Consider the following 69178-nt stretch of genomic DNA (forward strand, 5'->3'; position numbering starts at 1 on the left):
AGGACAGGTAGTCCATTTTAAAACTCTAAGATAATCCCTCCATGATATCATCACGGAAAAAGGAAGAGGAGAAAATGAGGCCGATTTGTCCAAACTCTCGAAAATAAACACCAGGCCTGTTTCCCATAGCAACCAATCACAGCACAGCTTTCATTCTGGCAGAGCTGTTTTGGAAATGTAAACTGAGCTCTGATTGGTTGCTATGGGCAACAAAGACAGTTTTTCTTTTCTTTTCTTTTCTTTATTTTAACCACACCATGGTGTACATTTACGGAATACAGGGGTCCATAAAGGGCGGGTGATGGCTGCATAATGCAGCCAGCATCTGCTACTATCAGCATCGATCTGAGCTATCTGTCAATCACTGATGGTGGCATTTAAATGGTTCCCATTACAGCTGGGGACCTTCTGAAGACCTCCAGTGCCACCATCTTGGTACACCTTAGCAACAGGCTGAGCTTCACAAGAAATCATTATTTTTACTATATTGCAATATATAGTACAAGGTCTAGGGGGACTACAAAAAAAGTATGAAGAAAATGTTTTTAAAAGTATTTAAAAAAAAAACCTTAGAAATATGTACCGCCCTTCTTCCTTTTCCCCATCCGGACATAAAGAAATTTGGATTACCGTGCTCATAAAAATCTGATCACTGAAAATCTAAAATTCTTACACATCGTAAAGAAAAAAGAATTGCACCACCAGAATTGCCATTTATCGGTCACTCACCGCACTTCCAGCCGAAAAATGCCATAATTTTTCCAGGTAGGTTCAGCGACGGGGGAACTATAAGTGTTCCTGGTTTAAGAAAATGGAGACCCAGACAACATTTTTATTTCTCATGATTTTTTTGAAAGTACAGTATATTAAAAAAAACTTAACAAGTTTGGTATCACTATAATCAAACTGACCTCGATTAGCGTGTTCATTTTATAATTATTACTATTATTATTTTGACTGCACAGTGAACAAGGTCAAAACAAAACCCCAAAAAGTGTCAATATTTTTTTTTCGCACTTGATTTTTTTTCTCCCATTTTTCAGTACATGATAAAGTGAATGGTTTAATTCAAACTACAAGTTATCCTGATAAAAAGTTTTAAAAAAACAAGACCTTTTAAGGCTGTGTCAAAAAATTAAAAAAAAGATCTCTTGGAATTGGCCCCTAAAATTATGGAGGCCCCTGAAAAGTGTCCAGGTAGTCACAACTGGGGGCGTCAATCGTTCTTGACCCAGATTTATTAATTAGCTGTAAAATAATACTTCCCCCTGAATAAGCATTTGGAATATTAATTGGCTCTCATGAATTTTGACATCTGCTCCTACGACCCCCGTAGAATGGCTGACCCGCATTAATAGGCTTTGCCACTCAATTAAGTGCGGGGGGGGGGGGAAGGGGACTCTTGGTATCGCAGAGCATCACTGCTTCATTGGATGAAGGGGCTTAAGATGCCCACCCATACTCCGGTCAGTGATTGTTAAGGGAATGTGTCATCAGAAAATGAGATATAGTTTAAATCAGAATTTTTGTGTTAAATATATTTTTTTATTTCGTTTTTATTTTTTGCAGTTTTTTTTCTTTCCATAGCACAATCTGTATAAAAAAAATCAAAGTCAGGCCATTGGGACTATTCTAGACTGTAGCTTCTTGTTGTTTCAGTAAATGCACATAAACATTAGCAGCATTTGCAAATTTCAGACACGAAAACATAAAAGTTACAGGGTTTCGAAAACAATTTTTATTTTTTTTTGCCAAGTTCAGAATTTTTTCAAACTGATAAAATATATTAAATAAAAATCATAAGCATTTGGTATCGTCATAATGGTACCGACTTGGAGAATCGTATTGTTAGATTATTTTGACCACAGAATGAACGCTGTAAAGGCAAAACCCAAAAAAACAGTGTCGAAATTTAAATTTTCGCACCAGATTTGGATTTTTTCCCATTTTTCAGTACATTATATGATAACGTGAATGATTTAGACCCTACCTTTTGGATTTAGGCATCTAATGAGTGTGTGCAAAGGTCATTGTGGAGGGAGGGAAAGCTGTGAAAGGTACTTTAATTACTTAGCTGATGACACTGAAAAAAAGACTCTCGTCCATCCAGGCAAAGCTGTAATATTCAGAGAAACGCGCGTCGAGGAATCAGATCTTTCGGCTCCTAAGATACTCTGCCCACTATGACTAAAGGCTTACCTTTTCATTCATCCTTTTTGATACATTCTTCTGCTGATTCTATTGATACAGTATATACCGAGTTCTTAGGACCTCGTGGTGATCTATTAGTTTTAGTACTGGACTATAGTATTTCCTTAGATCCTTTTTTATTTAAATTATGTGATGTTTTGACTAATTTGAATTTTTAGTCCTTTTTAGTTGCTGTTTAGATTTTTTTTTTCAGCTGAAAAATTCACATCTAAAAGCCATTTGTAAAAGACATTCGGTTTTTGGTGTGGTTTTGATGTGTTTTTTTGTACAATGGTTTTTTTTTCAGTGGTTTTTTTAATGCATCTTTAATTATACACTCCCTGACAGAAGTTATGTCGCTTATCCATGTTGTGTAAATAAAAGCTTATAACCTGACGTTAAATTCATCCATTGGTTGTATAAATTATTCTTTTGAAAGCTGAAACCCTCCGAAATATGGTTTAGGTTAAGAAAATAAATTGTCATCAATGCAGAAATATTGATCAGTTAATGGACACAGAATGGTCAGATTTTGGCAAGACAAATGTTTTGTCGCCCACAGAAAGTAATGTGATATTTAAACAAATAATTAACTTAAAATACAAATATATGTTTCATAACATTGGTGAATGAAGTTGTGGTGCTATTAGAGTCATATTTAATATTTTGTGTGACTTCCATGAGCTTGAAGGACTGCATCCATGCGGTTCAACAACGATTCATACAATTTATTAATGAAGTCATCAGGAATAGCAAAGAATGCAGTCTTACATGCCTCCCAGAGTTCATCTAGATTCTTTGATTTTGTCTTTCAAGCTTTCTCTTTCATCCTACAACAAACATGCTCAATGATGTTCATGTCTGGTGACTGGGCTGGCCAGTCCTTGAGCACCTTGATCTTTTTTGCCTGGGGGAACTTTGTTGTAGAGATGTATGTATGAGATGGAGCACCGTTCTGCTGCAGAATTTGACCCCTTTTATGATTTGGAATATAAGAGGTAGCTAATACTCCTTGATATTTTAGGCTATTGATATTGCCTTCCACCTTGCAAATGTTTCGCACACCCCCATACTGAATGTAACCCCAGACCATGATCTTTCCACCACCAAATGTAACTTTTCTGGGTGTATTTTGGATCCATACGGGCTCCAGTAGGTCTCTTGCACTATTTGCGGCGGCTTTGGTGTAATTCTACTGAAGATTCATCAGAGAAATCCACCTTCTGCCACTTTTCCAGCGTTGATCTGGTTAGCAAGCTGTGGGACTTTGCAAATGCCATATGGTTTTTTATTTGCCTTTTGTTTAGTGCTGGCTTCTGGGCACTGATTCGACTATGGAGGCCATTTCGAAACAGAATCCTACAAACTGTTCTAGTTGACACAGGGACTTGAGGTGACCAGGCCTGTTGGAGCTCTGCTGCAGTGGAAGAGAGGCTTGCTTTGGATTTTTTAACCAACAAATGTTCCTCCTGAGCAGTTGTCTTGCGGGGTCTGCCGGATCTGGGCTTGTCAAACACATCTCCAGTCTCTTCAAATCTTTTTTTAATTTAATTTTAATTTTTTTCTTTGTACTTAACACTGAGACACATTAAAGGTGTCAGCCACCTCTGCAGTGGATCTGGTCTTCAGCCTCTTGATAATAATCTTGATAAACTCAATGTAGACAAAATCGAACTCGTCATCTTTCCCCCAACTCACGCATCCCCCCTACCCAATCTATCTATTATGGTAAACGGCATCACGTTCTCTCCCGCACCTGAAATCCGCTGCCTCGGGGTAACTCTCAACTCTGCCCTGTCCTTCAAACCTCACGTCCAAGCTCTTGCCACCTCCTGTCACCTCCAACTCAAAAATATTGCCAGAATCCGTTCCTTCCTCAGCCCACAATCTACCAAAACTCTTTTGCATGCCCTCATCATCTCCCGCCTCACTTACTGCAACACCCTCCTCTGTGGCCTCCCAGCTAACTCTCTTGCACCACTCCAGTCTGTCCTCAACTCTGCTGCCCGGCTAATCCACCTCTCTCCTCGCTACTCTCCTGCTTCTTCCCTCTGCAAATCCTCCACTGGCTCCCAATTCCCCAACAAATCCAGTTCAAGCTACTAACACTGATCTACAAAGCCATCCACAACCTGTCCCCTCCCTATATCTCTGAACTAATCTCCCAATATCTTCCCTCACGTAATCTTCGATACTCCCAAGACCTCCTACTCTCCTCCACACTTATTCGCTCCTCACACAACCGCCTCCAAGATTTCTCCCGAATATCCCTCATCCTCTGGAATTCCATGCCTCAACACATCCGATTATCCACCACCCTCGGATCCTTCAGACGGAACCTGAAAACCCATCTCTTCAGGAAAGCCTACAGCTAGCAATAACTGAGCCGCCGCCTCACCACCGCCAGAGCCGCCGCCTCATCACCGCCAGAGCCGCCGCCTCACCACCGCCAGAGCCGCCGCCTCACCCCTACCTTCTGTCTCTTCCCCACTATCCCATAGAATGTAAGTCCGGAAGGACAGGGTCCTCTCCACTCTGTACCAGTCCGTCACTGTAAACCTGTTTACTGTAAACGATATCTATAACCCTGTATGTAACCCCTTTCTCATGTACAGCACCATGGAATTAATGGCGCTATATAACTAAATAATAATAATAATAATCCAGGCTTTGGTTACAGGGTGGATTTTTGGCTTGTTGTCACAGCTCAAGTTGCAGTTCAAGTGAAGGTCTGGGGTACTGGGTTTCTTTTTATACCCACACACTAATTAACTGATCATTTACTGAGCACAGGTGAGTATGTAAACTAGGACTGCGTGCATTATAGGAACAGGCGACAAAACTTTTGTCTTGCCAAAATCTGACCATTCTGTGTCCATTAACTGATCAATATTTCTTCTTTGATGCCAAATTATTTTCTTAACGTAAACCACATTTCAGAGAGTTTCAGCTTTCAAAAGAATAATTTATACAACCAATGGATGAATTTAACGTCAGGTTATAAGCTTTTATTTAAATAACATGCATAAGCGACATAACTTCTGTCAGGGAGTGTAGTATGGTGCGGTGTCCACTGCAAAATCTCTCTGAAAAACACTAAAAAAACATAATCAGTGCCTTAAAATAAATGCCTGTTTTGGCTACAATTTATGCACCCTTTTATCCACAAGGAGTTTTTTATGTGGATTTTGAAGCTTCAAAATCCTCATCAAGAACCGTTTCAAATCCTCTATTTAAGCACACCTTTTAGGTCAGATAACCCTATTAACCCGCGATATAGGACTAGTTTGCAGGTTAATAACTGTAGGATGGTGGGACAAAATTAACTTTATTCCTCCCGAGAGCCGCCAGCTTTGAAATGGCATAAAATAAAAGAACCAATACTTACCTAATCAATCCTCCTCTGCTCTAAAGGTACCTTCACACTCAGCAACTTTACAACGAGAACTACAACGATCCGTGACGTTGCAGCGTCCTGGATAGCGATCTCGTTGTGTTTGACACGCAGCAGCGATCTGGATCCCGCTGTGATATCGCTGGTCGGAGCTAGAAGGCCAGAACTTTGTTTGGTCGTCAGGTCGGCGTGTATCGTCGTGTTTGACAGCAAAAGCAATGATGCCAGCAACGTTTTACATGGAGCTAACAACCAGCTACAACGATAAATGAGTCACCACTACGTCACAGGATCGCTCCTGCATCGTTCTGGAGCTGCTGTGTTTGATGTCTCTACAGCGACCTAAACAGCGACACTGCAGCGATCGGCTCGTTGTCTATATCGCTGCAGCGTCGCTGAGTGTGACGGTACCTTAACTCACTCTTGTGCTTCCAAACCTTATCTCCCTGCACCTTAATGTGCCATCCACCCACATAACTACTCCACTCAACCAGTCATTTTTGGTAGGCAGCACAAGACATGAGTGGCAGTAATATAGTGGATTTATCAAATAAGTAATTGTTCTTTTTAATTTTATCTAATAGCTACTTTTATCCTATTTTTTGTTAATTACAGAAAAAAAGAAGAGGGCCCAGTACTGACCTTTGTGATATTCACTGGGGTAGACAGCACAAGACATGAGTGGTAGTAATATAGGGAATTTATCAGATAAGTAATTGTTCTTTTTAATTTTATCTAATAGCTACTTGTATCCTATTTTTGTTAATTCCAGGGAAAAAAAGAAAAAGGCCCAGTACCGACCTTTGTGATATCCACTGTGATACCCTGTTGGTAACTGTGACCTATACAGAGTGTGTTTCTTTAATTGCCACTTCCTATTGTCATTTTCTTTTCTCTGAGATTTAAAACGACAATTGTTCTTTATCCTGGAGGCATTTTTGTTGCAATTCTTGGTCTCAGCGTGAGTATGACAACCTGGAAACCCGTCTTTCTATTATTATATTACGATCATTTTACTATATTGTTATTATGTGTTTTATACTGGTGTTGGACTTTTGATATTTCCTTGGCATGACATTTCTACAAGTTTCTTTTTTTGTTTTTGACTCTCCCTCTTGAACTCTCTAATATATTACGCCATACGGACTTGGTTTAGTTTTTTATTTAGTGAAGTTTGAGTTCTTGTGATTATTACTACAATAGCACTTTACTTGGAATAAAATCATTGGATTGCGTCTGTATTTTTCCGCAGCCCAACACACTTGGTCAAGGTCTTTTTTGGGACAAAAGTTAAAAGGGTGTCATAGGTATGTTTGGCTTTTCTCTGTACTTTAAGACAACTCGATCTCATGTGATAGAGAAATCATTTGGCTGGTTTCCTTTCAGTAAACGTTAATCCCCAGCTGCAGGTTATTCTAAAAAAAATTACTGTACTCTACTCACCTTTCCCAGGTGCACTGGTGAGTCTTCACCGATGCTCCCGCTGTCTGGCTTTGGCTGGGTCACAGTAGCCTATCAGTAATCAGTGAGCTCAACGGCTCTGAGCGTACGGTTCCGTCTACATCTAATATTAGTTTAGTGGCCAGCATGAAAATAGTAAGACTTTTTTGGTGGGTATTGCTGCCCTCATCCCCTCACTACTTTTCATAGGATAATACTTTTCTTTGGAATTCTGCCAGCACTATAAGTGTTGGGACTTCCCTCTTCTCATTTTGTACTGTTCTGCCTTGTAACCTTTTTAGGCTGATATACAGTGTGTCCGTAAAGTCATGGTGCACTTTTGGTGGCCTTTGTCTGGCCTAATCATATCAGACCTGTTCATGAGGAGAGATAACAAGGACCAATCAAACAGCACAAACTCATTTAGGCTGTTGCTGAGCCCCCAGTCAGATTAACCCCTGATGAACTCTGATTAATACACCGCCAGGTCTGTGACATCATGCAACCACAAGCTTATGCCAGCTGTGTGGTTTTCCATGCCAGTCTAGATGTGGACGGTACAGAGGAAAGTTCAGTGTGTTCTGTGAGATCGACAATGATGCAAGATATTGCAGAAGATTGTATTTAACGATGAGGTGACCTTCCATATCTGTCTCCATATCGTCCGAATATGGGCTGCTGAACATCCTCATGCCTGTTGAGTACGAACGTAACACCCCTAAAGTGAACGTGTGGTGTGGCCTGATGCATGATAAGGTGATAGGCCCATTTTTGTCTGCGGAGCGGTCTGTGACGGCAAACACGTATCTTGACATGTTGGAATTTTATGGAGTGCCACAATTTCCAGACGGTGTCATCTTTCAACAGGATGGCGCTCCTCCACGCTACGCCACCATTGTTCGTGAGTTTCTGGATAGAACATTCCCCCGGCAGTGGATAGGCAGGGGTTCTGTCAAGCCATGGCCACCACGATCCCCGGATCTGATGCCCTTAGACTTTTACTTTTGGGGTTATGTGAAGCAACATGTGTACACTGAACGTATCAGCGACATTAATCACTTAAAACATAAAATCACAGACGTTATTCACTCTGTTACACCAGACGTCCTTACCCGTGTGTGGCAAGAACTTCACTTTCGTTTGGATGTGTGTAGGACATGGAACTGCACTGAATAGGTATGAAACTGGGAGAGTTTTTCTTTTATTTGGAACAGATTTCACATTTCTATTGTCTTCTGTTGATTTACAGTGACTGGTTAAAAGTGCACCATGACTTTACAGACACACTGTAAATGATCCATTAATTTTGTATGGTCTTGTTGCCCTTATCTCCTACAACTAGTTAAAACTGCTTTTGGTGCATATACGGTATGTGTCTAACATATCCAGGTTCCCGTGTTCATGCTCCTTTCTAGTGGATGGCCATTTACTTTGGAATTCTGCTGGCTCTATAGGTGCTGGGGCTTCCTTTTTCTCCCTTCCCACTGCTGTTGCCGTTAATGTCTTTCCTGTATCGAACTGGAAGAAGATCAGAGATAAATATTTGAAAAAAACAACAGATTTAAACAATATGCTATTGCTTTTTACACTTACCATTAAGAGGAATGTTGTGTATTCTGTTGTCGAACTCCCTCTTGTGGTCGTGAATGGTACTTCGGCGAGTTCTGTCTATGGGCTCCCTCTGGTGGCTGTGAGTGAAGCTGCTGCTTCTGAGGTTCCTTACACAGGTGACGTGGTTTATCCTTTGGTTGGCTGCTCTATTTAACTCCACTCAGATCGTTACTCTATGCCAGCTGTCAATGTTCCTGCATTGGTTCAGTTCGCTCTTGTTTCTTTCTGGTGACCTATCTTCTCCAGCAGAAGCTAAGTTCCTGATAGTTATTATTTGTTCATTGTTTCCTTGTCCAGCTGGTTATCATGATTTTGTCTTGCTAGCTGGAAGCTCTGGGATGCAGAGTGGCACCTCCGCACCGTGAGTCGGTGCGGAGGTCTTTTTGCACACTCTGAGTGGTCTTTTGTAGTTTTTGTGCTGACCGCAAAGATACCTTTCCTATCCTCTGTCTGTTTAGTAAGTCTGGCCTCCCTTTGCTGAAACCTGTTTCATTTCTGCGTTTGTGACTTTCATCTTTACTCACAGTCAATATATGTGGGGGGCTGCCTTTTCCTTTGGGGAATTTCTCTGAGGCAAGGTAGGCTTTATTTTCTATCTCTAGGGCTAGCTAGCTCTTAGGCTGTGAAGAGGCGTCTAGGGAGAGTCAGGAACGCTCCACGGCTATTTTTAGTTGTTGTGGTAGGATTAGGGCTTGCGGTCAGCAGAGCTCCCACATCCCAGAGCTTGTCCTGTGTGAGTTTAACTATCAGGTCATGCCGGGTGCTCCTAACCACCAGGTCCATAACAGAGGAACATTAGAAATTTCAGTTGGAGTGTTATTCTAAAGAAGTATATGCAGGTGTCATAATATGGGACACAGTATATAGGGTTAATTGCATTTGTGCATTTTTTGCTTAGGTTCTGGTGTTTTTCGCCTTTTTTTCATTTGTGCCGAAATCTTCTTTAACTTTGTACCTTTCTCTGAATATATTTTATATGTTTTTTTCTGTGTTCGCCCCTTTTCTTTTTTTTCTTATTTATCATTTGTGACTTTTCGAAAAGTCGCAAACTTTTTCACAAATACACTCTGGTCCCTCTCCTCCTTGAAGTCATTTTAAGTACTCCAATTATTTTGGTGCAATTTTAGCTATATTTGCGGAACCGCGCAACGTTTTTGCGCAAAGGGGATGCAAAATAAAAAGTTAAAGGCAAAAAAACAAAAAACGTTTTGAGGACAAAAAAAAGGAAAGTGGTGTAAAAAAACCCCGCAGATGATGAATTGCACCCTTAGTGGGGTGGTTTTAGCTTTCTCGTAACCAAAACGGCACATTTTTGTCTCATTTTAGCTACTTTAAGCACAGAGCTGTAGTTTATTACATGGTAGGTTCACATGGCTTGGCTCCACCTTTAACCAGTATGGTAAGTAAGTACACAGCTGCCCGGTTGCCTACCCAGGATCCCTATTGTACAGCAGTTGGAGAAGCGATGATGTTCGCGAGGTGGAATCATAACTTCGGAGTGGTGTTCTCCTTTCTAGTCCGTTGTCTTCCTCTTATCAGACAGGGATTGTCATTACAGATGTGGCAGCTTGCTCTGCTCCGACATTAGTACACTGGTTCGTTCCTTGAGTATTTCTTAATTTATAATGTATGGAGCACTCAGGTTACAGCTGGATGGTCACAATCTGTGTCAGCACAAATCTGTCCTCCTCGTTGTGTGTGGGCCTTCTTGTTCTGCCAAGCCACCTGGGATGCCCCACCAGAGACGTAGAAATAAAACACAGCTTCAGGGATGAAGATCTGACATTCAGAATGTGAAATATTAATACTTGTGTACCTATGACAGCAACGAGGGTCTCATCAAAATATGCGGAGGATGCAAGTCGGAGCAATTCTATTTTTTTTCCACCACCAGGCGCTAACAGTCCTGGCCCGTGAGCTATAAAGCATGGTAGAACAAAATTTTCACCTGGTTTCTGTATTTTTTTCTCAACTCATGGTTTCGTAGAAAATACAAATCTACTTATAAATGGTTTTACCCATCATTGTGTCACGTGAAAGGAAATGTGTTGTACATTATAGGAAAACAAATGGCCAGGTCCGATGCAAATATGTGCCATTTATAGTGATGGTGTCTTCTCGTGCTGTAGAGTAGTGGTCCCGAACTCCAGTCCTCAAGAACCACCAACAGGTCATGTTTTCAGGATTTCCTTGGTATTTTACAGGTGATGGAATTATTGCCTGTGAAGGTGATGCAATTATCACCCGGGCCATACTAAGGAAATCCTGAAAACATGACCTGTTGGTGGCTTTTGAGGACCCGAGTTGGGGAACACTGCTGTAGAGGGTTCTTGGGGTCCTGTAAACACAAAGCCCTGTGTTAACATTACAACAAAAGGTGAGTACTTGATAAAATGATAAAAAGACTAATAAAAAGTCCCCATGACGAAGCAAAGTTAAGATGATAAAACATAAAAGTCAACTGAAAAATAAAGCAATAAGCGTAAATTAGAAAATTTGGACTTATCTGATCATAGTCCTCCACTTCAGGGTAGATGTGACTTGTAAGATCTCATTTACACCTTCACTCAAGCGTAGGTTCAAAACAGGTGTCCAGTTCTCTAGTAATCCACACAGCATTCACCTAGTTTCGACTATCGCAAAATAAGAAAGAAGGGGGACACGTCAGTCCAATAGTGAAGCTCAGTTGAAATTAGTTTACCGCAAGAAAGCTTTCATTATACTCACAGGATAAAAACTTGTTACAACACACATAAAATCAAGGCCTCAGAGTTTCGATGTTAAGGCTTCTTCTGAGGGTTTGATCTCCACTAACTCATTTCTGTTTGACTAGTTCATAACACCAATTTCTATAAATACCAATCCACTAAGGGTGGATACAATTTCTTGTCATGAGTTTGTTGCTCAAAAATTTTACACATAAAATCATGGCGAGTTCAGCTGCCCGGCTCAGAGTTTCGCTGTTAAGGCTTCTTCTAAGGGTTTGATCTCCACTAACTCAGTTCTGTTTAAATAATTCAAAACACCAATCTCCATATTAATACCAATCTGTTATAAAAAAAAATTCCACTATCACGTTTTTGTGGTAAACTACATTCCACGGAGTTTCACTAGAGAAATGATATGTGCGAAGAGGCGCCTGAAACTAGATGGTAAATGTGGCAAGGTATAATACAGAACTGGACACTTGTTTTGCGCCTACACTTGAGTGAAGGTGTGAATGTGATCATACGAGTCCCATCTTCTCAGAAATTTAGGACACGCGTGACTTGACGACCAGAGGCCAAAAATCAAACACATTTGAGAACATTTGAAACTTTATGTCGCGCGTCATAATGCGACACCATAGTAAATCATTACATCCATTTTTGCAATATGTCGCTGCCATTTTAGTGTCGCATAGCATAGGTCACAGTGTAGCCATAGCCTAATTCCTTTTTGAAATTATTAATTAACTGTGTGGGGAGAGGAGGTTCCTGGATCCCAGGACCTCCATGTGCCTACCTGCATGGCCTTGGCTTCGAAGAGTTTGAATGGAGAATGATTGTTTCTCAGATGGTCAAAGAGTCACGGTCTCTTGGAGTACTATCAATACATCTTTCAGCAGGTCTTCACATCTGCGGTGTGAATCTACGCTATTCAAGACACATTTTATGAAGGATTACAGGATATTAGATTAATAACGCTAATACAGTCTTGTCTGCATCAATGTTGGGCACTTATATCCTCTGGGGGATCCCAATGTCTGACTCTGCTCCCACTCATACCTTCAAACAACTCAATAAGAATCCCCATGATCGTCATGATTGCTTTCTTACATGTTGTTGTTCAAACTGGAGGTTTCTATTGTGTAGAAGAATATTAGATAACCATATGTAACGTGGCGCGGTAGCTGTGGGCAAGGTAATCATCTCTTACGCACCCCATGTCACATGAAAGTGGGGGTCCTGGTTGGGTGTGTGGACTTGTGCTGTGAGGGCACTTTGCCCATGTAGGCCACATGTAACCGATGTTGCTGGTTAGCCAGGACCAGATGTTTCACAGTTCAATGCGGGAGACCACCATTCAAAAATAAACTTTTTACTGACTGGTAACTTGGTAGGGAATATATACAAGAGGTAGTGGGTACACAGTCTTTTGAATGTTTCCTCCACAACTCAAAGCACTTTCCACACAGTTTCTCTATTGGTCTCTATCGCCACTGGTTCTCACTACTTCACCACACCCCAGCTTTAACACTAGAGTCTGGCTTAATCGTTTACTTACCCCACGGTTTTGCGGCCTCATATTCCGTCAAGGTGCCAGTATGACCAGTAAAGCTGGCATTCTGGAATTCCCGTCCAGGACACTTTACCCGCCCCACGCTCTCTGTCCTGTTTAGACCCTTTACCTTCCAGAGTTATAAGCTCGGGGCCTTGTGACTAGGCGTCCTCTCCTAGGACCTGTCTCCGGAAGGCCACTCTGTCTCTTACTCGCTTCTACTCCGGATCTCACTATCCCTTTTACTTCGGTCTCCTCTCACTTAGGGACACCCGAGAATGTGGCTCCTTGGACCTTTTCTAGGCCTTAACTGACTTACAAATGTATGTTTTTACATGTCTGGAGGCTTAGCCGAATTTTTTTCCTTTCCAGAAGAGCTGAAGAGCGAGGGTCATGACCAATCTTTATTGAAACCCTCCGCTCATGCTCTAGTTTGTTGGGTATCAATGACTGGCGCAGGCGCAGATAAAATCTTCGAAGCAAGATGAATCAGTAGTTTTCCATAGATCAAGGAATCAAGTGTGTTTCAGTGGAGGTTACCAAAGGATGTGTCTTTTGACGAGGGAGAAGACTTTGCTAACAAGGGGATGCAGAACTTCTATTATTAGTAAGTTGGCTATTTTCTCGCTTCCAACACATTTTTAAGGATCATACATAAAGAGTCCACCCCCTTTAAGAACCTGTCTGCTTGGCGACACTACATCTCCTGTCTGCCACCCTCCTTGCCTTCTCTCCCCGGTACAACGTGTAAATGTTTAATTCATGTTCAGCGTGTGCCTGAAGCTCCATCTCAGCTCGGTGACACCAGATCCTTAGTGACAGACCCTCCTGCTCTCCGCAGACATCTCAATCCCAGATTCCGTAACCGCGGGGTGAGAGATTTGCACAGCACTGAAGGCACCCATCATATGCCTTGATGTACGTATGTACCTTACCAAACTCTGATACCGGACAAAGGATATCCATTACGCCACCGGGACAGGAGCGCCTCCCAATCATTACGCACCCGGCACGCCAGACTTCTTCTCTGTCCCTACAGTCGTCCATTATTCTATTTCTGCAGAATATCCACACAGGGCTGAGCGGACAAGTCAACAAATTTTGGTGGTTGCTTTGTGGCCCCCTATCTTCTACGTGTGACAACCATAGGATCTCATTGAGCTTCATCATCGAGTGCAACTTTTTTTTTTGCAATTTGATACAACAATCGCCATACATCCCATTGACTTTTAATAAAGGGGTATTCCATCTACCGCTCTATGGGATGTTTGGCTCCGGCTGCTTAAATATCCACTTAATTTACAAATATTTTTGCCAACCAAAAAGTATATAATATGCAGAAGATAGAGATATATGAGTTAATTCGCTAAGTATTTTGATGCTTTTGAATTATATCATATATGTCTCACTTTACCGAATATTACAAGATTTTTCCCTTTTCTTTAAAATTTAAATATCAGAAAATAGTTTTGACATTTTGAAGTTCATAGTTTTGACTTGTTTTAACTGGGGGGGGGTGGGGGTGGGGCGCTATTGCATTGTAATCTATGAAAGATATTTGAAAAGGCAGTGGTGAAAAATGGTATTGCATGTTTCAAACCAAATGTTTGCGCTTCCATATTTATTTGCAGATGACTGAGAATCCAGTGAGTATCACTTCAGGTATTTTCTAACCCAGTGGATCTCCAGCAAGGGTTGTCTGCTTTATTTTTACAGTGCCTTTTAGTTAGAAGTGTTTTGGGGAACTAGGTTTGTCACAATTAGTCTTGCCCCTGGTGCCACTAGTCGACTTAAAGGGGTTGACCAAGACTTTAACATTGATAGCCTATCCTTAGGATAGGTCATCAATGTCTGATCGGTGGTGCTGCGACACCTGACACCCCCGACGATCAGCTGTTATCAGTGTCAGCGACGGAGCTTCTCAGTTACGTAACTACAAAGTTGCTCCGTTAGTGGCTGCGGCCGGGTACTGCACATCCACCTGAATACCCGGCCCTGGCCACTATGCAGAGGACGGAGCTGTGCTGCTGTCTAGCTGAGCAGTTCCAGTCTCCTCCACCACCAGGAACAGCTGATCGGCGTTAATGCCGGGTGTCACACCCCCACTGATCAGACATTCATGACATATCCTAAGGATAGGCTATTAATGTTAAAGTCCCGGACAACCCCTTTTAAAATGATGGGGTACCTATCAGCAACTGTTCAATTTTCCATGAACTCCTCCACTGAAAAAAAATAAAGGGTCATTCCCAAAATCATAAAGTAGTCTCATTATTTCTTTACATAAAAAATTAGTCACATGTGCCAATATAATTTATTTTAAAATCTCTACTGATTTGCACCTATCACCCCACCTAATAATGGTTGACCATTCTCAGATGCACCTAATGGCCCTGTCTAATGAAACACCTGAGGGCCGGGGTGTAGCACAGCTCAGCTATGCTATGCTGAAGATCCCAATGATACCAGCTGCATTTGTATCTAATGACCCTGTCTAATAAAACATCTAATAGCCGAGGTGCAGCACAGCTCAGCTACGCTATGCCAAAGTTCCCACTGATACTAGCTGCTATTGTATCCAAAGACCCTGTTAAGTTCATGTAAAACAGATTGCCCAATCTAATAAAATATCCTCCAGACCCTCTCATGGCATCCTCATTGTCCTGACAGCTGTGTTGTAGCACATAAGAGCCCAGAGAGCGTGATCAGTCTCTGAAGAACCCCATGTATAACCAATTAAATGTGAAATATTGGTCACCACGTAGATCACAGTCACTACTTTCAAAATAATCAATGGTCACTTCATCCATATAAATAAAATTGCTCTATATATTTCTATCAGAAAGCAGACAGGAGAGCAAAGCGAGTGGCCTGGAGCACTGAGGAGGAGAAGGGTGCTGCTGGGAAATGTAGTTTTAGCAGATAAGAGAAGCGCCGCCCATTCATATCTATGAAGAGGGACAGAAGGGGATTTAAAAAAAAGACACAAAGGTTCCAGAAGGAAACTTTAATTTGTAAGGGCAGAGACAGACTGCCGTATTTCTCGTGCGAGAATCGTATTGCACTGCACGGACTGGACCGACACCTCTCCTGACCTGAGCAAGACAGCGTGATGAATTACTATGCGGCTGTCAAGCTCAGGTCAGGAGAGCCGACAGGCAGTACGAGGTTTACGATGCGATTCTCTCTCGAGAAATACGGCAGTCTGTCTCTGCCCTAAGAAAGAGATTGTTCATGCCGATTCTGTGCATTGTACAAAAAAAATGCTACCAATGTGTGAATATTCCCTACGTAATACATGGTACCTATTGAACTGAAGTATTTGAACACGGGTTAAATCCTTCGACCCTTTTTAGAAGGAAAAATTCAGTTTATAACTCATTAATGACCGGAGACACCCAATCAGTCTATGGCTATAGATTTTAGAGAATCCCTGGCACTACGCCCATTAAAAAAAAAAATTAAAAGAAGCGATACCTACATGATAGAACATAGGAAACAGTAGCGTTTAGCAAGACTAAATGCTTCCTTAAGAAGTTGCTGCCATCTATTGGTAGAAATACGCACAGAGATATCATTTCACACTGCTCCCATGGTACACTTTGATTTCTTTAGCTATCCCAATGCCATGGAGGAAAGATTGTGGTCACTGGTGATATTCTCTTTTTGGGGGGACTAAGAAAGTATCACCTTTGTATAGTAAGGCCGAGTTCACACAAGCATAATTCATGGTCCTTATGTGTGCCGCAATGCCCAGGCTGACCAATGGTCTCCCGACCCGAACTTACAGCCTTACAGACACATATGAGGCTGTAAGTTCGGATTGTTAGACCCATAGTAAGTCTGGGCATTGCGATCCGTGTACGGACCGTGAAATATTCTCGTATGAACCCAGCCTAAGGGAGCGTAAAAACCTAATTGTTGCTTCTAATTAACCAAAAATACATTTCAAATTGGGCAAAGTAGGACAAAAACAAGTTATTAAAAGGGATATTCCCACTTTAGAGATATACAGCGTAATGTGCTTCCTGGCTTGACTTTTATCGTAAGTCTAAGAGAACCACTGTACTCATTCTTCTCCCCAATTGACAGCCGCCTTACAAGGTGGGGTGGAGAACCCGTGCTCTAGAGTTAGGTGTGGGTCACTGGGTGCCATATAATTTCGAAGGTGAAAATAGTCCCTTTAAAAGGGGTGGTTTGGTTTAGGGAACTTCTTTCCATAAACACTACTAAAGGGTTATTTCCCCCCCAAAAAAAACGTATCCTATAAACGTATTATATAAGGTATAATATGCGGATTGTTGGAGGTTCGACCCTTGGAACCTCAAAGGAACCTGATATTGGTGCTCTGGACCACTGAGAATGGGGCACTGCAGCTGTTACACTTACACACCTGTCCCAGATTCGGGCTTTGCTACCCTCACACCGATCTGCTGAACTCTGTTGTGCTGGACGTTAGGCTTTGCATAAGGGCTCACCAAAACACATACCTCTACTACCTGTTCCCGGTTTCCTGTCTGCTTTCAGCCTCCAGTACCTTTGCTACCTGTTCTCGGTCTCTTGCCTGCCTGCAGCCTCCAGGACCTTTGCTACCTGTCCTGGTTTCCTGTCTGCCTGCAGCCTCCAGGACCTTTGCTACCTATCCTGGTTTCCTATATGTCTGTGGCCTCCAGGACCTTTACTATTTGTTCCCGGTTTCCTGTTTGCCTGTGGAGTTTAGGACCTTTGCTACCAGTTCCCAGTCTCCTATCCACCTGCAACCTCCAGGACTCAGCCACCTGCTTCACAGTCTTCTATCCACATACAGTACCCCTACTACCTGTTCTAAGTCTCCTGTCCACCTGCAGCCTTCAGTACCCTACTACCTGTTCCTGGTCTCCTGTCTGCCTGCGACATCCAGGACCTTTGCTAACTGTTCCCAGTCTCCTGTCCAGAACCTTTGCTACCTGTTCCCGGTCTCCTGTCTGCCTCTGCTACCTGCTTCCTGGTCTTCTATCCACCTACAGTCTCCAGTATCTCTGCTACCTATTTCCCGTATACCTCACCAGCCTCCTGTATTATGCCCGTGGTCCGTGTGCCCACCCGGACCTTAAGTTTGAGCAATCCACATCACTAGGTGAGCCGAACAGCAGCTCTATCCCGAATGGGGCCTCCGCTCCATTTATTGTTCAACACTTGGCGAGCCGAAGTCGCACATGCGCACCTTGCTTGATTCAGATCAGGGCTGAGGAGCTCTTTTTTGGGGTTCCAAAGCCCTGATCTCAGGATCGTTGGAGGTCACAAAGGTCAGACCACTTATCTTATAGTAGTGGGATCCCCCTTTAGTTATAAAAAAGGAGCCACCTAGAGCTCAGATTTGAGGCATCAGTGTTTCTTCCATTCTACCGAGATGATAACGTGCTTGATGCCCATGCACAAATGCCAGGTGCTTGTTCTCTATCAATATTGCTTTGCATTATACTAATTTTTAGATTTTCACTTCCTTCGCCATACCCAGGGAAAACATGAAGTCGCTGCCCCAGAAAGAAGTTTTTCAGTATGGGAAGTTTTAGTGGCATTTGTGTATGCTGTACCAGGTTTACCCCCAGGGCACAGAATATTGAATAGAAATGACTGCCAGATCTCCGGTCCTTGTAGGCCCAGTATAGCAGGACCGCTCGCCCTCCCTCTCCAGCCCTGACATGAAGCTGGCAGATGTATTGAGCGTGACAGAGTGTCCTGATCCCCCCAGGACCCCTTCACACATGAGTCAATCTGCTTTGCATTTTTAATTGACGCCGTCCACGGTACAAAGGAATCTACTTATCTCCGTACGCCCCCGTGAGCATCCGGCTGCGGTGAGCCAGGGTGACAGCCTAGACAACGCCAACCCTCCCTTCTCCCATCTCCTTACTCTCATTGTGTCCCTTCGAGTTATGGCTACTTACAGCCTCTCTCCCTGGCACTTCATTGCCCCCGAAGCCTATCGTTATATTGCTGGGGATATGAGAGAGGATGTTCTGCGCTTGCATACTTTATGTTCGCAAATGAGATTGTCAGCCTTGTGGGAGAGAACCTCTTCGCTGTAGATTCAGATGCTGCCTCCGTCAACTCCGCGATAATTTACTTGCAAAAAGTATCCCCATAGCTTGCTTATTCTAACGATAAAGGATTACCCAAGGTCGACCCCCCATTGGGCATTAACTTCCCACTGCAATTAACATCCATGATCTACTAATTATCTAATGCAGTGTTATGTACAAGTATTGACGGCCTTAAGTTACCTATACACACCTGACCAATGTCGGCCGGACCTGCCGATGTCAACTGGATCAGCCAACAGTGTAAAGTGTATGGGAGCCTCCCGACTGTCCACCAATAAGATGACATCGGGGTAGGTAGGAATTTGGCTGCCAGGGACGTTTGGCAACTTCTATCTCAAAGAGAGAGGCACAGAAGAAACAAACGTATTTTCGCATCTCCTGTTGTGCTGACACCTCCAAGGCAGTGATCATGAAAGTTATTCAACCAGCTTGACATCTCTTGGCACGAACATACCACCAAGGAAGAAAACCTAGAAACTTACTCTGCTATTCGACCACCTCGATCCAATAAAACCAAAGCACCCTCCACTCCAACCTGAGTACTTGACCACCGCCACACTCCCAATGGACCGAACAAAACGCAAAATCCAGACATTTGGCAATCTCCGAGCTCTTACAATTGCACTTAATTCTCTCCAAAATATTGTAGCCACCAACTAGAACCATACTAAAGCACCAACAATTAACAGTCTGTAAAATGACCCAAAACAGCTTTTTTGAGGGATATTAACTCTTCTTATTTTACCAGCCCAAGATCATTACCCCCATCATGAATAACGAGGATGACTGGACCGCTCTATATTACCTCCTAACTTTCGAGACCAGAGGTAAGAGCTGTACCCACCGTGGCCCTCTGATCCATTTCCAATGAATATCAGCTGCTGAAAAGCTCATTGGACGCTATTGTGCCCAGAATTCTGCCCAATAAAAGTAAGAATTCCCCACGAATCACAGAGCACCTGGAAAATTAATATACACTCATGTTAACTCCAAATGTTGGCAAACAAAATACTTATAAATATCCAAGAGGCATCTACCTAAAGGCTCGACACCATCCATACTGACACCGAAAGAATCTGCTTCAGTCGCGGCCCCAATCCAAAATGAATGGGTCCCGAATTTTGCAAGCTTTAAAAATTGCTTCAAATTGAAGAAAAGTGGGGACCAATTTTAATCATGAGATAGTTTTCAAGACCTCTCTTTTTTTTTCTCCCAGCCCCATAAAACCTGGCAAATGACATAGCCCTTAGTGATGCCCACCACTACAGCTGAACATTGTGCTTGCCGAATGTGTACGAAGTAATCAAGTGTAAACTCCAAATGCCTATTGTTCCTAACTAAAAGGATCCTACTGAATAATTCCTCAAATATTCCCAAAATTTGCAAAATTTAGCATCCAGATCACGGCAGGATGCCTTGCTACATGCCTTTCCGAAAACAGCCCCAAAACGAACATCTACCTCAGTAAAAAGCTGTAATTCTACACTTAATTCTTCTAATTCTTGATGCAAAGCTCTTCCATGCAATCAGGATTTTTAAACCAAAGATCCTGCCACATGCTACAATTAACTTTGATAAAATGTTTCGGTCGTGAAATCTCCCTGGTTGGCAGCTACAAGCGCATAGAGAAAACATGCTCCATGGTATAACACAACATGCAAACCCTAATAAACCAAGATTGCCATTGTCTCAATGTAACCTTTTTAACGAGGACTACCTGATCTGTTATAGATAGCAAATTGGCCATTTTTTATTCTGGCAAGCTAACATCTCCGTGGCATCAATGTCGACACCCAAGAAGGACAGTCTAGTACAGGCCTCTCCGTCTTGTCTTCAGCTACAAGGCAAGAGGAGATACCCTCAAATTTGGCAAAGGGCCTACTGAAACTATCTTTCCTCATGCTATCACATTTTTAGGCAGTAACAAAATGGCAGAATGCTTGTATGGATTGAACAGTGTGCTGCATCTCGTACACGCTAACCGGCATTCTCCCAAGCTGGGCTCTTCCACAAAATAAAAAATCATTCAAGTAGACTTCAAGACGTTGACTTTTTTCCATATTCCACAATCTCAATCCAATCTGATCCACAATTTGTGAGATATGCTGAAAAAATAAGTCTGATCCATGGAGAACACCTTCAGAGATCTTGGGGAGTCCATGCCTTGGTTGTTTAGAGCTGATTTGGAGACGCGTAGGGGAAATTCACACAATGTAAGTTCTTGAAGTTATGGCTGATCAGGGTATATCTTTAAGGCTCACAAGGTCAGTAAACATGGCTGTTTCGAACAGTCTGTGTGGCCGTTAGTAGGATAGTCTTATGTGTTCATGTCTCGTTGTAGGATGCATGGGGCATAAAGCGCTCAGCTCAGTTTGTAGCCTTGGGATATATATAACCTTAATCCAGTTCTGCACATAATTTCCTTTGTTTTCTTTACATAAGTTCCCTCACACCAGCACCATCATCTTCTATTAAATTACATCGGTGACAGGCTCCTCATTTTGCTAATTGTGGTTTCCAAGCGGATGCCTCTGCCTGACACCCAGAATCTTTGCGTGGACTTCTCCTTCTCTCCCAGATACTGACTGAATGAAACGCACAGAGCCAAGCTTATAGGGATCAACACAAAACTTTTGTATAATGCTTCAAAGGAGTTTCTCCGTCCTACACAACTATGATAGGATATAGTTGTAGGGACTCAGAATGGGGAACGGGGGAAGCAATTACTCAAATAAGTGGCGGTCCCAGAGGTGGAGCCTCAATCTATGTATCTTGGACTTTAATTTTTAGTAAGGGTAAGAATTAAAGTCTGAAAGTCTGGAGTCAACATACTCCAAGGAAATCTAATGCTCAATGCTCTACATTGACTTTTTGCCAAACGAGGGGCGGGGGAACTATAATCTTCCAATAAGTGGGAGTCACAGTGGAGCAACGCACATCTTTCAGACATTATGCCCACATGTTGTCCTACTAAGGTGCTTGCCATGCTGGCATCTAATAACAATTATTGAAACCAAAGCCCCTCATACACATTAGACTAATGTTGGATGAACCTGCCAATACTGATCGTTGGGAGAGATGTTGATAGGGCATGTCCAATTTCAGACTGTCAATCTATATACTCTCCCAGAGATAATCAACTGTCAGAAATGTCAGCGAGTGGCTTTCTGATGCAGAACACATGAGCACTTGGCCAAATGATTGCTCGGCCAAATGAGAACTCCTGTGTATGGGAGAGTCGGCTGAGATGGCTGTCGGCCAGGCGATCAATCGAAGCAACATTTGGCCAAAAGTCATCTAATGTGTATGGACGGTTTTAGGCAGAAGGTTCCATGTGATCTGTAGATTCTACCTAAACAATGATTTGATAGCTTTTTCTGAGACTTTAATACTGAGTGGCGGGTGTCCAATCTCCAGCACACTCACCAATCAACTGACTTAGCGATTATCGAAACTGAAGCAGAAGGATCTAAGCCAATCTGCAAGTTCTACCTAAATGATGGTTGAGTGTGTTTTTCTTGGATTTTAGTGCTGATTGGAAGGGGTCTTAATTTTGGCACCCCCACCAGTCAAACGCCATAGTGATTACTGAAACTGAAGCAGAAGGTTCCAAGTGGATCTATAGGGTCTACGTAAATGATTGCTCAATGGGCTTTCAGAGACTTTAACACTGCATGGTAGGGGTCCCACCTCCAGTACACCCACCAATCAGCTGTCTTAGTAACTACCGAAACTGAAGAAGAAGGTTCCAGGCCAATTTGCATGTTCTACCTCAATGATGCTTCGGTGAGTAGTGGTCCAACTCCGGGTCTCCCACCAATCAACTGTATTTGTGATTAATGAAACTGAAGCAGAAGTTTCAAGGCGGATCTGAAAGTTCTAACTAAACAATGGTTCAAATGGGCGTTTCTAGGACTTTAATTCTGATTTGAAGGGGTCTTCTGGTACCCTCACCAATTAACTGCCTTAATAACTGAAGCAGAAAGTTCCAAGAGGGTATGCAGGTTTTACCTAGACGATGGTTTCTTGGACTTTTCTGGTATTTTAATACCTTAAACGATTGTTCAATGGGTTTTTCTAAGACTGTGATACTGATTGGTGGTGATCCAACCTCTCATCAATCAAATGAATTACTAATTAGTGAAACTGAAACAGAAGCTTCCAGGTTGATTTCCTGTTCTACCTAAACAATGTTTCAATTGATGGTGGTCCAACTTCTGGCACTCCCACCAATCAACTGTCTTTGTGCTTAATGAAACTGAAACAGATGATTCTAGGAAGATCTGAAGGTATTACCTAAAGGCTAGCTCAAATGGGTCTTTTGAGAACTTCAAAGCTGATTTGTGGGGTCTAACTTCTGGCACCTCCATCAATTATCTGCCAGTAACTGAAGCAGGAAGTTCCAGGAGGATATGTAGATTCTACCTAGACAATGGTTTAAGTTTTTTCTGGGATTTTAATACCCTAAACGATTGTTCAATTGGTTTTTCTTATATTTTGATACTGATTGGTGGGGATTCAACCTCTGACGCTCCCACCAATCAACCACCTTATTAACTCCCAAAACTGAAAAACAAGGTCCAAGGTCGATATGGAAGTTCTATCTACATAGTGATTCAATGGGTAAGAGTCCAGTCTCCGACCACCCAACCAATCAGTTGCCTTAGTGATTACCGAAACAGAAGCAGAAGGTTCAAGACCGATTTGTAGGTTCTACCTAAACAATATTTCAATGGGTTTTTCTAGGAATTTAATGCTGATCGTTAGGGTTCCAACTTCTGGCTCCCCTATGAATCAACTGAAGGGGCTGCAGCTTGAATGAAATTGTGGATTCAGTGCAAACATACATTACCCTCCCAAAATAAAAATATGCTGGGAAATTGTAGTTCAACAAGATCCACTATAATAAGATCCTAAATTAGACTTGTCTTTATCTAGATCTCTAATATGGGAAGCTAATAAACTAGTGAATAGCATACACGCAAATCCTTGTTAATTCTATGACTCCATGGTACGAATGCGTTCATCGTCTAGACCGTCTTTGCTCTCTGCCCTTCAGCCTCTCTCGCCCTCTTCTTCTGTCTCCCTCTCTCTTCTAATTGTAACAGAAAATATGCTGTGAAATTAAGATCCCGCAAATCAATTACGATATGCTACTCATGAGTGCGCCTTGTATGCACAGACCAACAAGAGGCGGCAGAATTTCACAACCTATCAGAAACTTTATCCCCCGAAACGGAATGGGTGTCATTTCCATCTCCATTGGCCCAAAAAGGGCAAAATATGTAAAGCACTGAAGCACAAAAGCTCTGTCCTCTCGCTGTCACACGCTGTTTTTCTTTCCTTGGTGCACAATTTCAGAAAGAAGTTGCAATTTAGAAAAAGCTTTGTTGCCTCAAGGGATTTCCATTCTATTACATCACATTTTTAACTCTAGCGCTGCAGTGACAAGCCACAGTAGTAATATGTTCTCCAACTTGCCGAGGAACTTACGATTCAAAATTGAGGTCAGACAGCCTGGGAGATGTTCATTTATCATAAGGGATCGGGGTATATCTTTGACCAATTCTTGGCATAGATCTTCAATCTTAGAACTGTGGGATCCGTTTGGAGTTGATCTGCAGTACACAAGAACCACCAAGCTGCGATGTTCCAGTTCCGGTCACTGTTAACTTCCTGCGGCTGTGGCATCGGGAATGGCCTGGTGGGGGTGTCATGACTGGTGGGGGTGCTGGGTCTCAATCCCCCCACAACTAATAACTAGTCTAACATTGATGACCTATTCTAAAGAAAGGTCATCAATATCTCAGTTCCAGATCCTCGAGTACCTTCCCTACGTGAAGGTTGGATGCAGACGGGGTTGCCAACCATCCAGAAATTCCAGTCTGGGTATTATCTGCCAGACGCATTGTTATTTTCTCTGATGAAGCCCCCTTCAGACTATAGAATGATTGTCCAGAGAAGAAAAGGTTACAGTTAAAATGAGGCGGGTGTCCTGCAAACAGTAAAGCTTCCTGAGACCATTCATGTGTGGGAGTTTTCTCATCCATGGAAGGGGATCACTCACAATTTTGCCAGAAATAAAGAATGGAATCTAGAGCAACGACTCCCAATGTTCCAGGACCAATGTGGTGATGATGCTTTTTCCAAAATGATGGAGACCAAGTCAAGAGACAAAAGTGAGCAAAACATTGGGGTTTTGGGTCCATGGCCAGAAAAACTCCCCAGATCTCAATCTCGTTGAGAATTTGTGGTCAATCATCAAAGATCAGGAAGACAAAGAAAAACACAGAAATTGTGATAAACTGCAAGCACTGAGTCAGGATTAGGCCCAGAAGTTGATATCCAGCTGCCAAGGTGAAGGGTAGATGTCCTGAAAAATCAAGGGTCAACATTGAGTCTTTGCATAAACTTGATCTAAAGTTTAAAAACATAATTGTGCTCCAGTAACCATCAAAATCTCCAACTGAAGGATCTAAAAAAACGCTGAAGCAGCAAATTTTGTGAAAACCAAAATTTGTGTCAGTCTCAAAACTGTTGTCCACATCTGTGATGATGATAATCCTGTCTGTGATGATAATGAGACTGCTGAGAAGTGATCGCAACAGAACTGGAAGTGTCAACCTAGGATTCTTGGTTCCCGAAGAATGTTTGTATCTCCGGGTGTCATGTATCTCATGTCTACTGCTTGTGTGTCAGCTGGAAATATAGACGTGGCTCAGATGTGTTTATGGAAGATGGATGACGATGCCCCCAAATGGAAAGATTTAAAGTCTGCAAGAGATATGCTTTGAACAGTACAGGCCTCGAAATCCATAAAAAAATAGATATGAACTGCTATTGGAATCACACAAAGGATTTATTAAAGTTTACACTTTCATAGAAGTGAAAGGAGAGTCTGTGTATGCTTTATGTTTCCAAAACACTGTCACTGTTTCCAAAAAAGAAAAACATTTGGTATTGCAGCGTGCGCGACTGTCCAAACTAATAAAATATCATAATATTTATTCCATTAGGCGAATTTAAAAAAAAAAATCAAAAGTGAAAACATCACTATAAAGTAAAAAGAAAGTCGTATGGACCCCAAAATGGTAATGATGGGGCAGCACCATGCAGCACTGTTGCTTTGCAGCGCTGGGGTCCTGGGTTCAAATCCCACCAAGGAAAACATCTGCAAGGAGTGTATATGTTCTCCCAGTGTCTGTGTGAGTTCAGACTGGTTTCCTCCCACACTCCAAAGACATAGGGAGAGGGAGATTAGATTGTGAGTCCCAATGGGTCCTAGTGATGATGTCTGTAAAGCGCTGTGAAATATGATGATATAAGTAAGTACAATAAATAAGTAAAAACATACAACTTTATCAATTGAAAAAAAAAAAAGTTATAGATCTTGGTAAGTGAGAAAGAAAACCAAAATTGGCCAACGAGGGGTCTGCCTCCCAAGAGCTCACACAAACCTGCCATCAGCTCTTCTCCAAATGCAGATGAGAAAATTAGAGATCATCTGTGGAGGCTAGAAATTCACAGCCTGTAGAGTGTAAGTTCTTATGGTCAGTGGGGTCCTCTCTCTCTCCTGTAGAGTGTAAGTTCTTATGGTCCGTGGGGTCCTCTCTCTCCTGTAGAGTGTAAGCTCTTATGGTCAGTGGAGTCCTCTCTCTCCTGTAGAGTGTAATCTCTTATGGTCAGTGGGGTCCTCTCTCTCCTGTAGAGTGTAAGCTCTTATGGTCAGTGGGGTCCTCTCTCTCCTGTAGAGTGTAAGCTCTTATGATCAGAGGGGTCCTCTCTCTCCTGTAGAGTGTAAGCTCTTATGGTCAGTGGGGTCCTCTCTCTCCTGTAGAGTGTAAGCTCTTATGGTCAGTGGGGTCCTCTCTCTCCTGTAGAGTTTAAGCTCTTATGGTCAGTGGGGTCCTCTCTCTCATGTAGAGTGTAAGCTCTTATGCTCAGAGGGGTCCTCTCTCTCTCCTGTAGAGTGTAAGCTCTTATGGTCAGTGAGGTCCTCTCTCTCTCCTGTAGAGTGTAAGCTCTTATGGTCAGTGAGGTCCTCTCTCTCCTGTAGAGTGTAAGCTCTTATGGTCAGTGGGGTCCTCTCTCTCCTGTAGAGTGTAAGCTCTTATGGTCAGTGAGGTCCTCTCTCTCCTGTAGAGTGTAAGCTCTTATGGTCAGTGGACTCCTCTCTCTCCTGTAGAGTGTAAGCTCTTATGGACAGTGGAGTCCTCTCTCTCCTGTAGAGTGTAAGCTCTTATGGACAGTGGGGTCCTCTCGCTTCTGTAGAGTGTAAGCTCTTATGATCAGTGGGGTCCTCTCTCTCTCTCTCCTGTAGAGTGTAAGCTCTTATGGTCAGCGGGGTCCTCTCCTGTAGAGTGTAAGCTCTTATGGTCAGTGGGGTCCTCTCTCTCCAGTAGAGTGTAAGCTCTTATGGTCAGTGGGGTCCTCTCTCTCCTGTAGAGTGTAAGCTCTTATGGTCAGTGGGGTCCTCTCTCTCCTGTAGAGTATAATCTCTTATGGTCAGTGTGGTCCTCTCTCTCCTGTAGAGTGTTAGCTCTTATGATCAGTGGGGTCCTCTCTCTCCTGTAGAGTGTAAGCTGTTATGGTCAGTGGAGTCCTCTCTCTCCTGTGGAGTGTAAGCTGTTATGGTCAGTGGAGTCCTCTCTCTCCTGTGGAGTGTAAGCTGTTATGATCAGTGGGTCCTCTCTCTCCTGTAGAGTGTAAGCTCTTATGGTCAGTGGGGTCCTCTCTCTCCTGTAGAGTGTAAGCTCTTATGGTCAGTGGGGTCCTCTCTCTCCTGTAGAGTGTAAGCTCTTATGGTCAGTGGACTCCTCTCTCTCCTGTAGAGTGTAAGCTCTTATGGACAGTGGGGTCCTCTCTCTCCTGTAGAGTGTAAGCTCTTATGGACAGTGGGGTCCTCTCGCTTCTGTAGAGTGTAAGCTCTTATGATCAGTGGGGTCCTCTCTCTCTCTCTCCTGTAGAGTGTAAGCTCTTATGGTCAGCGGGGTCCTCTCTCTCCTGTAGAGTGTAAGCTCTTATGGTCAGTGGGGTCCTCTCCTGTAGAGTGTAAGCTCTTATGGTCAGTGGGGTCCTCTCTCTCCAGTAGAGTGTAAGCTCTTATGGTCAGTGGGGTCCTCTCTCTCTCCTGTAGAGTGTAAGCTCTTATGGTCAGTGGGGTCCTCTCTCTCCTGTAGAGTGTAAGATCTTATGGTCAGTGGGGTCCTCTCTCTCCTGTAGAGTATAATCTCTTATGGTCAGTGTGGTCCTCTCTCTCCTGTAGAGTGTTAGCTCTTATGATCAGTGGGGTCCTCTCTCTCCTGTAGAGTGTAAGCTGTTATGGTCAGTGGAGTCCTCTCTCTCCTGTGGAGTGTAAGCTGTTAGGATCAGTGGGGTCCTCTCTCTCCTGTAGAGTGTAAGCTCTTACGGTCAGTGGGGTCCTCTCTCTCCTGTAGAGTGTTAGCTCTTATGATCAGTGGGGTCCTCTCTCTCCTGTAGAGTGTAAGCTGTTATGGTCAGTGGGGTCTTCTCTCTCCTGTAGAGTGTAAGCTCTTACGGTCAGTGGGGTCCTCTCTCTCCTGTAGAGTGTAAGCTCTTATGGTCAGTGGGGTCCTCTCTCTCCTGTAGAGTGTTAGCTCTTATGATCAGTGGGGTCCTCTCTCTCATGTAGAGTGTAAGCTCTTATGGTCAGTGGGATCCTCTCTCTCCTGTAGAGTGTAAGCTCTTATGGTCAGTGGGGTCCTCTCTCTCCTGTAGAGTGTAAGCTCTTATGGTCAGTGGGATCCTCTCTCTCCTGTAGAGTGTAAGCTCTTATGGTCAGTGGGGTACTCTCTCCTGTAGAGTGTAAGCTCTTATGGTCAGTGGGGTCCTCTCTCTCCTGTAGAGTGTAAGCTCTTATGGTCAGTGGGGTCCTCTCTCTCCTGTAGAGTGTTAGCTCTTATGATCAGTGGGGTCCTCTCTCTCCTGTAGAGTGTAAGCTCTTATGGTCAATGGGGTCCTCTCTCTCCTGTAGAGTGTTAGCTCTTGTGATCAGTGGGGTCCTCTCTCTCATGTAGAGTGTAAGCTCTTATGGTCAGTGGGGTCCTCTCTCTCCTGTAGAGTGTAAGCTCTTATGATCAGTGGGGTCCTCTCTCTCATGTAGAGTGTAAGCTCTTATGGTCAGTGGGATCCTCTCTCTCCTGTAGAGTGTAAGCTGTTATGGTCAGTGGGGTCCTCTCTCTCCTGTAGAATGTAAGCTCTTATGGTCAGCGGGGTCCTCTCTCTCCTGTAGAGTGTAAGCTCTTATGGTCAGTGGGGTCCTCTCTCTCCTGTAGAGTGTAAGCTCTTATGATCAGTGGGGTCCTCTCTCTCCTGTAGAGTGTAAGCTGTTATGATCAGTGGGATCCTCTCTCTCTCTCTCTCCTGTAGAGTGTAAGCTCTTACGGTCAGTGGGGTCCTCTCTCTCCTGTAGAGTGTAAGCTCTTATGGTCAGTGGGGTCCTCTCTCTCCTGTAGAGTGTAAGCTCTTATGATCAGTGGGGTCCTCTCTCTCCTGTAGAGTGTAAGCTGTTATGGTCAGTGGGGTCCTCTCTCTCCTGTAGAGTGTTAGCTCTTATGATCAGTGGGGTCCTCTCTCTCATGTAGAGTGTAAGATCTTATGGTCAGTGGGGTCCTCTCTCTCATGTAGAGTGTAAGATCTTATGGTCAGTGGGGTCCTCTCTCTCCTGTAGAGTGTAAGCTCTTATGGTCAGTGGGGTCCTCTCTCTCCTGTAGAGTGTAAGCTCTTATGGTCAGTGGGGTCCTCTCTCTCCTGTAGAGTGTAAGCTCTTATGGTCAGTGGGGTCCTCTCTCTCCTTTAGAGTGTAAGCTCTTATGGTCAGTGGGGTCCTCTCTCTCTCCTGTAGAGTGTAAGCTCTTATGGTCAGTGGGGTCTTCTCTCTCCTGTAGAGTGTAAGCTCTTATGGTCAGTGGGGTCCTCTCTCTCTCCTGTAGAGGGTAAGCTCTTATGGTCAGTGGGGTCTTCTCTCTCCTGTAGAGTGTAAGCTCTTATGGTCAGTGGGGTCCTCTCTCTCTCCTGTAGAGTGTTAGCTCTTATGATCAGTGGGGTCCTCTCTCTCCTGTAGAGTGTAAGATCTTATGGTCAGTGGGGTCCTCTCTCTCCTGTAGAGTGTAAGCTCTTATGGTCAGTGGGGTCCTCTCTCTCCTGTAGAGTGTAAGCGCTTATGGTCAGTGGGGTCCTCTCTCTCCTGTACAGTGTAAGCTCTTATGGTCAGTGGGGTCCTCTCTCTCCTGTAGAGTGTAAGCTCTTATGGTCAGTGGGGTCCTCTCTTTCCTGTAGAGTGTTAGCTCTTATGATCAGTGGGGTCCTCTCTCTCCTGTAGAGTGTAAGCTGTTATGGTCAGTGGGGTCCTCTCTCTCCTGTAGAGTGTAAGCTCTTATGGTCAGTGGGGTCCTCTCTCTCCTGTAGAGTGTAAGCTCTTATGATCAGTGGGGTCCTCTCTCTCCTGTAGAGTGTAAGCTCTTATGATCAGTGGGGTCCTCTCTCTCATGTAGAGTGTAAGCTCTTATGATCAGTGGGGTCCTCTCTCTCATGTAGAGTGTAAGCTCTTATGGTCAGTGGGATCCTCTCTCTCCTGTAGAGTGTAAGCTGTTATGGTCAGTGGGGTCCTCTCTCTCCTGTAGAGTGTAAGCTCTTATGGTCAGTGGGGTCCTCTCTCTCCTGTAGAGTGTAAGCTCTTATGGTCAGTGTGGTCCTCTCTCTCATGTAGAGTGTAAGCTCTTATGGTCAGTGGGGTCCTCTCTCTCCTGTAGAGTGTAAGCTCTTATGGTCAGTGTGGTCCTCTCTCTCCTGTAGAGTGTAAGCTCTTATGGTCAGTGGGGTCCTCTCTCTCCTGTAGAGTGTAAGCTCTTATGGTCAGCGGGGTCCTCTCTCTCTCATGTAGAGTGTAAGCTCTTATGATCAGTGGGGTCCTCTCTCTCCTGTAGAGTGTAAGCTGTTATGATCAGTGGGGTCCTCTCTCTCTCTCCTGTAGAGTGTAAGCTCTTACGGTCAGTGGGGTCCTCTCTCTCCTGTAGAGTGTAAGCTCTTATGGTCAGTGGGGTCCTCTCTCTCCTGTAGAGTGTTAGCTCTTATGATCAGTGGGGTCCTCTCTCTCCTGTAGAGTGTAAGCTCTTATGGTCAGTGGGGTTCTCTCTCTCCTGTAGAGTGTAAGCTCTTACGGTCAGTGGGGTCCTCTCTCTCCTGTAGAGTGTAAGCTCTTATGGTCCGTGGGGTCCTCTCTCACCTGTTGAGTGTAAGCTCTTATGGTCAGTGGGGTCCTCTCTCTCCTGTAGAGTGTAAGCTCTTATGATCAGTGGGGTCCTCTCTCTCCTGTAGAGTGTTAGCTCTTATGGTCAGTGGGGTCATCTGTCTCCTTTAGAATGTAAGCTCTTATGGTCAGTGGGGTCCTCTCTCTTCTGTAGAGTGTAAGCTCTTATGATCAGTGGGGTCCTCTCTCTCCTGTAGAGTGTAAGATCTTATGGTCAGTGGGGACCTCTCTCTCCTGTAGAGTGTAAGCTCTTATGATCAGTGGGGTCCTCTCTCTCCTGTAGAGTGTAAGATCTTATGGTCAGTGAGGTCCTCTCTCTCCTGTAGAGTGTAAGCTCTTATGGTCAGTGGGGTCCTCTCTCTTCTGTAGAGTGTAAGCTCTTATGATCAGTGGGGTCCTCTCTCTTCTGTAGAGTGTAAGCTCTTATGGTCAGTGGGGTCCTCTCTTTCCTGTAGAGTGTAAGCTCTTATGGTCAGTGGGGTCCTCTCTCTCCTGTAGAGTGTAAGCTCTTATGGTCAGTGGGGTCCTCTCTCTTCTGTAGAGTGTAATCTCTTATGATCAGTGGGGTCCTCTCTTTCCTGTAGAGTGTAAGATCTTATGGTCAGTGGGGACCTCTCTCTCCTGTAGAGTGTAAGATCTTATGATCAGTGGGGTCCTCTCTCTCTCCTGTAAAGTGTAAGATCTTATGGTCAGTGGGGTCCTCTCTCTCATGTAGAGTGTAAGCTCTTATGGTCAGTGGGGTCCTCTCTCTCCTGTAGAGTGTAAGCTCTTATGGTCAGTGGGGTCATCTCTCTCCTTTAGAATGTAAGCTCTTATGGTCAGTGGGGTCCTCTCTCTTCTGTAGAGTGTAAGCTCTTATGATCAGTGGGGTCCTCTCTCTCCTGTAGAGTGTAAGATCTTATGGTCAGTGGGGACCTCTCTCTCCTGTAGAGTGTAAGATCTTATGGTCAGTGAGGTCCTCTCTCTCCTGTAGAGTGTAAGCTCTTATGGTCAGTGGGGTCCTCTCTCTTCTGTAGAGTGTAAGCTCTTATGATCAGTGGGGTCCTCTCTCTTCTGTAGAGTGTAAGCTCTTATGGTCAGTGGGGTCCTCTCTTTCCTGTAGAGTGTAAGCTCTTATGGTCAGTGGGGTCCTCTCTCTCCTGTAGAGTGTAAGCTCTTATGGTCAGTGGGGTCCTCTCTCTTCTGTAGAGTGTAATCTCTTATGATCAGTGGGGTCCTCTCTTTCCTGTAGAGTGTAAGCTCTTATGGTCAGTGGGGTCCTCTCTCTCCTGTAGAGTGTAAGCTCTTATGGTCAGTGGGGACCTCTATCTCCTGTAGAGTGTAAGCTCTTATGATCAGTGGGGTCCTCTCTCTCCTGTAGAGTGTAAGCTCTTATGGTCAGTGGGGACCTCTCTCTTCTGTAGAGTGTAAGCTCTTATGATCAGTGGGGTCCTCTCTCTCCTGTAGAGTGTAAGCTCTTATGGTCAGTGGGGACCTCTCTCTCCTGTAGAGTGTAAGCTCTTATGATCAGTGGGGTCCTCTCTCTCCTGTAGAGTGTAAGCTCTTATGGTCAGTGGGGTCCTCTCCTGTAGAGTGTAAGCTCTTATGGTCAGTGGGGACCTCTCTCTCCTGTAGAGTGTAAGCTCTTATAGTCAGTGGGGTCCTCTCTCTCTCCTGTAGAGTGTAAGCTCTTATGGTCAGTGGGGACCTCTCTCTTCTGTAGAGTGTAAGCTCTTATGGTCAGTGGGGACCTCTCTCTCCTGTAGAGTGTAAGCTCTTATGGTCAGTGGGGTCCTCTCTCTCCTGTAGAGTGTAAGCTCTTATGGTCAGTGGGGACCTCTCTCTCCTGTAGAGTGTAAGCTCTTATGATCAGTGGGGTCCTCTCTCTCCTGTAGAGTGTAAGCTCTTATGGTCAGTGGGGTCCTCTCTCTTCTGTAGAGTGTAAGCTCTTATGGTCAGTGGGGACCTCTCTCTCCTGTAGAGTGTAAGCTCTTATGGTCAGTGGGGTCCTCTCTCTTCTGTAGAGTGTAAGCTCTTATGGTCAGTGGGTCCTCTCTCTCCTGTAGAGTGTAAGCTCTTATGGTCAGCGGGGTCCTCTCTCTCCTGTAGAGTGTAAGCTCTTATGGTCAGTGGGGTCCTCTCTCTCCTGTAGAGTGTAAGCTCTTATGGTCAGTGGGGTCCTCTCTCTCCTGTAGAGTGTAAGCTCTTATGGTCAGTGGGATCCTCTCTCTCTCCTGTAGAGTGTAAGCTCTTATGGTCAGTGGGGTCTTCTCTCTCCTGTAGAGTGTAAGCTCTTATGGTCAGTGGGGTCTTCTCTCTCCTGTAGAGTGTAAGCTCTTATGGTCAGTGGGGTCCTCTCTCTCTCCTGTAGAGTGTAAGCTCATATGGTCAGTGGAGTCCTCTCTCTCCTGTAGAGTGTAAGCTCTTATGGTCAGTGGGGTCCTCTCTCTTCTGTAGAGTGTAAGCTCTTATGGTCAGTGGGGTCCTCTTTCTCCTGTAGAGTGTCAGCTCTTATGGTCAGTGGGGTCCTCTCTCTCTCCTGTAGAGTGTAAGCTCTTATGGTCAGTGGGGTCCTCTCTCTCCTGTAGAGTGTAAGCTCTTATGGTCAGTGAGGTCCTCTCTCTCCTGTAGAGTGTAAGCTCTTATGGTCAGTGGGGTCCTCTCTCTCCTGTAGAGTGTAAGCTCTTATGGTCAGTGGGGTCCTCTCTCTCCTGTAGAGTGTAAGCTCTTATGCTCAGTGAGGTCTTCTCTCTCCTGTAGAGTGTAAGCTCTTATGGTCAGTGGGGTCTTCTCTCTCCTGTAGAGTGTAAGCTCTTATGGTCAGTGGGGTCTTCACTCTCCTGTAGAGTGTAAGCTCTTATGGTCAGTGGGGTCCTCTTTCTCCTGTAGAGTGTAAGCTCTTATGGTCAGTGGGGTCTTCTCTCTCCTGTAGAGTGTAAGCTCTTATGGTCAGTGGGGTCCTCTCTCTCTCCCCTGTAGAGTGTAAGCTCTTATGGTCAGTGGGGTCTTCTCTCTCCTGTAGAGTGTAAGTTCTTATGGTCAGTGGGGTCCTGTCTCTCCTGTAGAGTGTAAGCTCTTATGGTCAGTGGGGTCCTCTCTCTCCTGTAGAGTGTAAGCTATTATGATCAGTGGGGTCCTCTCTCTCCTGTAGAGTGTAAGCTCTTATGATCAGTGGGGTCCTGTCTCTCCTGTAGAGTGTAAGCTCTTATGGTCAGTGGGGTCTTCTCTCTCCTGTAGAGTGTAAGTTCTTATGGTCAGTGGGGTCCTCTCCCTCCTGTAGAGTGTAAGCTCTTATGATCAGTGGGGTCCTCTCTCTCCTGTAGAGTGTAAGCTCTTATGATCAGTGGGGTCCTCTCTCTCCTGTAGAGTGTAAGCTCTTATGGTCAGTGGGGTCCTCTCTCTCCTGTAGAGTGTAAGTTCTTATGGTCAGTGGGGTCCTGTCTCTCCTGTAGAGTGTAAGCTCTTATGATCAGTGGGGTCCTCTCTCTCCTGTAGAGTGTAAGCTCTTATGGTCAGTGGGGTCTTCTCTCTCCTGTAGAGTGTAAGTTCTTATGGTCAGTGGGGTCCTGTCTCTCCTGTAGAGTGTAAGCTCTTATGATCAGTGGGGTCCTCTCTCTCCTGTAGAGTGTAAGCTCTTATGGTCAGTGGGGTCCTCTCTCTCCTGTAGAGTGTAAGCTCTTATGATCAGTGGGGTCCTCTCTCTCCTGTAGAGTGTAAGCTCTTATGATCAGTGGGGTCCTCTCTCTCCTGTAGAGTGTAAGCTCTTATGGTCAGTGGGGTCCTCTCTCTCCTGTAGAGTGTAAGCTCTTATGATCAGTGGGGTCCTCTCTCTCCTGTAGAGTGTAAGCTCTTATGGTCAGTGGGGTCCTCTCTCTCCTGTAGAGTGTAAGCTCTTATGGTCAGTGGGGTCCTCTCTCTCTCCTGTAGAGTGTTATCTCTTATGATCAGTGGGGTCCTCTCTCTCCTGTAGAGTGTAAGATCTTATGGTCAGTGGGGTCCTCTCTCTCCTGTAGAGTGTAAGTTCTTATGGTCAGTGGGGTCCTCTCCCTCCTGTAGAGTGTAAGCTCTTATGGTCAGTGGGGTCCTCTCTCTCTCCTGTAGAGTGTTAGCTCTTATGATCAGTGGGGTCCTCTCTCTCCTGTAGAGTGTAAGATCTTATGGTCAGTGGGGTCCTCTCTCTCCTGTAGAGTGTAAGCTCTTATGGTCAGTGGGGTCCTCTCTCTCCTGTACAGTGTAAGCTCTTATGGTCAGTGGGGTCCTCTATCTCCTGTAGAGTGTAAGCTCTTTTGGTCAGTGGGGTCTTCTCTCTCCTGTAGAGTGTAAGCTCTTATTGTCAGTGGGGTCCTCTCTCTCATGTAGAGTGTAAGCTCTTATGGTCAGTGGGGTCCTCTCTCTCTCTCCTGTAGAGTGTAAGCTCTTATGGTCAGTGGGGTCCTCTCACTCTCTCCTGTAGAGTGTAAGCTCTTATGGTCAGTGGGGTCCTCTCTCTCATGTAGAGTGTAAGCTCTTATGGTCAGTGGGGTCCTCTCTCTCTCCTGTAGAGTGTAAGCTCTTATGATCAGTGGGTCCTCTCTCTCCTGTAGAGTGTAAGCTCTTATGGTCAGTGGGGTCCTCTCTCTCCTGTAGAGTGTAAGCTCTTATGGTCAGTGGTGTCCTCTCTCCTGTAGAGTGTAAGCTGTTATGATCAGTGGGGTCCTCTCTCTCTCTCTCCTGTAGAGTGTAAGCTCTTACGGTCAGTGGGGTCCTCTCTCTCCTGTAGAGTGTAAGCTCTTATGGTCAGTGGGGTCCTCTCTCTCCTGTAGAGTGTTAGCTCTTATGATCAGTGGGGTCCTCTCTCTCCTGTAGAGTGTAAGCTCTTATGGTCAGTGGGGTTCTCTCTCTCCTGTAGAGTGTAAGCTCTTATGGTCAGTGGGGTTCTCTCTCTCCTGTAGAGTGTAAGCTCTTACGGTCAGTGGGGTCCTCTCTCTCCTGTAGAGTGTAAGCTATTATGGTCAGTGGGGTCCTCTCTCTCCTGTAGAGTGTAAGCTCTTATGGTCCGTGGGGTCCTCTCTCACCTGTTGAGTGTAAGCTCTTATGGTCAGTGGGGTCCTCTCTCTCCTGTAGAGTGTAAGCTCTTATGATCAGTGGGGTCCTCTCTCTCCTGTAGAGTGTAAGCTCATATGGTCAGCGGGGTCCTCTCTCTCTCCTGTAGAGTGTAAGCTCTTATGGTCAGTGGGGTCCTCTCTCTCCTGTAGAGTGTAAGCTCTTATGGTCAGTGGGGTCCTCTCTCTCCTGTAGAGTGTAAGCTCTTATGGTCAGTGGGATCCTCTCTCTCTCCTGTAGAGTGTAAGCTCTTATGGTCAGTGGGGTCCTCTCTCTCCTGTAGAGTGTAAGCTCTTATGATCAGTGGGGTCCTCTCTCTCCTGTAGAGTGTAAGCTCTTATGGTCAGTGGGGTCTTCTCTCTCCTGTAGAGTGTAAGCTCTTATGGTCAGTGGGGTCTTCTCTCTCCTGTAGAGTGTAAGCTCTTATGGTCAGTGCGGTCCTCTCTCTCTCCTGTAGAGTGTAAGCTCATATGGTCAGTGGGGTCTTCTCTCTCCTGTAGAGTGTAAGCTCTTATGGTCAGTGGGGTCCTCTCTCTTCTGTAGAGTGTAAGCTCTTATGGTCAGTGGGGTCCTCTTTCTCCTGTAGAGTGTCAGCTCTTATGGTCAGTGGGGTCCTCTCTCTCTCCTGTAGAGTGTAAGCTCTTATGGTCAGTGGGGTCCTCTCTCTCCTGTAGAGTGTAAGCTCTTATGGTCAGTGAGGTCCTCTCTCTCCTGTAGAGTGTAAGCTCTTATGGTCAGTGGGGTCCTCTCTCTCCTGTAGAGTGTAAGCTCTTATGGTCAGTGGGGTCCTCTCTCTCCTGTAGAGTGTAAGCTCTTATGCTCAGTGAGGTCTTCTCTCTCCTGTAGAGTGTAAGCTCTTATGGTCAGTGGGGTCTTCTCTCTCCTGTAGAGTGTAAGCTCTTATGGTCAGTGGGGTCTTCACTCTCCTGTAGAGTGTAAGCTCTTATAGTCAGTGGGGTCCTCTTTCTCTTGTAGAGTGTAAGCTCTTATGGTCAGTGGGGTCTTCTCTCTCCTGTAGAGTGTAAGCTCTTATGGTCAGTGGGGTCTTCTCTCTCCTGTAGAGTGTAAGTTCTTATGGTCAGTGGGGTCCTGTCTCTCCTGTAGAGTGTAAGCTCTTATGGTCAGTGGGGTCCTCTCTCTCCTGTAGAGTGTAAGCTATTATGATCAGTGGGGTCCTCTCTCTCCTGTAGAGTGTAAGCTCTTATGATCAGTGGGGTCATCTCTCTCCTGTAGAGTGTAAGCTCTTATGGTCAGTGGGGTCTTCTCTCTCCTGTAGAGTGTAAGTTCTTATGGTCAGTGGGGTCCTCTCCCTCCTGTAGAGTGTAAGCTCTTATGATCAGTGGGGTCCTCTCTCTCCTGTAGAGTGTAAGCTCTTATGATCAGTGGGGTCCTCTCTCTCCTGTAGAGTGTAAGCTCTTATGGTCAGTGGGGTCCTCTCTCTCCTGTAGAGTGTAAGTTCTTATGGTCAGTGGGGTCCTGTCTCTCCTGTAGAGTGTAAGCTCTTATGATCAGTGGGGTCCTCTCTCTCCTGTAGAGTGTAAGCTCTTATGGTCAGTGGGGTCTTCTCTCTCCTGTAGAGTGTAAGTTCTTATGGTCAGTGGGGTCCTGTCTCTCCTGTAGAGTGTAAGCTCTTATGATCAGTGGGGTCCTCTCTCTCCTGTAGAGTGTAAGCTCTTATGGTCAGTGGGGTCCTCTCTCTCCTGTAGAGTGTAAGCTCTTATGATCAGTGGGGTCCTCTCTCTCCTGTAGAGTGTAAGCTCTTATGGTCAGTGGGGTCCTCTCTCTCCTGTAGAGTGTAAGCTCTTATGATCAGTGGGGTCCTCTCTCTCCTGTAGAGTGTAAGCTCTTATGGTCAGTGGGGTCCTCTCCCTCCTGTAGAGTGTAAGCTCTTATGATCAGTGGGGTCCTCTCTCTCCTGTAGAGTGTAAGCTCTTATGGTCAGTGGAATCCTCTCTCTCCTGTAGAGTGTAAGCTCTTATGGTCAGTGGGGTCCTCTCCCTCCTGTAGAGTGTAAGCTCTTATGGTCAGTGGGGTCCTCTCTCTCCTGTAGAGTGTAAGCTCTTATGATCAGTGGGGTCCTCTCTCTCCTGTAGAGTGTAAGCTCTTATGGTCAGTGGGGTCCTCTCCCTCCTGTAGAGTGTAAGCTCTTATGATCAGTGGGGTCCTCTCTCTCCTGTAGAGTGTAAGCTCTTATGGTCAGTGGAATCCTCTCCCTCCTGTAGAGTGTAAGCTCTTATGGTCAGTGGGGTCCTCTCTCTCTCCTGTAGAGTGTTAGCTCTTATGATCAGTGGGGTCCTCTCTCTCCTGTAGAGTGTAAGATCTTACGGTCAGTGGGGTCCTCTCTCTCCTGTAGAGTGTAAGCTCTTATGGTCAGTGGGGTCCTCTCTCTCCTGTACAGTGTAAGCTCTTATGGTCAGTGGGGTCCTCTATCTCCTGTAGAGTGTAAGCTCTTTTGGTCAGTGGGGTCTTCTCTCTCCTGTAGAGTGTAAGCTCTTATTGTCAGTGGGGTCCTCTCTCTCATGTAGAGTGTAAGCTCTTATGGTCAGTGGGGTCCTCTCTCTCTCTCCTGTAGAGTGTAAGCTCTTATGGTCAGTGGGGTCCTCTCTCTCATGTAGAGTGTAAGCTCTTATGGTCAGTGGGGTCCTCTCTCTCTCCTGTAGAGTGTAAGCTCTTATGGTCAGTGGGGTCCTCTCACTCTCTCCTGTAGAGTGTAAGCTCTTATGGTCAGTGGGGTCCTCTCTCTCATGTAGAGTGTAAGCTCTTATGGTCAGTGGGGTCCTCTCTCTCTCCTGTAGAGTGTAAGCTCTTATGATCAGTGGGTCCTCTCTCTCCTGTAGAGTGTAAGCTCTTATGGTCAGTGGGGTCCTCTCTCTCCTGTAGAGTGTAAGCTCTTATGGTCAGTGGTGTCCTCTCTCCTGTAGAGTGTAAGCTGTTATGATCAGTGGGGTCCTCTCTCTCTCTCCTGTAGAGTGTAAGCTCTTACGGTCAGTGGGGTCCTCTCTCTCCTGTAGAGTGTAAGCTCTTATGGTCAGTGGGGTCCTCTCTCTCCTGTAGAGTGTAAGCTCTTATGGTCAGTGGGGTCCTCTCTCTCCTGTAGAGTGTTAGCTCTTATGATCAGTGGGGTCCTCTCTCTCCTGTAGAGTGTAAGCTCTTATGGTCAGTGGGGTTCTCTCTCTCCTGTAGAGTGTAAGCTCTTATGGTCAGTGGGGTTCTCTCTCTCCTGTAGAGTGTAAGCTCTTACGGTCAGTGGGGTCCTCTCTCTCCTGTAGAGTGTAAGCTATAATGGTCAGTGGGGTCCTCTCTCTCCTGTAGAGTGTAAGCTCTTATGGTCCGTGGGGTCCTCTCTCACCTGTTGAGTGTAAGCTCTTATGGTCAGTGGGGTCCTCTCTCTCCTGTAGAGTGTAAGCTCTTATGATCAGTGGGGTCCTCTCTCTCCTGTAGAGTGTAAGATCTTATGATCAGTGGGGTCCTCTCTCTCTCATGTAGAGTGTAAGATCTTATGGTCAGTGGGGTCCTCTCTCTCATGTAGAGTGTAAGATCTTATGGTCAGTGGGGTCCTCTCTCTCCTGTAGAGTGTAAGCTCTTATGGTCAGTGGGGTCCTCTCTCTCCTGTAGAGTGTAAGCTCATATGGTCAGCGGGGTCCTCTCTCTCTTCTGTAGAGTGTAAGCTCTTATGGTCAGTGGGGTCTTCTCTCTCCTGTAGAGTGTAAGCTCTTATGGTCAGTGGGGTCTTCTCTCTCCTGTAGAGTGTAAGCTCTTATGATCAGTGGGGTCCTCTCTCTCCTGTAGAGTGTAAGCTCTTATGGTCAGTGGGGTCTTCTCTCTCCTGTAGAGTGTAAGATCTTATGATCAGTGTGGTCCTCTCCCTCCTGTAGAGTGTAAGCTCTTATGATCAGTGGGGTCCTCTCTCTCCTGTAGAGTGTAAGCTCTTATGATCAGTGGGGTCCTCTCTCTCCTGTAGAGTGTAAGCTCTTATGGTCAGTGGGGTCTTCTCTCTCCTGTAGAGTGTAAGCTCTTTTGATCAGTGGGGTCCTCTCTCTCTCCTGTAGAGTGTAAGCTCTTATGGTCAGCGGGGTCCTCTCCCTCCTGTAGAGTGTAAGCTCTTATGATCAGTGGGGTCCTCTCTCTCCTGTAGAGTGTAAGCTCTTATGGTCAGTGGGGTCTTCTCTCTCCTGTAGAGTGTAAGCTCTTATGGTCAGTGGGTCCTCTCTCTCCTGTAGAGTGTAAGTTCTTATGGTCAGTGGGGTCCTCTCTCTCTCCTGTAGAGTGTAAGCTCTTATGGTCAGTGGGGTCCTCTCTCTCCTGTAGCGTGTAAGCTCTTATGGTCAGTGGGGTCCTCTCTCTCTCCTGTAGAGTGTAAGCTCATATGGTCAGCGGGGTCCTCTCTCTCTTCTGTAGAGTGTAAGCTCTTATGGTCAGTGGGGTCTTCTCTCTCCTGTAGAGTGTAAGCTCTTATGGTCAGTGGGGTCTTCTCTCTCCTGTAGCGTGTAAGCTCTTATGGTCAGTGGGGTCCTCTCTCTCTCCTGTAGAGTGTAAGCTCATATGGTCAGCTGGGTCCTCTCTCTTCTGTAGAGTGTAAGCTCTTATGGTCAGTGGGGTCTTCTCTCTCCTGTAGAGTGTAAGCTCTTATGGTCAGTGGGGTCTTCTCTCTCCTGTAGAGTGTAAGCTCTTATGATCAGTGGGGTCCTCTCTCTCTTCTGTAGAGTGTAAGCTCTTATGGTCAGTGGGGTCTTCTCTCTCCTGTAGAGTGTAAGCTCTTATGGTCAGTGGGGTCCTCTCTCTCTCCTGTAGAGTGTAAGCTCATATGGTCAGTGGGGTCTTCTCTCTCCTGTAGAGTGTAAGCTCTTGTGGTCAGCGGGGTCCTCTCTCTCTTCTGTAGAGTGTAAGCTCTTATGGTCAGTGGGGTCTTCTCTCTCCTGTAGAGTGTAAGCTCTTATGATCAGTGGGGTCCTCTCTCTCTCCTGTAGAGTGTAAGCTCTTATGGTCAGCGGGGTCCTCTCTCTCCTGTAGAGTGTAAGCTCTTATGGTCAGTGGAGTCCTCTCTCTCCTGTAGAGTGTAAGCTCTTATGGTCAGTGAGGTCCTCTCTCTCCTGTAGAGTGTAAGCTCTTATGGTCAGCGGGGTCCTCTCTCTCCTGTAGAGTGTAAGCTCTTATGGTCAGTGGGGTCTTCTCTCTCCTGTAGAGTGTAAGCTCTTATGGTCAGTGGGGTCTTCTCTCTCCTGTAGAGTGTAAGCTCTTATGGTCAGTGGGGTCCTCTCTCTCCTGTAGAGTGTAAGCTCTTATGGTCAGTGGGGTCTTCTCTCTCCTGTAGAGTGTAAGCTCTTATGATCAGTGGGGTCCTCTCTCTCCTGTAGAGTGTAAGCTCTTATGGTCAGTGGAGTCCTCTCTCTCCTGTAGAGTGTAAGCTCTTATGGTCAGTGGGGTCCTCTCTCTCCTGTAGAGTGTAAGCTCTTATGGTCAGCGGGGTCCTCTCTCTCCTGTAGAGTGTAAGCTCTTATGGTCAGTGGGGTCTTCTCTCTCCTGTAGAATGTAAGCTCTTATGGTCAGTGGGGTCTTCTCTCTCCTGTAGAGTGTAAGCTCTTATGGTCAGTGGGGTCTTCTCTCTCCTGTAGAGTGTAAGCTCTTATGATCAGTGGGGTCCTCTATCTCCTGTAGAGTGTAAGCTCTTATGATCAGTGGGGTCCTCTCTCTCCTGTAGAGTGTAAGTTCTTATGGTCAGTGGGGTCCTCTCTCTCCTGTAGAGTGTAAGCTCTTATGGTCAGTGGGGTCCTCTCTCTCCTGTAGAGTGTAAGCTCTTATGATCAGTGGGGTCCTCTCTCTTCTGTAGATTGTAAGCTCTTATGGTCAGTGGGGTCCTCTCTCTCCTGTAGAGTGTAAGCTCTTATGGTCAGTGGGGTCTTCTCTCTCCTGTAGAGTGTAAGCTCTTATGGTCAGTGGGGTCTTCTCTCTCCTGTAGAGTGTAAGCTCTTATGGTCAGTGGGGTCCTCTCTCTCCTGTAGAGTGTAAGCTCTTATGGTCAGTGGGGTCCTCTCTCTCCTGTAGAGTGTAAGCTCTTATGGTCAGTGGGGTCTTCTCTCTCCTGTAGAGTGTAAGCTCTTATGGTCAGTGGGGTCCTCTCTCTCCTGTAGAGTGTAAGCTCTTATGGTCTGCGGGGTCCTCTCTCTCTCCTGTAGAGTGTAAGCTCTTATGGTCAGTGGGGTCCTCTCTCTCCTGTAGAGTGTAAGCTCTTATGGTCAGTGGGGTCTTCTCTCTCCTGTAGAGTGTAAGCTCTTATAGTCAGTGGGGTCCTCTCTCTCTCCTGTAGAGTGTAAGCTCTTATGGTCAGTGGGGTCCTCTCTCTCCTGTAGAGTGTAAGCTCTTATGGTCAGTGGGGTCCCCTCTCTCCTGTAGAGTGTAAGCTCTTATGGTCAGCGGGGTCCTCTCTCTCCTGTAGAGTGTAAGCTCTTATGGTCAGTGGGGTCCTCTCTCTCTCCTGTAGAGTGTAAGCTCTTATGGTCAGTGGGGTCTTCTCTCTCCTGTAGAGTGTAAGCTCTTATGGTCAGTGGGGTCCTCTCTCTCTCCTGTAGAGTGTAAGCTCTTATGGTCAGTGGGGTCCTCTCTCTCCTGTAGAGTGTAAGCTCTTATGGTCAGTGGGGTCTTCTCTCTCCTGTAGAGTGTAAGCTCTTATGGTCAGTGGGGTCCTCTCTCTCTCCTGTAGAGTGTAAGCTCTTATGGTCAGTGGGGTCTTCTCTCTCCTGTAGAGTGTAAGCTCTTATGGTCAGTGGGGTCCTCTCTCTCCTGTAGAGTGTAAGCTCTTATTGTCAGTGGGGTCCTCTCTCTCCTGTAGAGTGTAAGCTCTTATTGTCAGTGGGGTCCTCTCCCTCCTGTAGAGTGTAAGCTCTTATGGTCAGTGGGGTCCTCTCTCTCCTGTAGAGTGTAAGCTCTTATGGTCAGCGGGGTCCTCTCTCTCTTCTGTAGAGTGTAAGCTCTTATGGTCAGTGGGGTCCTCTCTCTCCTGTAGAGTGTAAGCTCTTATGGTCAGCGGGGTCCTCTCTCTCTTCTGTAGAGTGTAAGCTCTTATGGTCAGTGTGGTCCTCTCTCTCCTGTAGAGTGTAAGCTCTTATGGTCAGTGGATCCTCTCTCTCCTGTAGAGTGTAAGCTCTTATGGTCAGTGGGGTCCTCTTTCTCCTGTAGAGTGTAAGCTCTTATGGTCAGTGGGGTCTTCTCTCTCCTGTAAAGTGTAAGCTCTTATGGTCAGTGGGGTCCTCTCTCTCTCCTGTGGAGTGTAAGCTCATATGGTCAGCGGGGTCCTCTCTCTCCTGTAGAGTGTAAGCTCTTATGATCAGTGGGGTCCTCTCTCTTCTGTAGAGTGTAAGCTCTTATGGTCAGTGGGGTCTTCTCTCTCCTGTAGAGTGTAAGCTCTTATGGTCAGTGGGGTCCTCTCTCTCTCCTGTAGAGTGTAAGCTCTTATGGTCAGTGGGGTCCTCTCTCTCCTGTAGAGTGTAAGCTCTTATAGTCAGCGGGGTCCTCTCTCTCATGTAGAGTGTAAGCTCTTATGGTCAGTGGGGTCCTCTCTCTCTCCTGTAGAGTGTAAGCTCTTATGGTCAGTGGGGTCCTCTCTCTCCTGTAGAGTGTAAGCTCTTATAGTCAGCGGGGTCCTCTCTCTCATGTAGAGTGTAAGCTCTTATGATCAGTGGGGTCCTCTCTCTTCTGTAGAGTGTAAGCTCTTATGGTCAGTGGAGTCCTCTCTCTCTTCTGTAGAGTGTAAGCTCTTATGGTCAGTGTGGTCCTCTCTCTCCTGTAGAGTGGAAGCTCTTATGGTCAGTGTGGTCCTCTCTCTTCTGTAGAGTGTAAGCTCTTTTGGTCAGTGGGTCCTCTCTCTTCTGTAGAGTGTAAGCTCTTATGGTCAGTGGGGTCCTCTTTCTCCTGTAGAGTGTAAGCTCTTATGATCAGTGGGGTCCTCTCTCTTCTGTAGAGTGTAAGCTCTTATGGTCAGTGGAGTCCTCTCTCTCCTGTAGAGTGTAAGCTCATATGGTCAGCGGGGTCCTCTCTCTCCTGTAGAGTGTAAGCTCTTATGATCAGTGGGGTCCTCTCTCTTCTGTAGAGTGTAAGCTCTTATGGTCAGTGGGGTCTTCTCTTTCCTGTAGAGTGTAAGCTCTTATGGTCAGTGGGGTCTTCTCTCTCCTGTAGAGTGTAAGCTATTATGGTCAGTGGGGTCCTCTCTCTCCTGTAGAGTGTAAGCTCTTATGGTCAGTGGGGTCCTCTCTCTCATGTAGAGTGTAAGCTCTTATTGTCAGTGGGGTCCTCTCTCTCATGTAGAGTGTAAGCTCTTATGGTCAGCGGGGTCCTCTCTCTCTTCTGTAGAGTGTATGCTCTTATGGTCAGTGTGGTCCTCTCTCTCCTGTAGAGTGTAAGCTCTTATGGTCAGTGGGGTCCTCTCTCTCCTGTAGAGTGTAAGATCTTATTGTCAGTGGGGTCCTCTCTCTCCTGTAGAGTGTAAGCTCTTATTGTCAGTGGGGTCCTCTCCCTCCTGTAGAGTGTAAGCTCTTATGATCAGTGGGGTCCTCTCTCTCCTGTAGAGTGTAAGCTCTTATGATCAGTGGGGTCCTCTCTCTCCTGTAGAGTGTAAGCTCTTATGGTCAGCGGGGTCCTCTCTCTCTTCTGTAGAGTGTAAGCTCTTATGGTCAGTGTGGTCCTCTCTCTCCTGTAGAGTGTAAGCTCTTATGGTCAGTGGATCCTCTCTCTCCTGTAGAGTGTAAGCTCTTATGGTCAGTGGGGTCCTCTTTCTCCTGTAGAGTGTAAGCTCTTATGGTCAGTGGGGTCTTCTCTCTCCTGTAAAGTGTAAGCTCTTATGGTCAGCGGGGTCCTCTCTCTCCTGCAGAGTGTAAGCTCTTATGATCAGTGGGGTCCTCTCTCTTCTGTAGAGTGTAAGCTCTTATGGTCAGTGGGGTCTTCTCTCTCCTGTAGAGTGTAAGCTCTTATGGTCAGTGGGGTCCTCTCTCTCTCCTGTAGAGTGTAAGCTCTTATGGTCAGTGGGGTCCTCTCTCTCCTGTAGAGTGTAAGCTCTTATAGTCAGCGGGGTCCTCTCTCTCATGTAGAGTGTAAGCTCTTATGGTCAGTGGGGTCCTCTCTCTCTTCTGTAGAGTGTAAGCTCTTATGGTCAGTGTGGTCCTCTCTCTCCTGTAGAGTGGAAGCTCTTATGGTCAGTGTGGTCCTCTCTCTTCTGTAGAGTGTAAGCTCTTTTGGTCAGTGGGTCCTCTCTCTTCTGTAGAGTGTAAGCTCTTATGGTCAGTGGGGTCCTCTTTCTCCTGTAGAGTGTAAGCTCTTATGGTCAGTGGAGTCTTCTCTCTCCTGTAGAGTGTAAGCTCTTATGGTCAGTGGAGTCCTCTCTCTCCTGTAGAGTGTAAGCTCATATGGTCAGCGGGGTCCTCTCTCTCCTGTAGAGTGTAAGCTCTTATGATCAGTGGGGTCCTCTCTCTCCTGTAGAGTGTAAGCTCTTATGGTCAGTGGGGTCTTCTCTTTCCTGTAGAGTGTAAGCTCTTATGGTCAGTGGGGTCTTCTCTCTCCTGTAGAGTGTAAGCTATTATGGTCAGTGGGGTCCTCTCTCTCCTGTAGAGTGTAAGCTCTTATGGTCAGTGGGGTCCTCTCTCTCATGTAGAGTGTAAGCTCTTATTGTCAGTGGGGTCCTCTCTCTCCTGTAGAGTGTAAGCTCTTATGGTCAGTGGGGTCTTCTCTTTCCTGTAGAGTGTAAGCTCTTATGGTCAGTGGGTCCTCTCTCTCCTGTAGAGTGTAAGCTCTTATGGTCAGCGGGGTCCTCTCTCTCCTGTAGAGTGTAAGCTCTTATGGTCAGTGGGGTCCTCTCTCTCCTGTAGAGTGTAAGCTCTTATGGTCAGTGGGTCCTCTCTCTCCTGTAGAGTGTAAGCTCTTATGGTCAGCGGGGTCCTCTCTCTCCTGTAGAGTGTAAGCTCTTATGGTCAGTGGGGTCTTCTCTCTCCTGTAGAATGTAAGCTCTTATGGTCAGTGGGGTCTTCTCTCTCCTGTAGAGTGTAAGCTCTTATGGTCAGTGGGGTCTTCTCTCTCCTGTAGAGTGTAAGCTCTTATGATCAGTGGGGTCCTCTATCTCCTGTAGAGTGTAAGCTCTTATGATCAGTGGGGTCCTCTCTCTCCTGTAGAGTGTAAGTTCTTATGGTCAGTGGGGTCCTCTCTCTCCTGTAGAGTGTAAGCTCTTATGGTCAGTGGGGTCCTCTCTCTCCTGTAGAGTGTTAGCTCTTATGATCAGTGGGGTCCTCTCTCTTCTGTAGATTGTAAGCTCTTATGGTCAGTGGGGTCCTCTCTCTCCTGTAGAGTGTAAGCTTTTATGGTCAGTGGGGTCTTCTCTCTCCTGTAGAGTGTAAGCTCTTATGGTCAGTGGGGTCTTCTCTCTCCTGTAGAGTGTAAGCTCTTATGGTCAGTGGGGTCCTCTGTCTTCTGTAGAGTGTAAGCTCTTATGGTCAGTGGGGTCCTCTCTCTCCTGTAGAGTGTAAGCTCTTATGGTCAGTGGGGTCCTCTCTCTCCTGTAGAGTGTAAGCTCTTATGGTCAGTGGGGTCTTCTCTCTCCTGTAGAGTGTAAACTCTTATGATCAGTGGGGTCCTCTCTCTCTCCTGTAGAGTGTAAGCTCTTATGGTCAGTGGGGTCCTCTCTCTCCTGTAGAGTGTAAGCTCTTATGGTCAGTGGGGTCTTCTCTCTCCTGTAGAGTGAAAGCTCTTATAGTCAGTGGGGTCCTCTCTCTCTCCTGTAGAGTGTAAGCTCTTATCGTCAGTGGGGTCTTCTCTCTCCTGTAGAGTGTAAGCTCTTATGGTCAGTGGGTTCCTCTCTCTCCTGTAGAGTGTAAGCTCTTATGGTCAGTGGGGTCCTCTCTCTCTCCTGTAGAGTGTAAGCTCTTATGGTCAGTGGGGTCCTCTATCTCCTGTAGAGTGTAAGCTCTTATGGTCAGTGGGGTCTTCTCTCTCCTGTAGAGTGTAAGCTCTTATGGTCAGTGGGGTCTTCTCTCTCCTGTAGAGTGTAAGCTCTTATGGTCAGTGGGGTCCTCTCTCTCTCCTGTAGAGTGTAAGATCTTATTGTCAGCGGGGTCCTCTCTCTCATGTAGAGTGTAAGCTCTTATGGTCAGTGGGGTCCTCTCTCTCCTGTAGAGTGTAAGCTCTTATGATCAGTGGGGTCCTCTCTCTCCTGTATAGTGTAAGCTCTTATGGTCAACGGGGTCCTCTCTCTCTTCTGTAGAGTGTAAGCTCTTATGGTCAGTGGGGTCCTCTCTCTCCTGTAGAGTGTAAGCTCTTATGGTCAGTGGGGTCTTCTCTCTCCTGTAGAGTGTAAGCTCTTATGGTCAGCGGGGTCTTCTCTCTCCTGTAGAGTGTAAGCTCTTATGGTCAGTGTGGTCCTCTCTCTCCTGTAGAGTGTAAGCTCTTATAGTCAGTGGCTCCTCTCTCTCCTGTAGAGTGTAAGCTCTTATGTTCAGTGGGGTCCTCTTTCTCCTGTAGAGTGTAAGCTCTTATGGTCAGTGGGGTCTTCTCTCTCCTGTAGAGTGTAAGCTCTTATGGTCAGTGGGGTCCTCTCTCTCTCCTGTAGAGTGTAAGCACATATGGTCAGCGGGGTCCTCTCTCTCCTGTAGAGTGTAAGCTCTTATGATCAGTGGGGTCCTCTCTCTTCTGTAGAGTGTAAGCTCTTATGGTCAGTGGGGTCTTCTCTCTCCTGTAGAGTGTAAGCTCTTATGGTCAGTGGGGTCCTCTCTCTCCTGTAGAGTGTAAGCTCTTATGGTCAGTGGGGTCCTCTCTCTCTCCTGTAGAGTGTAAGCTCTTATGGTCAGTGGGGTCCTCTCTCTCCTGTAGAGTGTAAGCTCTTATGGTCAGCGGGGTCCTCTCTCTCATGTAGAGTGTAAGCTCTTATGGTCAGTGGGGTCCTCTTTCTCCTGTAGAGTGTAAGCTCTTATGGTCAGTGGGGTCTTCTCTCTCCTGTAGAGTGTAAGCTCTTATGGTCAGTGGGGTCCTCTCTCTCTCCTGTAGAGTGTAAGCTCATATGGTCAGCGGGGTCCTCTCTCTCCTGTAGAGTGTAAGCTCTTATGATCAGTGGGGTCCTCTCTCTTCTGTAGAGTGTAAGCTCTTATGGTCATTGGGGTCTTCTCTTTCCTGTAGAGTGTAAGCTCTTATGGTCAGTGGGGTCTTCTCTCTCCTGTAGAGTGTAAGCTCTTATGGTCAGTGGGGTCCTCTCTCTCATGTAGAGTGTAAGCTCTTATGGTCAGTGGGGTCCTCTCTCTCATGTAGAGTGTAAGCTCTTATGGTCAGTGGGGTCCTCTCTCTCTCCTGTAGAGTGTAACCTCTTATGGTCAGTGGGGTCCTCTCTCTCCTGTAGAGTGTATGCTCTTATGGTCAGTGGGGTCCTCTCTCTCTCCTGTAGAGTGTAAGCTCTTATGGTCAGCGGGGTCCTCTCTCTCTTCTGTAGAGTGTAAGCTCTTATGGTCAGTGTGGTCCTCTCTCTCCTGTAGATTGTAAGCTCTTATGGTCAGTGGGTCCTCTCTCTCCTGTAGAGTGTAAGCTCTTATGGTCAGTGGGGTCCTCTCTCTCCTGTAGAGTGTAAGCTCTTATGGTCAGTGGGTCCTCTCTCTCCTGTAGAGTGTAAGCTCTTATGGTCAGTGGGGTCCTCTCTCTCCTGTAGAGTGTAAGCTCTTATGGTCAGTGGGTCCTCTCTCTCCTGTAGAGTGTAACCTCTTATGGTCAGTGGGGTCCTCTCTCTCCTGTAGAGTGTAAGCTCTTATGGTCAGTGGGTCCTCTCTCTCCTGTAGAGTGTAACCTCTTATGGTCAGTGGGGTCCTCTCTCTCCTGTAGAGTGTAAGCTCTTATGGTCAGTGGGGTCCTCTCTCTCTCCTGTAGAGTGTAAGCTCTTATGGTCAGCGGGGTCCTCTCTCTCTTCTGTAGAGTGTAAGCTCTTTTGGTCAGTGGGGTCCTCTCTCTCCTGTAGAGTGTAAGCTCTTATGGTCAGCGTGGTCCTCTCTCTCTTCTGTAGAGTGTAAGCTCTTTTGGTCAGTGGGGTCCTCTCTCTCCTGTAGGGTGTAATCTCTTATGGTCAGTGGGTCCTCTCTCTCCTGTAGAGTGTAAGCTCTTATGGTCAGTGGGGTCCTCTTTCTCCTGTAGAGTGTAAGCTCTTATGGTCAGTGGGGTCTTCTCTCTCCTGTAGAGTGTAAACTCTTATGGTCAGTGGGGTCGTCTCTCTCTCCTGTAGAGTGTAAGCTCTTATGATCAGTGGGGTCCTCCCTCTTCTGTAGAGTGTAAGCTCTTATGGTCAGTGGGGTCTTCTCTCTCCTGTAGAGTGTAAGCTCTTATGGTCAGTGGGGTCCTCTCTCTCTCCTGTAGAGTGTAAGCTCTTATGGTCAGCGGGGTCCTCTCTCTCTTCTGTAGAGTGTAAGCTCTTTTGGTCAGTGGGGTCCTCTCTCTCCTGTAGAGTGTAAGCTCTTATGGTCAGCGTGGTCCTCTCTCTCTTCTGTAGAGTGTAAGCTCTTTTGGTCAGTGGGGTCCTCTCTCTCCTGTAGGGTGTAATCTCTTATGGTCAGTGGGTCCTCTCTCTCCTGTAGAGTGTAAGCTCTTATGGTCAGTGGGGTCCTCTTTCTCCTGTAGAGTGTAAGCTCTTATGGTCAGTGGGGTCTTCTCTCTCCTGTAGAGTGTAAACTCTTATGGTCAGTGGGGTCGTCTCTCTCTCCTGTAGAGTGTAAGCTCTTATGATCAGTGGGGTCCTCCCTCTTCTGTAGAGTGTAAGCTCTTATGGTCAGTGGGGTCTTCTCTCTCCTGTAGAGTGTAAGCTCTTATGGTCAGTGGGGTCCTCTCTCTCTCCTGTAGAGTGTAAGCTCATATGGTCAGTGGGGTCTTCTCTCTCCTGTAGAGTGTAAGCTCTTATGGTCAGTGGGGTCCTCTCTCTTCTGTAGAGTGTAAGCTCTTATGGTCAGTGGGGTCTTCTCTCTCCTGTAGAGTGTAAGCTCTTATGGTCAGTGGGGTCCTCTCTCTCTCCTGTAGAGTGTAAGCTCATATGGTCAGTGGGGTCTTCTCTCTCCCGTAGAGTGTAAGCTCTTATTTCTCAGTGGGGTCCTCTCTCTCTCCTGTAGAGTGTAAGCTCTTATGGTCAGTGGGGTCCTCTCTCTCTCTCCTGTAGAGTGTAAGCTCTTATGGTCAGTGGGGTCCTCTCTCTCCTGTAGAGTGTAAGGTCTTATGATCAGTGGGATCCTCTCTCTCTCCTGTAGAGTGTAAGCTCTTATGGTCAGTGGGGTCCTCTCTCTCTCTCCTGTAGAGTGTAAGCTCTTATGGTCAGTGGAGTCCTCTCTCTCCTGTAGAGTGTAAGCTCTTATGGTCAGTGAGGTCCTCACTCTCCTGTAGAGTGTAAGCTCTTACGGTCAGTGGGGTCCTCTCTCTCTCTCCTGTAGAGTGTAAGCTCTTATGGTCAGTGGGTTCCTCTCGCTCCTGTAGAGTGTAAGCTCTTATGGTCAGTGGGGTCCTCTCTCTCTCCTGTAGAGTGTAAGCTCTTATGGTCAGTGGGGTCCTCTCTCTCCTGTAGAGTGTAAGCTCTTATGGTCAGTGGGGTCCTCTCTCTCCTGTAGAGTGTAAGCTCTTATGGTCAGTGGGGTCCTCTCTCTCCTGTAGAGTGTAAGCTCTTATGGTCAGTGGGGTCCTCTCTCTCTCCTGTAGAGTGTAAGCTCTTATGGTCAGTGGGGTCCTCTCTCCTGTAGAGTGTAAGCTCTTATGGTCAGTGGGGTCCTCTCTCTCCTGTAGAGTGTAAGCTCTTATGATCAGTGGGGTCCTCTCTCTTCTGTAGAGTGTAAGCTCTTATGGTCAGCAGGGTCCTCTCTCTCCTGTAGAGTGTAAGCTTTTATGGTCAGTGAGGTCCTCACTCTCCTGTAGAGTGTAAGCTCTTACGGTCAGTGGGGTCCTCTCTCTCTCTTCTGTAGAGTGTAAGCTCTTATGGTCAGCGGGGTCCTCTCTCTCTCCTGTAGAGTGTAAGCTCTTATGGTCAGTGGGGTCCTCTCTCTCCTGTAGAGTGTAAGCTCTTATGGTCAGTGGGGTCTTCTCTCTCCTGTAGAGTGTAAGCTCTTATGGTCAGTGGGGTCCTCTCTCTCTCCTGTAGAGTGTAAGCTCTTATGGTCAGTGGGGTCCTCTCTCTCCTGTAGAGTGTAAGCTCTTATGGTCAGTGGGGTCCTCTCTCTCTCCTGTAGAGTGTAAGCTCTTATGGTCAGTGGGGTCCTCTCTCTCCTGTAGAGTGTAAGCTCTTATGGTCAGTGGGGTCTTCTCTCTCCTGTAGAGTGTAAGCTCTTATGGTCAGTGGGGTCCTCTCTCTCTCCTGTAGAGTGTAAGCTCTTATGGTCAGTGGGGTCCTCTCTCTCCTGTAGAGTGTAAGCTCTTATGGTCAGTGGGGTCCTCTCTCTCTTCTGTAGAGTGTAAGCTCTTATGGTCAGTGGGGTCTTCTCTCTCCTGTAGAGTGTAAGCTCTTATGGTCAGTGGGGTCCTCTCTCTCCTGTAGAGTGTAAGCTCTTATGGTCAGTGGGGTCTTCTCTCTCCTGTAGAGTGTAAGCTCTTATGGTCAGCGGGGTCTTCTCTCTCCTGTAGAGTGTAAGCTCTTATGGTCAGTGTGGTCCTCTCTCTCCTGTAGAGTGTAAGCTCTTATAGTCAGTGGCTCCTCTTTCTCCTGTAGAGTGTAAGCTCTTATGGTCAGTGGGGTCCTCTCTCTCTCCTGTAGAGTGTAAGCTCATATGGTCAGCGGGGTCCTCTCTCTCCTGTAGAGTGTAAGCTCTTATGATCAGTGGGGTCCTCTCTCTTCTGTAGAGTGTAAGCTCTTATGGTCAGTGGGGTCTTCTCTCTCCTGTAGAGTGTAAGCTCTTATGGTCAGTGGGGTCCTCTCTCTCTCCTGTAGAGTGTAAGCTCTTATGGTCAGTGGGGTCCTCTCTCTCCTGTAGAGTGTAAGCTCTTATGGTCAGCGGGGTCCTCTCTCTCATGTAGAGTGTAAGCTCTTATGGTCAGTGGGGTCTTCTCTCTCCTGTAGAGTGTAAGCTCTTATGGTCAGTGGGGTCCTCTCTCTCTCCTGTAGAGTGTAAGCTCATATGGTCAGCGGGGTCCTCTCTCTCCTGTAGAGTGTAAGCTCTTATGATCAGTGGGGTCCTCTCTCTTCTGTAGAGTGTAAGCTCTTATGGTCAGTGGGGTCTTCTCTTTCCTGTAGAGTGTAAGCTCTTATGGTCAGTGGGGTCTTCTCTCTCCTGTAGAGTGTAAGCTCTTATGGTCAGTGGGGTCCTCTCTCTCCTGTAGAGTGTAAGCTCTTATGGTCAGTGGGGTCCTCTCTCTCATGTAGAGTGTAAGCTCTTATGGTCAGTGGGGTCCTCTCTCTCTCCTGTAGAGTGTAACCTCTTATGGTCAGTGGGGTCCTCTCTCTCCTGTAGAGTGTATGCTCTTATGGTTAGTGGGGTCCTCTCTCTCTCCTGTAGAGTGTAAGCTCTTATGGTCAGCGGGGTCCTCTCTCTCTTCTGTAGAGTGTAAGCTCTTATGGTCAGTGTGGTCCTCTCTCTCCTGTAGATTGTAAGCTCTTATGGTCAGTGGGTCCTCTCTCTCCTGTAGAGTGTAAGCTCTTATGGTCAGTGGGGTCCTCTCTCTCCTGTAGAGTGTAAGCTCTTATGGTCAGTGGGGTCCTCTCTCTCCTGTAGAGTGTAAGCTCTTTTGGTCAGTGGGGTCCTCTCTCTCCTCTAGAGTGTAAGCTCTTATGGTCAGCGTGGTCCTCTCTCTCTTCTGTAGAGTGTAAGCTCTTTTGGTCAGTGGGGTCCTCTCTCTCCTGTAGGGTGTAATCTCTTATGGTCAGTGGGTCCTCTCTCTCCTGTAGAGTGTAAGCTCTTATGATCAGTGGGGTCGTCTCTCTCTCCTGTAGAGTGTAATCTCTTATGGTCAGTGGGGTCCTCCCTCTTCTGTAGAGTGTAAGCTCTTATGGTCAGTGGGGTCGTCTCTCTCTCCTGTAGAGTGTAATCTCTTATGGTCAGTGGGGTCCTCCCTCTTCTGTAGAGTGTAAGCTCTTATGGTCAGTGGGGTCTTCTCTCTCCTGTAGAGTGTAAACTCTTATGGTCAGTGGGGTCGTCTCTCTCTCCTGTAGAGTGTAATCTCTTATGGTCAGTGGGGTCCTCCCTCTTCTGTAGAGTGTAAGCTCTTATGGTCAGTGGGGTCTTCTCTCTCCTGTAGAGTGTAAACTCTTATGGTCAGTGGGGTCGTCTCTCTCTCCTGTAGAGTGTAAGCTCATATGGTCAGTGGGGTCCTCCCTCTTCTGTAGAGTGTAAGCTCTTATGGTCAGTGGGGTCCTCTCTCTCCTGTAGAGTGTAAGCTCTTATGATCAGTGGGGTCCTCCCTCTTCTGTAGAGTGTAAGCTCTTATGGTCAGTGGGGTCTTCTCTCTCCTGTAGAGTGTAAGCTCTTATGGTCAGTGGGGTCCTCTCTCTCTCCTGTAGAGTGTAAGCTCATATGGTCAGTGGGGTATTCTCTCTCCTGTAGAGTGTAAGCTCTTATGGTCAGTGGGGTCCTCTCTCTTCTGTAGAGTGTAAGCTCTTATGGTCAGTGGGGTCTTCTCTCTCCTGTAGAGTGTAAGCTCTTATGGTCAGTGGGGTCTTCTCTCTCCCGTAGAGTGTAAGCTCTTATTTCTCAGTGGGGTCCTCTCTCTCTCCTGTAGAGTGTAAGCTCTTATGGTCAGCGGGGTCCTCTCTCTCCTGTAGAGTGTAAGGTCTTATGATCAGTGGGATCCTCTCTCTCTCCTGTAGAGTGTAAGCTCTTATGGTCAGTGGGGTCCTCTCTCTCTCTCCTGTAGAGTGTAAGCTCTTATGGTCAGTGGAGTCCTCTCTCTCCTGTAGAGTGTAAGCTCTTATGGTCAGTGAGGTCCTCACTCTCCTGTAGAGTGTAAGATCTTATGGTCAGTGGGGTCCTCTCTCTCCTGTAGAGTGTAAGATCTTATGGTCAGCGGGGTCCTCTCTCTCCTGTAGAGTGTAAGGTCTTATGATCAGTGGGATCCTCTCTCTCTCCTGTAGAGTGTAAGCTCTTATGGTCAGTGGGGTCCTCTCTCTCTCTCCTGTAGAGTGTAAGCTCTTATGGTCAGTGGAGTCCTCTCTCTCCTGTAGAGTGTAAGCTCTTATGGTCAGTGAGGTCCTCACTCTCCTGTAGAGTGTAAGCTCTTACGGTCAGTGGGGTCCTCTCTCTCTCTCCTGTAGAGTGTAAGCTCTTATGGTCAGCGGGGTCCTCTCTCTCTCCTGTAGAGTGTAAGCTCTTATGGTCAGTGGGTTCCTCTCGCTCCTGTAGAGTGTAAGCTCTTATGGTCAGTGGGGTCCTCTCTCTCTCCTGTAGAGTGTAAGCTCTTATGGTCAGTGGGGTCCTCTCTCTCCTGTAGAGTGTAAGCTCTTATGGTCAGTGGGGTCCTCTCTCTCCTGTAGAATGTAAGCTCTTATGGTCAGTGGGGTCCTCTCTCTCCTGTAGAGTGTAAGCTCTTATGGTCAGTGGGGTCCTCTCTCTCTCCTGTAGAGTGTAAGCTCTTATGGTCAGTGGGGTCCTCTCTCCTGTAGAGTGTAAGCTCTTATGGTCAGTGGGGTCCTCTCTCTCCTGTAGAGTGTAAGCTTTTATGGTCAGCAGGGTCCTCTCTCTCCTGTAGAGTGTAAGCTTTTATGGTCAGTGAGGCCCTCACTCTCCTGTAGAGTGTAAGCTCTTATGGTCAGTGGGGTCCTCTCTCCTGTAGAGTGTAAGCTCTTATGATCAGTGGGGTCCTCTCTCTTCTGTAGAGTGTAAGCTCTTATGGTCAGCAGGGTCCTCTCTCTCCTGTAGAGTGTAAGCTTTTATGGTCAGTGAGGCCCTCACTCTCCTGTAGAGTGTAAGCTCTTACGGTCAGTGGGGTCCTCTCTCTCCTGTAGAGTGTCAGCTCTTATGGTCAGCAGGGTCCTCTCTCTCCTGTAGAGTGTAAGCTCTTATGGTAAGTGGGGTCCTCTCTCTCCTGTAGAGTGTAAGCTCTTATGATCAGTGGGGTCCTCTCTCTTCTGTAGAGTGTAAGCTCTTATGGTCAGTGGGGTCCTCTCTCTTCTGTAGAGTGTAAGCTCTTATGGTCAGTGGGGTCCTCTCTCTCCTGTAGAGTGTAAGCTTTTATGGTCAGTGAGGTCCTCACTCTCCTGTAGAGTGTAAGCTCTTACGGTCAGTGGGGTCCTCTCTCTCTCTTCTGTAGAGTGTAAGCTCTTATGGTCAGCGGGGTCCTCTCTCTCTCCTGTAGAGTGTAAGCTCTTATGGTCAGTGGGGTCTTCTCTCTCCTGTAGAGTGTAAGCTCTTATGGTCAGTGGGGTCCTCTCTCTCCTGTAGAGTGTAAGCTCTTATGGTCAGTGGGGTCTTCTCTCTCCTGTAGAGTGTAAGCTCTTATGGTCAGTGGGGTCCTCTCTCTCTCCTGTAGAGTGTAAGCTCTTATGGTCAGTGGGGTCTTCTCTCTCCTGTAGAGTGTAAGCTCTTATGGTCAGTGGGGTCCTCTCTCTCCTGTAGAGTGTAAGCTCTTATGATCAGTGGGGTCCTCTCTCTCCTGTAGAGTGTAAGCTCTTATGGTCAGCGGGGTCCTCTCTCTCTTCTGTAGAGTGTAAGCTCTTATGGTCAGTGTGGTCCTCTCTCTCCTGTAGAGTGTAAGCTCTTATGGTCAGTGGCTCCTCTCTCTCCTGTAGAGTGTAAGCTCTTATGGTCAGTGGGGTCCTCTTTCTCCTGTAGAGTGTAAGCTCTTATGGTCAGTGGGGTCTTCTCTCTCCTGTAAAGTGTAAGCTCTTATGGTCAGTGGGGTCCTCTCTCTCTCCTGTGGAGTGTAAGCTCATATGGTCAGCGGGGTCCTCTCTCTCCTGTAGAGTGTAAGCTCTTATGATCAGTGGGGTCCTCTCTCTTCTGTAGAGTGTAAGCTCTTATGGTCAGTGGGGTCTTCTCTCTCCTGTAGAGTGTAAGCTCTTATGGTCAGTGGGGTCCTCTCTCTCTCCTGTAGAGTGTAAGCTCTTATGGTCAGTGGGGTCCTCTCTCTCCTGTAGAGTGTAAGCTCTTATGGTCAGCGGGGTCCTCTCTCTCATGTAGAGTGTAAGCTCTTATGGTCAGTGGGGTCCTCTCTCTCTTCTGTAGAGTGTAAGCTCTTATGGTCAGTGTGGTCCTCTCTCTCCTGTAGAGTGGAAGCTCTTATGGTCAGTGTGGTCCTCTCTCTTCTGTAGAGTGTAAGCTCTTTTGGTCAGTGGGTCCTCTCTCTCCTGTAGAGTGTAAGCTCTTATGGTCAGTGGGGTCCTCTTTCTCCTGTAGAGTGTAAGCTCTTATGGTCAGTGGGGTCTTCTCTCTCCTGTAGAGTGTAAGCTCTTATGGTCAGTGGGGTCCTCTCTCTCTCCTGTAGAGTGTAAGCTCATATGGTCAGCGGGGTCCTCTCTCTCCTGTAGAGTGTAAGCTCTTATGATCAGTGGGGTCCTCTCTCTTCTGTAGAGTGTAAGCTCTTATGGTCAGTGGGGTCCTCTCTCCTGTAGAGTGTAAGCTCTTATGGTCAGTGGGGTCTTCTCTCTTCTGTAGAGTGTAAGCTCTTATGGTCAGTGGGGTCTTCTCTCTCCTGTAGAGTGTAAGCTATTATGGTCAGTGGAGTCCTCTCTCTCCTGTAGAGTGTAAGCTCTTATGGTCAGTGGGGTCCTCTCTCTCATGTAGAGTGTAAGCTCTTATTGTCAGTGGGGTCCTCTCTCTCATGTAGAGTGTAAGCTCTTATGGTCAGCGGGGTCCTCTCTCTCTTCTGTAGAGTGTAAGCTCTTATGGTCAGTGGGTCCTCTCTCTCCTGTAGAGTGTAAGCTCTTATGGTCAGTGGGGTCCTCTCTCTCCTGTAGAGTGTAAGCTCTTATGGTCAGTGGGTCCTCTCTCTCCTGTAGAGTGTAAGCTCTTATGGTCAGTGGGGTCTTCTCTCTCCTGTAGAATGTAAGCTCTTATGGTCAGTGGGGTCTTCTCTCTCCTGTAGAGTGTAAGCTCTTATGGTCAGCGGGGTCTTCTCTCTCCTGTAGAGTGTAAGCTCTTATGATCAGTGGGGTCCTCTCTCTCCTGTAGAGTGTAAGTTCTTATGGTCAGTGGGGTCCTCTCTCTCCTGTAGAGTGTAAGCTCTTATGGTCAGTGAGGTCCTCTCTCTCCTGTAGAGTGTAAGCTCTTATGGTCAGTGGGGTCTTCTCTCTCCTGTAGAGTGTAAGCTCTTATGGTCAGTGGGGTCCTCTCTCTCCTGTAGAGTGTAAGCTCTTATGGTCAGTGGGTCCTCTCTCTCCTGTAGAGTGTAAGCTCTTATGGTCAGTGGGGTCTTCTCTCTCCTGTAGAATGTAAGCTCTTATGGTCAGTGGGGTCTTCTCTCTCCTGTAGAGTGTAAGCTCTTATGGTCAGCGGGGTCTTCTCTCTCCTGTAGAGTGTAAGCTCTTATGATCAGTGGGGTCCTCTATCTCCTGTAGAGTGTAAGCTCTTATGATCAGTGGGGTCCTCTCTCTCCTGTAGAGTGTAAGTTCTTATGGTCAGTGGGGTCCTCTCTCTCCTGTAGAGTGTTAGCTCTTATGATCAGTGGGGACCTCTCTCTTCTGTAGATTGTAAGCTCTTATGGTCAGTGGGGTCCTCTCTCTCCTGTAGAGTGTAAGCTTTTATGGTCAGTGGGGTCTTCTCTCTCCTGTAGAGTGTAAGCTCTTATGGTCAGTGGGGTCTTCTCTCTCCTGTAGAGTGTAAGCTCTTATGGTCAGTGGGGTCCTCTGTCTTCTGTAGAGTGTAAGCTCTTATGGTCAGTGGGGTCCTCTCTCTCCTGTAGAGTGTAAGCTCTTATGGTCAGTGGGGTCCTCTCTCTCCTGTAGAGTGTAAGCTCTTATGGTCAGTGGGGTCTTCTCTCTCCTGTAGAGTGTAAGCTCTTATGGTCAGTGGGGTCCTCTCTCTCTCCTGTAGAGTGTAAGCTCTTATGGTCAGTGGGGTCCTCTCTCTCCTGTAGAGTGTAAGCTCTTATGGTCAGTGGGGTCTTCTCTCTCCTGTAGAGTGTAAGCTCTTATAGTCAGTGGGGTCCTCTCTCTCCTGTAGAGTGTAAGCTCTTATCGTCAGTGGGGTCTTCTCTCTCCTGTAGAGTGTAAGCTCTTATGGTCAGTGGGGTCCTCTCTCTCCTGTAGAGTGTAAGCTCTTATGATCAGTGGGGTCCTCTCTCTTCTGTAGAGTGTAAGCTCTTATGGTCAGTGGGGTCTTCTCTCTCCTGTAGAGTGTAAGCTCTTATGGTCAGTGGGGTCCTCTCTCTCATGTAGAGTGTAAGCTCTTATGGTCAGTGGGGTCCTCTCTCTCTCCTGTAGAGTGTAACCTCTTATGGTCAGTGGGATCCTCTCTCTCCTGTAGAGTGTAAGCTCTTATGGTCAGCGGGGTCCTCTCTCTCTCCTGTAGAGTGTAAGCTCTTATGGTCAGTGGGGTCCTCTCTCTCTCCTGTAGAGTGTAAGCTCTTATGGTCAGCGGGGTCCTCTCTCTCTTCTGTAGAGTGTAAGCTCTTTTGGTCAGTGGGGTCCTCTCTCTCCTGTAGAGTGTAAGCTCTTATGGTCAGCGGGGTCCTCTCTCTCTTCTGTAGAGTGTAAGCTCTTATGGTCAGTGTGGTCCTCTCTCTCCTGTAGATTGTAAGCTCTTATGGTCAGTGGGTCCTCTCTCTCCTGTAGAGTGTAAGCTCTTATGGTCAGTGGGTCCTCTCTCTCCTGTAGAGTGTAACCTCTTATGGTCAGTGGGGTCCTCTCTCTCCTGTAGAGTGTAAGCTCTTATGGTCAGTGGGGTCCTCTCTCTCTCCTGTAGAGTGTAAGCTCTTATGGTCAGCGTGGTCCTCTCTCTCTTCTGTAGAGTGTAAGCTCTTTTGGTCAGTGGGGTCCTCTCTCTCCTGTAGGGTGTAATCTCTTATGGTCAGTGGGTCCTCTCTCTCCTGTAGAGTGTAAGCTCTTATGGTCAGTGGGGTCCTCTTTCTCCTGTAGAGTGTAAGCTCTTATGGTCAGTGGGGTCTTCTCTCTCCTGTAGAGTGTAAGCTCTTATGGTCAGTGGGGTCGTCTCTCTCTCCTGTAGAGTGTAAGCTCATATGGTCAGCGGGGTCCTCTCTCTCCTGTAGAGTGTAAGCTCTTATGATCAGTGGGGTCCTCCCTCTTCTGTAGAGTGTAAGCTCTTATGGTCAGTGGGGTCTTCTCTCTCCTGTAGAGTGTAAGCTCTTATGGTCAGTGGGGTCCTCTCTCTCTCCTGTAGAGTGTAAGCTCATATGGTCAGTGGGGTCTTCTCTCTCCCGTAGAGTGTAAGCTCTTATTTCTCAGTGGGGTCCTCTCTCTCTCCTGTAGAGTGTAAGCTCTTATGGTCAGTGGGTCCTCTCTCTCCTGTAGAGTGTAAGATCTTATGGTCAGCGGGGTCCTCTCTCTCCTGTAGAGTGTAAGGTCTTATGATCAGTGGGATCCTCTCTCTCTCCTGTAGAGTGTAAGCTCTTATGATCAGTGGGGTCCTCTCTCTCTCTCCTGTAGAGTGTAAGCTCTTATGGTCAGTGGAGTCCTCTCTCTCCTGTAGAGTGTAAGCTCTTATGGTCAGTGAGGTCCTCACTCTCCTGTAGAGTGTAAGCTCTTACGGTCAGTGGGGTCCTCTCTCTCTCTTCTGTAGAGTGTAAGCTCTTATGGTCAGCGGGGTTCTCTCTCTCTCCTGTAGAGTGTAAGCTCTTATGGTCAGTGGGTTCCTCTCGCTCCTGTAGAGTGTAAGCTCTTATGGTCAGTGGGGTCCTCTCTCTCTCCTGTAGAGTGTAAGCTCTTATGGTCAGTGGGGTCCTCTCTCTCCTGTAGAGTGTAAGCTCTTATGGTCAGTGGGGTCCTCTCTCTCCTGTAGAGTGTAAGCTCTTATGGTCAGTGGGGTCCTCTCTCCTGTAGAGTGTAAGCTCTTATGGTCAGTGGGGTCCTCTCTCCTGTAGAGTGTAAGCTCTTATGGTCAGTGGGGTCCTCTCTCTCCTGTAGAGTGTAAGCTCTTATGGTCAGTGGGGTCCTCTCTCTCCTGTAGAGTGTAAGCTCTTATGATCAGTGGGGTCCTCTCTCTCCTGTAGAGTGTAAGCTCTTATGGTCAGTGGGGTCCTCTCTCTCCTGTAGAGTGTAAGCTCTTATGATCAGTGGGGTCCTCTCTCTTCTGTAGAGTGTAAGCTCTTATTGTCAGCAGGGTCCTCTCTCTCCTGTAGAGTGTAAGCTTTTATGGTCAGTGAGGTCCTCACTCTCCTGTAGAGTGTAAGCTCTTACGGTCAGTGGGGTCCTCTCTCTCCTGTAGAGTGTCAGCTCTTATGGTCAGCAGGGTCCTCTCTCTCCTGTAGAGTGTAAGCTCTTATGGTAAGTGGGGTCCTCTCTCTCCTGTAGAGTGTAAGCTCTTATGGTAAGTGGGGTCCTCTCTCTCCTGTAGAGTGTAAGCTCTTATGATCAGTGGGGTCCTCTCTCTTCTGTAGAGTGTAAGCTCTTATGGTCAGCAGGGTCCTCTCTCTCCTGTAGAGTGTAAGCTTTTATGGTCAGTGAGGTCCTCACTCTCCTGTAGAGTGTAAGCTCTTACGGTCAGTGGGGTCCTCTCTCTCTCTTCTGTAGAGTGTAAGCTCTTATGGTCAGCGGGGTCCTCTCTCTCTCCTGTAGAGTGTAAGCTCTTATGGTCAGTGGGTTCCTCTCGCTCCTGTAGAGTGTAAGCTCTTATGGTCAGTGGGGTCCTCTCTCTCCTGTAGAGTGTAAGCTCTTATGGTCAGTGGGGTCCTCTCTCTCCTGTAGAGTGTAAGCTCTTATGGTCAGTGGGGTCCTCTCTCTCCTGTAGAGTGTAAGCTCTTATGGTCAGTGGGGTCCTCTCTCTCCTGTAGAGTGTAAGCTCTTATGGTCAGTGGGGTCCTCTCTCCTGTAGAGTGTAAGCTCTTATGGTCAGTGGGGTCCTCTCTCTCCTGTAGAGTGTAAGCTCTTATGGTCAGTGGGGTTCTCTCTCTCTCCTGTAGAGTGTCAGCTCTTATGGTCAGCAGGGTTCTCTCTCTCCTGTAGAGTGTAAGCTCTTATGGTAAGTGGGGTCCTCTCTCTCCTGTAGAGTGTAAGCTCTTATGGTAAGTGGGGTCCTCTCTCTCCTGTAGAGTGTAAGCTCATATGATCAGTGGGGTCCTCTCTCTTCTGTAGAGTGTAAGCTCTTATGGTCAGTGGGGTCCTCTCTCTCCTGTAGAGTGTAAGCTCTTATGGTCAGTGGGGTCCTCTCTCTTCTGTAGAGTGTAAGCTCTTATGGTCAGTGGGGTCCTCTCTCTCCTGTAGAGTGTAATCTCTTATGGTCAGTGGGGTCCTCTCTCTCCTGTAGAGTGTAAGCTCTTATGGTCAGTGGGGTCCTCTCTGTCCTGTAGAGTGTAAGCTCTTATGATCAGTGGGGTCCTCTCTCTCCTGTAGAGTGTAAGCTCTTATGGTCAGCGGGGTCCTCTCTCTCCTGTAGAGTGTAAGCTCTTATGGTCAGTGGGGTCCTCTATCTCCTGTAGAGTGTTAGCTCTTATAGTTAGTGGGATCCTCTCTCTCCTGTAGAGTGTAAGCTCTTATGGTCAGTGGGGTCCTCTCTTTCCTGTAGAGTGTAAGCTCTTATGGTCAGTGGGGTCCTCTCTCTCCTGTAGAGTGTAAGCTCTTATGGTCAGTGGGGTCCTCTCTCTCCTGAAGAGTGTAAGCTCTTATGGTCAGTGGGGTCCTCTCTCTCCTGTAGAGTGTAATCTCTTATGTTCAGTGGGGTCCTCTCTTTCCTGTAGAGTGTAAGCTCTCATGGTCAGTGGGGTCCTCTATCTCCTGTAGAGTGTTAGCTCTTATGGTTAGTGGGATCCTCTCTCTCCTGTAGAGTGTAAGCTCTTATGGTCAGTGGGGTCCTCTCTTTCCTGTAGAGTGTAAGCTGTTATGGTCAGTGGGGTCCTCTCTCTCCTGTAGAGTGTAAGCTCTTATGGTCAGTGGGGTCCTCTCTCTCCTGTAGAGTGAGTGTAAGCTCTTATGGTCAGTGGGGTCTTCTCTCTCCTGTAGAGTGTAAGCTCTTATGGTCAGTGGGGTCCTCTCTCTCCTGTAGAGTGTAAGCTCTTATGGTCAGTGGGGTCTTCTCTCTCCTGTAGAGTGTAAGCTCTTATGGTCAGTGAGGTCCTCTCTCTCCTGTAGAGTGTAAGCTCTTATGATCAGTGGGGTCCTCTCTCTCTCCTGTAGAGTGTAAGCTCTTATGGTCAGCGGGGTCCTCTCTCTCCTGTAGAGTGTAAGCTCTTATGGTCAGTGGTGTCGTCTCTCTCCTGTAGAGTGTAAGCTCTTATGGTCAGTGGAGTCCTCTCTCTCCTGTAGAGTGTAAGCTCTTATGGTCAGTGAGGTCCTCTCTCTCCTGTAGAGTGTAAGCTCTTATGATCAGTGGGGTCCTCTCTCTCCTGTAGAGTGTAAGCTCTTATGGTCAGCGGGGTCCTCTCTCTTCTGTAGAGTGTAAGCTCTTATGGTCAGTGGAGTCCTCTCTCTCCTGTAGAGTGTAAGCTCTTATGGTCAGTGGGGTCTTCTCTCTCCTGTAGAGTGTAAGCTCTTATGGTCAGTGGGGTCTTCTCTCTCCTGTAGAGTGTAAGCTCATATGGTCAGTGGGGTCTTCTCTCTCCTGTAGAGTGTAAGCTCTTATGATCAGTGGGGTCCTCTCTCTTCTGTACAGTGTAAGCTCTTATGGTCAGTGGGGTCCTCTCTCTCTCCTGTAGAGTGTAAGCTCTTATGGTCAGTGGGGTCCTCTCTCTCCTGTAGAGTGTTAGCTCTTATGGTCAGTGGGGTCTATTCTCTCCTGTAGAGTGTAAGCTCTTATGGTCAGTGGGGTCCTCTCTCTTCTGTAGAGTGTAAGCTCTTATGGTCAGTGGGGTCTTCTCTCTCCTGTAGAGTGTAAGCTCTTATGGTCAGCGGGGTCCTCTCTCTTCTGTAGAGTGTAAGCTCTTATGGTCAGTGGGGTCTTCTCTCTCCTGTAGAGTGTAAGCTCTTATGGTCAGTGGGGTCCTCTCTCTTCTGTACAGTGTAAGCTCTTATGGTCAGTGGGGTCCTCTCTCTCTCCTGTAGAGTGTAAGCTCTTATGGTCAGTGGGGTCCTCTCTCTCCTGTAGAGTGTTAGCTCTTATGGTCAGTGGGGTCTATTCTCTCCTGTAGAGTGTAAGCTCTTATGGTCAGTGGGGTCCTCTCTCTTCTGTAGAGTGTAAGCTCTTATGGTCAGTGGGGTCTTCTCTCTCCTGTAGAGTGTAAGCTCTTATGGTCAGTGGGGTCCTCTCTCTCTCCTGTAGAGTGTAAGCTCTTATGGTCAGCGGGGTCCTCTCTCTCCTGTAGAGTGTAAGCTCTTATGGTCAGTGGGTCCTCTCTCTCCTGTAGAGTGTAAGATCTTATGGTCAGCGGGGTCCTCTCTCTCCTGTAGAGTGTAAGCTCTTATGATCAGTGGGATCCTCTCTCTCTCCTGTAGAGTGTAAGCTCTTATGGTCAGTGGGGTCCTCTCTCTCCTGTAGAGTGTAAGCTCTTATGGTCAGTGGGGTCCTCTCTCTCCTGAAGAGTGTAAGCTCTTATGGTCAGTGGGGTCCTCTCTCTCCTGTAGAGTGTAAGCTCTCATGGTCAGTGGGGTCCTCTCTCTCCTGTAGAGTGTAAGCTCTTATGGTCAGTGGGGTCCTCTCTCTCCTGTAGAGTGTAAGCTCTCATGGTCAGTGGGGTCCTCTATCTCCTGTAGAGTGTTAGCTCTTATGGTTAGTGGGATCCTCTCTCTCCTGTAGAGTGTAAGCTCTTATGGTCAGTGGGGTCCTCTCTCTCCTGTAGAGTGTAAGCTCTCATGGTCAGTGGGGTCCTCTCTCTTTCCTGTAGAGTGTAAGCTGTTATGGTCAGTGGGGTCCTCTCTCTCCTGTAGAGTGTAAGCTCTTATGGTCAGTGGGGTCCTCTCTCTCCTGTAGAGTGAGTGTAAGCTCTTATGGTCAGTGGGGTCTTCTCTCTCCTGTAGAGTGTAAGCTCTTATGGTCAGTGGGGTCCTCTCTCTCCTGTAGAGTGTAAGCTCTTATGGTCAGTGGGGTCTTCTCTCTCCTGTAGAGTGTAAGCTCTTATGGTCAGTGGGGTCCTCTCTCTCTCCTGTAGAGTGTAAGCTCTTATGGTCAGCGGGGTCCTCTCTCTCCTGTAGAGTGTAAGCTCTTATGGTCAGTGGAGTCCTCTCTCTCCTGTAGAGTGTAAGCTCTTATGGTCAGTGAGGTCCTCTCTCTCCTGTAGAGTGTAAGCTCTTATGATCAGTGGGGTCCTCTCTCTCCTGTAGAGTGTAAGCTCTTATGGTCAGCGGGGTCCTCTCTCTTCTGTAGAGTGTAAGCTCTTATGGTCAGTGGAGTCCTCTCTCTCCTGTAGAGTGTAAGCTCTTATGGTCAGTGGGGTCTTCTCTTTCCTGTAGAGTGTAAGCTCTTATGGTCAGTGGGGTCTTCTCTCTCCTGTAGAGTGTAAGCTCATATGGTCAGTGGGGTCTTCTCTCTCCTGTAGAGTGTAAGCTCTTATGGTCAGCGGGGTCCTCTCTCTTCTGTAGAGTGTAAGCTCTTATGGTCAGTGGGGTCTTCTCTCTCCTGTAGAGTGTAAGCTCTTATGGTCAGTGGGGTCTTCTCTCTCCTGTAGAGTGTAAGCTCTTATGATCAGTGGGGTCCTCTCTCTCCTGTAGAGTGTAAGCTCTTATGGTCAGTGGAGTCCTCTCTCTCCTGTAGAGTGTAAGCTCTTATGGTCAGTGAGATCCTCTCTCTCCTGTAGAGTGTAAGCTCTTATGGTCAGCGGGGTCCTCTCTCTCCTGTAGAGTGTAAGCTCTTATGGTCAGTGGGGTCTTCTCTCTCCTGTAGAATGTAAGCTCTTATGGTCAGTGGGGTCTTCTCTCTCCTGTAGAATGTAAGCTCTTATGGTCAGTGGGGTCTTCTCTCTCCTGTAGAGTGTAAGCTCTTATGGTCAGTGGGGTCCTCTCTCTCCTGTAGAGTGTAAGCTCTTATGGTCAGTGGGGTCCTCTCTCTTCTGTAGAGTGTAAGCTCTTATGGTCAGTGGGGTCCTCTCTCTTCTGTAGAGTGTAAGCTCTTATGGTCAGTGGGGTCCTCTCTCTCCTGTAGAGTGTAAGCTCTTATGGTCAGTGGGGTCCTCTCTCTCCTGTAGAGTGTAAACTCTTATGGTCAGTGGGGTCCTCTCTCTCCTGTAGAGTGTAAGCTCTTATGGTCAGTGGGGTCCTCTATCTCCTGTAGAGTGTAAGCTCTTATGGTCAGTGGGGTCCTCTCTCTTCTGTAGAGTGTAAGCTCTTATGGTCAGTGGGGTCCTCTCTCTTCTGAAGAGTGTAAGCTCTTATGGTCAGTGGGGTCCTCTCTCTTCTGTAGAGTGTAAGCTCTTATGGTCAGTGGGGTCCTCTCTCTTCTGTAGAGTGTAAGCTCTTATGGTCAGTGGGGTCCTCTCTCTCCTGTAGAGTGTAAGCTCTTATGGTCAGTGGGGTCCTCTCTCTTCTGTAGAGTGTAAGCTCTTATGGTCAGTGGGGTCCTCTCTCTTCTGAAGAGTGTAAGCTCTTATGGTCAGTGGGGTCCTCTCTCTCCTGTAGAGTGTAAGCTCTTATGGTCAGTGGGGTCCTCTCTCTTCTGTAGAGTGTAAGCTCTTATGGTCAGTGGGGTCCTCTCTCTCCTGTAGAGTGTAAACTCTTATGGTCAGTGGGGTCCTCTCTCTCCTGTAGAGTGTAAGCTCTTATGGTCAGTGGGGTCCTCTCTCTCCTGTAGAGTGTAAGCTCTTATGGTCAGTGGGGTCCTCTCTCTCCTGTAGAGTGTAAACTCTTATGGTCAGTGGGGTCCTCTCTCTCCTGTAGAGTGTAAGCTCTTATGGTCAGTGGGGTCTTCTCTCTCCTGTAGAGTGTAAGATCTTATGGTCAGTGGGGTCCTCTCTCTCTCCTGTAGAGTGTAAGCTCTTATGGTCAGTGGGGTCTTCTCTCTCCTGTAGAGTGTAAGCTCTTATGCTCAGTGGGGTCCTCTCTCTCCTGTAGAGTGTAAGTTCTTATGGTCAGTGGGGTCCTCTCTCTCCTGTAGAGTGTAAGCTCTTATGGTCAGTGGGGTCCTCTCTCTCTCCAGTAGAGTGTAATCTCTTATGGTCAGTGTGGTCCTCTCTCTCCTGTAGAGTGTAAGCTCTTATGGTCAGTGGGGTCTTCTCTCTCCCGTAGAGTGTAAGCTCTTATTTCTCAGTGGGGTCCTCTCTCTCTCCTGTAGAGTGTAAGCTCATATGGTCAGTGGGGTCTTCTCTCTCCCGTAGAGTGTAAGCTCTTAAGGTCAGTGGGGTCCTCTCTCTCTCCTGTAGAGTGTAAGCTCTTATGGTCAGCGGGGTCCTCTCTCTCCTGTAGAGTGTAAGCTCTTATGGTCAGTGGGTCCTCTCTCTCCTGTAGAGTGTAAGATCTTATGGTCAGTGGGGTCCTCTCTCTCTCCTGTAGAGTGTAAGCTCTTATGGTCAGTGGGGTCTTCTCTCTCCTGTAGAGTGTAAGCTCTTATGGTCAGTGGGGTCCTCTCTCTCTCCTGTAGAGTGTAAGCTCTTATGGTCAGCGGGGTCCTCTCTCTCCTGTAGAGTGTAAGCTCTTATGGTCAGTGGAGTCCTCTCTCTCCTGTAGAGTGTAAGCTCTTATGGTCAGTGAGGTCCTCTCTCTCCTGTAGAGTGTAAGCTCTTATGATCAGTGGGGTCCTCTCTCTCCTGTAGAGTGTAAGCTCTTATGGTCAGCGGGGTCCTCTCTCTTCTGTAGAGTGTAAGCTCTTATGGTCAGTGGAGTCCTCTCTCTCCTGTAGAGTGTAAGCTCTTATGGTCAGTGGGGTCTTCTCTTTCCTGTAGAGTGTAAGCTCTTATGGTCAGTGGGGTCTTCTCTCTCCTGTAGAGTGTAAGCTCATATGGTCAGTGGGGTCTTCTCTCTCCTGTAGAGTGTAAGCTCTTATGGTCAGCGGGGTCCTCTCTCTTCTGTAGAGTGTAAGCTCTTATGGTCAGTGGGGTCTTCTCTCTCCTGTAGAGTGTAAGCTCTTATGGTCAGTGGGGTCTTCTCTCTCCTGTAGAGTGTAAGCTCTTATGATCAGTGGGGTCCTCTCTCTCCTGTAGAGTGTAAGCTCTTATGGTCAGTGGAGTCCTCTCTCTCCTGTAGAGTGTAAGCTCTTATGGTCAGTGAGATCCTCTCTCTCCTGTAGAGTGTAAGCTCTTATGGTCAGCGGGGTCCTCTCTCTCCTGTAGAGTGTAAGCTCTTATGGTCAGTGGGGTCTTCTCTCTCCTGTAGAATGTAAGCTCTTATGGTCAGTGGGGTCTTCTCTCTCCTGTAGAATGTAAGCTCTTATGGTCAGTGGGGTCTTCTCTCTCCTGTAGAGTGTAAGCTCTTATGGTCAGTGGGGTCCTCTCTCTCCTGTAGAGTGTAAGCTCTTATGGTCAGTGGGGTCCTCTCTCTTCTGTAGAGTGTAAGCTCTTATGGTCAGTGGGGTCCTCTCTCTTCTGTAGAGTGTAAGCTCTTATGGTCAGTGGGGTCCTCTCTCTCCTGTAGAGTGTAAGCTCTTATGGTCAGTGGGGTCCTCTCTCTCCTGTAGAGTGTAAACTCTTATGGTCAGTGGGGTCCTCTCTCTCCTGTAGAGTGTAAGCTCTTATGGTCAGTGGGGTCCTCTATCTCCTGTAGAGTGTAAGCTCTTATGATCAGTGGGGTCCTCTCTCTCTCTCTCTCTCCTGTAGAGTGTAAGCTCTTATGGTCAGTGGGGTCCTCTCTCTCCTGTAGAGTGTAAGCTCTTATGGTCAGTGGGGTCCTCTCTCTTCTGTAGAGTGTAAGCTCTTATGGTCAGTGGGGTCCTCTCTCTTCTGTAGAGTGTAAGCTCTTATGGTCAGTGGGGTCCTCTCTCTCCTGTAGAGTGTAAGCTCTTATGGTCAGTGGGGTCCTCTCTCTTCTGTAGAGTGTAAGCTCTTATGGTCAGTGGGGTCCTCTCTCTCCTGTAGAGTGTAAACTCTTATGGTCAGTGGGGTCCTCTCTCTCCTGTAGAGTGTAAGCTCTTATGGTCAGTGGGGTCCTCTCTCTCCTGTAGAGTGTAAGCTCTTATGGTCAGTGGGGTCCTCTCTCTCCTGTAGAGTGTAAACTCTTATGGTCAGTGGGGTCCTCTCTCTCCTGTAGAGTGTAAGCTCTTATGGTCAGTGGGGTCTTCTCTCTCCTGTAGAGTGTAAGATCTTATGGTCAGTGGGGTCCTCTCTCTCTCCTGTAGAGTGTAAGCTCTTATGGTCAGTGGGGTCTTCTCTCTCCTGTAGAGTGTAAGCTCTTATGCTCAGTGGGGTCCTCTCTCTCCTGTAGAGTGTAAGCTCTTATGGTCAGTGGGGTCCTCTCTCTCCTGTAGAGTGTAAGCTCTTATGGTCAGTGGGGTCCTCTCTCTCTCCTGTAGAGTGTAATCTCTTATGGTCAGTGTGGTCCTCTCTCTCCTGTAGAGTGTAAGCTCTTATGGTCAGTGGGGTCTTCTCTCTCCCGTAGAGTGTAAGCTCTTATTTCTCAGTGGGGTCCTCTCTCTCTCCTGTAGAGTGTAAGCTCATATGGTCAGTGGGGTCTTCTCTCTCCCGTAGAGTGTAAGCTCTTATGGTCAGTGGGGTCCTCTCTCTCTCCTGTAGAGTGTAAGCTCTTATGGTCAGCGGGGTCCTCTCTCTCCTGTAGAGTGTAAGCTCTTATGGTCAGTGGGTCCTCTCTCTCCTGTAGAGTGTAAGATCTTATGGTCAGCGGGGTCCTCTCTCTCCTGTAGAGTGTAAGGTCTTATGATCAGTGGGATCCTCTCTCTCTCCTGTAGAGTGTAAGCTCTTATGGTCAGTGGGGTCCTCTCTCTCCTGTAGAGTGTAATCTCTTATGGTCAGTGGGGTCCTCTCTCTCCTGAAGAGTGTAAGCTCTTATGGTCA

This window comes from Ranitomeya imitator, chromosome 10, assembly GCF_032444005.1.
Source record: "Ranitomeya imitator isolate aRanImi1 chromosome 10, aRanImi1.pri, whole genome shotgun sequence".
Classification (NCBI taxonomy): Eukaryota; Metazoa; Chordata; class Amphibia; order Anura; family Dendrobatidae; genus Ranitomeya; species Ranitomeya imitator.